The sequence below is a fragment of the Lissotriton helveticus genome, chromosome 11, assembly GCF_964261635.1.
Source record: "Lissotriton helveticus chromosome 11, aLisHel1.1, whole genome shotgun sequence".
In the NCBI taxonomy this organism is placed as follows: domain Eukaryota; kingdom Metazoa; phylum Chordata; class Amphibia; order Caudata; family Salamandridae; genus Lissotriton; species Lissotriton helveticus.
In genome coordinates, this window is record NC_136072.1 from 569,761,914 (window position 1) to 569,834,002 (window position 72,089).

Sequence of the window (72,089 nt, forward strand, 5' to 3'; positions counted from 1 at the left end):
TAAACCACACAGAACACGAACATACAAGTGAAAAAGCTGAGGATACAGCAGAGCCCACCCACGTATCCTACTAACATGGCCGCCGCTCTTTTTCAACAGTGGCGGCCATTTTACACAACCCGCGCGGTCTAGTCCCTAAGACCATTACGCGGCAAACACTGAAGCATTTATACCGGCTCCTCGCTGGAGACACGCTAATATGCGGTCCGGCAGGGATGAGTTTAAGTGCCAGAACACGGTGTCCCTAAAATCGAAGTAAATGTTTTTTTGCTTCCACAGGTCTCATTGGCATTAACGTCAATCCGATATGCCCTACGATCACGATAACCTATACATACCCTAATCTCTCTCTGCCATATGTGTACGCTAACCTTCCCTACTTCTCATTTTTAGCAGGACTGTTTCATAGGGATACACAGCCCCCCCCCAAGCGGAAAATTTGCACACAAAAAAGTAGCGATTTGAAAAACCTTGTTTACTTATCTGTATTGAATGTGTGTCGCCTGTGTGTCACCACTTGAGTTGTTTAATACACGTATGTAAATAATACAGGCTGCATGTTTTAAACCTTTCTAGGCACAATCACGATGGCCTCGGAAGCCGGCCAAGCATGTTTTATACCTTTCTAGGCACAACCACGATTGCTTTGAAGGCCTGAACGTGCCATTATGGAGCAATCACCGATATGCAGCATGGAAGAATAAAATGTGTACCCCCTCTCAAGTGATGGGGGCCTCTTTTTTGTAACGCATTTTCTCCATTTGTACCATTTCAGATATACAACGTGACTTAGGGAACGTAGCTATTAATAACACATGCTTTATTAGTAGCAGCGTTCACTTTATTTTTTTTCTTTATTTCACTATTTCTTATTTCCTATCTAGGTATATTAGGAGTGGAAAACACAGGGCTGGTCCCTGTGTGGTCCTCATGAAGAGCTAGGGGAGCTCGAAACATGTTGACCATACACTGCATTCCTACTCATTATAGTTAGGTTTTCCAGTGCACCCCCCCCCCCCCTTTTTTAGACATACCGACCTAGGAGCAAGAATAAAAGTTGTTTCGGCCCACTAGCAAGGTATTTTTAATCATTTTCCAACCACTCCACCACAAACTGCACCACACATAGTCTTCCATTTAAAAGTGCTCCTACGTAATTCCACAAGTCATAGCACGCCCCAGTTCGTAGACGACAGGGATGGCCCCAATGATGAAACATGTCACCGTGGGGAAACCCTGGTGAGTGAGGGGATTCAAGAAAGAAGATATTCTTTCTTCATGGCTTTTTTCTGACCACACGGGTTAGGAGCTACCTTTGTCGGACTAGGTCTCTGAACCCAATACCTTGGGTTTTCTTTGACTCTAAACATTAGGAGGATGACCTAGTTTCGAATTCTCCACCTCCCCCCATCTTGTGTTATGTTTGCACTAATAAGTAATTGCAGTTCCTCTCCAGATACATTATATGTACCACTGTATAATGGTGTTATACGATGTACTATTTACCTATGCTCATAATGTGGATCAAAAAGAAAATGACCTTTATTGTGATAATTTTACACTGTCACACTGCCAAGGTTCCTCAATAAAGTTTGTTAAAAAAATAATAATAATGCCTGCCGAAAAATTTACTCATTATATGTCTTGGCATGTATGGATTGGATATTAAAAATATTGTCGTTTTTATGAATTAAAGGACTGTTTTGACACATAAGTAATGTGTTAATGTGAAAGCCATTATAAAGACATAATGAAAAGTACTATGTTAAGATGGCCGCCATAAGTCATGCATTGTGACAGGTTTGCACACCGTCATTGAGGTTGTTTGGCGGGTGACGTAAATGAATTTAAAAAGCTTCCTCGCAGTGATGTGAGTTAACACTCACAAAGGAATTTCCGAAACGCGTCTGTTTGGTGGAGTTGTTTGCTGAATAAAGACCCACTACGCTGCCCCCTGGGAGTCCTTGACCTTTTTGGAAAAACAAAGGAAGTTGACGCAGCGTTGATTTAAACGTGGGGCACCGCCAGGGAAGGCACCCGCCTGCGAGTGCCTTGGCTTTATGGTGTATTTGGAGCGTTTTACACACACACATATATATATATATATATATATATATATATATATATATATATATATATATATATATATATATATATATGTTCCAAGTTGCCCCTGAGCTTGAAGACGCGACTCCACAGCAGGACAGTATCAAACTTTTATTTCCAAACCGGCTCACTTTCCCAATTAGTCAAAAACCCCTAACGCGTTTCAATGCGACATGCATCTTAATCATAGGGCGGGGTCAGGCCAAGTCACGGGTTAGACTGCAACTCATTTACCCTTTAAATTGCACCACCTTTCAATCCGTGGAATGCTGGGTGTTGAAGTCCAAAATTACACCTTTCAATAGGGTCCGTGTAAATGCCGTCGATTTAAACCCCCATCATACTTGTCAATATCTGTGGCCCTCCGGTGAGCCTTAGGAAAATGCTCCGGTTTCCAATTTCGAATCCTCTGTGCTGGAAACTGGCTGTCATTATTTTAACAGCCACGCAGACCTGTTTTCCAGTTAGCCAGGCGGTGCAATCTTCCACGGCCGAGGCTGCCGTGTATAACATGTTCCAAGTTGCCCCTGAGCTTGAAGACGCGACTCCACAGCAGGACAGTATCAAACTTTTATTTCCAAACCGGCTCACTTTCCCAATTAGTCAAAAACCCCTAACGCGTTTCAATGCGACATGCATCTTAATCATAGGGCGGGGTCAGGCCAAGTCACGGGTTAGACTGCAACTCATTTACCCTTTAAATTGCACCACCTTTCAAACCGTGGAATGCTGGGTGTTGAAGTCCAAAATTACACCTTTCAATAGGGTCCGTGTAAATGCCGTCGATTTAAACCCCCATCATACTTGTCAATATCTGTGGCCCTCCGGTGAGCCTTAGGAAAATGCTCCGGTTTCCAATTTCGAATCCTCTGTGCTGGAAACTGGCTGTCATTATTTTAACAGCCACGCAGACCTGTTTTCCAGTTAGCCAGGCGGTGCAATCTTCCACGGCCGAGGCTGCCGTGTATAACATGTTCCAAGTTGCCCCTGAGCTTGAAGACGCGACTCCACAGCAGGACAGTATCAAACTTTTATTTCCAAACCGGCTCACTTTCCCAATTAGTCAAAAACCCCTAACGCGTTTCAATGCGACATGCATCTTAATCATAGGGCGGGGTCAGGCCAAGTCACGGGTTAGACTGCAACTCATTTACCCTTTAAATTGCACCACCTTTCAATCCGTGGAATGCTGGGTGTTGAAGTCCAAAATTACACCTTTCAATAGGGTCCGTGTAAATGCCGTCGATTTAAACCCCCATCATACTTGTCAATATCCAGCACAGAGGATTCGAAATTGGAAACCGGAGCATTTTCCTAAGGCTCACCGGAGGGCCACAGATATTGACAAGTATGATGGGGGTTTAAATCGACGGCATTTACACCCAGCATTCCACGGATTGAAAGGTGGTGCAATTTAAAGGGTAAATGAGTTGCAGTCTAACCCGTGACTTGGCCTGACCCCGCCCTATGATTAAGATGCATGTCGCATTGAAACGCGTTAGGGGTTTTTGACTAATTGGGAAAGTGAGCCGGTTTGGAAATAAAAGTTTGATACTGTCCTGCTGTGGAGTCGCGTCTTCAAGCTCAGGGGCAACTTGGAACATATATATATATATATATATATATATATATATATATATATATATATATATATATATATATATATATATATATTCACTGAAAAAACCATAGGTTATAGACCATATATAGTTAGGAATTAGCATTTACAAAACCTTGAAAATTCACTGAAAAAACCATAGGTTATACACCATATATAGTTAGGAATTAGCATTTAAAAAACCTTATTTTACTCACACAAAACCAATGAAATTCCATATATAGTTAGTTGTACTAACTATATATCGCGCACCCGCAATCCACTGCTGATCATGTCACATATTACATCATTCATGACATGGTCAGTGACATCACTGATGACATCACTGATGACATCTCAAATGACATCACTGATGACATCACTGATGACATCTCAAATGACATCACTGATGACATCACTGATGACATCTCATTTGACATTACTGATCACATCACTGATGACATCATTCATGTGATAATATGATGAACCTCTTCAGACTCTATTATAACCTTAGATACACTCAGTGTAAACAGACACTCACAGACTGTCACTCATCCATGGAGTTACTTACACACCTAGTCAGTCATGCAAAGAATCAATCACACCTCCATTTTCACAACTATACAGTTATACACACCTTACTTATTCAAACATATACTAAAACATATTTACTCACTTATACAATCCTGGATACAAGTTCACAATGATCCATACAGCCACTCACACATTCACTGGCTCTTATGCACAGTTATTTATATATGTCAACTCTCACATGTACTGTATTTTACATATGTACTTACTTTGACATGTAGCACTGAGATATCCATTCACTCACCAATACACTCATGCACACAGTCAACCACCCATCCAGCTGTTTCCACATGCACTTTTGAACCCATACATCTATGCACAGAGTCATACACCTCCCAGCCACCCACACACACACTCAGTCTCCCATACAAATGCTTGGGCAACCAATCAATAACCCATATAGTTACTCATATAGCTACTGATCAACACATGCAGCAGTTTACAGAAGAACAGACATAATGATGCACAAATTAAGACAGTTTAGTCACTAACCCATGCACTCAGTGAGACACATTTAACCACTCACTCATACAGTCAGTCATGCACCTACTAAATCCTTCATCCAGACACTTATACATCCACTCATTCTTAAATATGTAAGACATATTTTAACTTTACAGAAAAATACAGTCACTGGATGTTGTCATCAGTGATGTCAGCAGTGATGTCATTTGAGATGTCATCAGTGATGTCATCAGTGATGTCATTTGAGATGTCATCAGTGATGTCATCAGTGATGTCACTGACCATGTCATGAATGATGTAATATGTGACATGATCAGCAGTGGATTGCGGGTGCGCGATATATAGTTAGTACAACTAACTATATATGGAATTTCATTGGTTTTGTGTGAGTAAAATAAGGTTTTTTAAATGCTAATTCCTAACTATATATGGTGTATAACCTATGGTTTTTTCAGTGAATTTTCAAGGTTTTGTAAATGCTAATTCCTAACTATATATGGTCTATAACCTATGGTTTTTTCAGTGAATTTCATTGGTTTTTTAAAAGCTAATATCTATAGCTGTAAAATGTATTCTTCTTTAAATCCAAAAATATATTTTATATGTTTATTAATAAAAAAAATTTAATATTTTTTTTTGTTTCGCTCCCGGTCCGCGAACCGGAAAGCTTTCCGTTAGCTCAAATTGATGCCGCGACCCGGTCCGCGAACCGGTAAGAAATCAACATAGTGACGGTATCGCGTTGCCGCGTAATGCGTCTTGTGACGTACCGCGTTAGCGCACCCGGAAGTGCCCCGGGGCGCGGACCGAGGCGCGAAATGCAGCTCCCGGAAGCGATCCGCGGCGCGTCGCGAAAGCGCGACATATCGCGTTGCCGCGTAATGCGTCTTGTGACGTACCGCGTTAGCGCACCCGGAAGTGCCCCGGGGCGCGGACCGAGGCGCGAAGCGCAGCGACCCGGAAGCTAACCGGGGCGCGTTCCGCAGCGCGTAACATGAGCGTGAGAGGTCATGTGACTTGTTAATAAAACTTTTCATTGGTTCATTTCACTTTTGGTTTCATAATGATGTAAGGCTAGGTCAGGTGACCTAAAAATAACACTTTTCATTGGTTTAGAACTATTTTTTTTCCCAAATGATGAAAGCCCCCACCTTTTTTCTCACTCTGACTTTCAACTTTGAGAAAGGAAGACCTGATCATTTGCTCTGATTAAAAAATGGCTTCAATAGTAGCTTCAGCTTCTGCACCCCCACCACCACCACCACCATCTCCTCATAGGAAGAGAGGACCACCTGCACAGTTTATTGGAGACACAGAGGAGGAAGAGGAAGAACAAGACGGAGAGGAAGAAGAGGGACCACGATTTGTCAAAGAGTTACCCCGGGTATCTCATCGCAAAGTTAGCTTTATCTGGCAATTTTTTTCCATTCCACCAGGAGAGAAAAAAGTCAATGCACGCCATGCTACGTGCCTTATCTGCCAAGATAAGTTATCCCGGGGCACTAATAAAAAATACAGTTATGGAAATCACACGATGCACCGACATATGCAGAGGTGGCATCCAAACAACTATAGTCGTGCAGAGATGCGTGAACTACAACAGAATCTCTCAACTTCGGTGACAAGAACATCTACTGATATCTCTCTCACAGTTGGAGAGGCCAACGAAACAGTGCCAAATATTCAAAAAAATTTTGTCCATATGAAGCTGACATGCTTATATTGTGGCACTTTAATTTCATGCGCAAACATGAGTCTGAAATTAATTAATTTGGCTTTCGAGAAACACCGATGCTCCAAACGCAGCAAGTTTTAATTTTTTTTTTTTGCTCCTGTTGAGCCTTTTTCAATGCCTCTTTCTGTTCTTTCCCTTTGAAAAAAAACAAAAAAAACAAATAAGTGTTCAAAAAATACAAAAAAAACAAATAATGTTCAAAAAAGAAAAAAAAAATATAAAACAACAAAAATATTTAAAAAAAAGTTATTTTCAGAACTACCTCCCCGTTATTAAAAAATTGCTAGAATGTTTAGCACTCTGGCAAGCTCTATTTCTTTTGGTTCGCTTCCCGGTTAGCTTCCCGGTACGCGGACCGGGAGCTAACCCAAAAAATAAAAAATAAAAAAATAGAGTAAGTATAAGGAAAGTAAACAGAGAGTGATGTTAAAAGAAAGACAGCTTTTTTTTTGGGCACTTTGACTGGGGTAGGTCTGGAAATGCTTTTAAAGGACACCTTTGAGCAATTGATGGCACTTTTTCCTCAGACTGCCTTGGTATATTCAAATATATGCCAAAGACAGAAATGGAGGTGGTCAAACCAATTTTGTCCACAAATTGAGAAGTCGAGGAAGCATGTAAACAAATCTGTTTCAGCTTACATGAGAGACCATGGAATGGGCTCCCTGTACAACAATAACTTGTGTTACTACATGCAAGATATCTACAGAGGAGATGGAGTTCACTTCTCAGATGAGGGCAACAGAATTTTCACTCTGAATTTAAGACTGTGCATTGGTACCTACTTATAAGTACCTAAATGTACCATAAACCCAAAAGCTCTTCTCAGAGCTACCCTACATCTGATCACTCACAATTATTATTTTACTCTAACTTTTTTCACTAATTTTCAACAAAGTACGCTCCCCGGGGCGCTACCCGGTACGCGAACCGGGAGCTAACCTCGCGAAATTTTTAAAAAAAATGTTTTTTTTCGCACATATAAGCCTCCTCAGCCACCCTCACAAAACCTAGGGGGTCAAGATAAGTCTACCGTGCCCCCTTCTACCCATTCTGAACATTATTTGCCCTCCATCTTGTATCTTAATTCGACCGAAACACAAAATGGTGGACTCCCGTAACGCTTAAGGTTCGCGAACCGGGGCGCTCAACAGTTCGCGTACCGGGTCGCTCCCTGGGAAGTGCACCATCAAAAAAGGTGGGAAAGTAGTTTACAGAAAAAATGTAAATTAAAAAATAATCAACAAAACCAACAATCAATTAACATACAGTATTTGAAAAGTCTATCATTCATTTTTCATTGCAGTACGCTGCCCGGAACGCTTCCCGGTTCGCGGACCGGGCGCTACCCACGCAAAAAAACAAAAAAAAAATATTTTTTTTTTTGCCCCGCGGGGCCCTTTTAAAGCCTCCACTTTAAACCTAGGGGGTCAGGGAGGATCTACTATGCCCCCTTATGGTTATTTCCCCCTTTGTTTTGGCCTCCTCTTGTCTCTCAATCCTACCGAGAGACAAGATGGCGGCCGCTCCGGACTGTTTAGAATGTTGACAGACACCGGAGAGCCAATCAGCTTCGCTACGCGAAGTTCCGTTACGCGTAAAGTCCGCGAACCGGAGCGCTGCCCAGAGCGCGCTTACAGATATATATCTTTTTTAAACGTTAATTTCTCAAAATCCACTGGAGCACATATATTGAGACCTACAAAAGGCACATCGGGCTACCAGTCCCTACAATTTTGCCAAGTTTCGTGCAAATCCATTCAGCCGTTCGGGCTAAAAGTGAGGCCAACCGCCCTATGGAAAACTCAATGTTAAAAACACGTTTTGGGACCCCCCTTTTTTCTCGACCCCCCCTGGACGAACCCCCGCCCAATTTTCAGGGGCTGCTCAGAAACAAAATGTGCCATTTTCCGGAAAATTTCAGCCAATTCCGTCCACAAACGCCAAAGTTATTAGACATAGAATTTTCAAAAATCCCATAGGGAAAAAATCCTAACTATATATACCTACTGGCGTCCGCCAGTAGGTAATATATATATATTACCTACTGGCAGTCGCCAGTAGGTATATATAGTTAGGATTTTTTTGAATAGAGATTTCTGAAAATTCTATGTTGAATAACTTTGGCGTTGATGGACGGAATTGGCTGAAATTTTCAGGAAACTGGCACATTTTGTACCTGAGCGTCCCCTGAAAGTTTGGGGGGGTTTCGTCAAGCGGGGGCTGAGAAAAAAGGGGGGTCCCAAAACATGTTTTTAACATTGAGTTTTCAATAGGGCGGTTGGATTCACTTTTAGCTCGAACGGCTGAATGGATTTCCACAAAACTTGGCAAAATTGTAGGGACTGGTAGCCCGATGTCATTTGAGATGTCATCAGTGATGTCATCAGTGATGTCATTTGAGATGTCATCAGTGATGTCATCAGTGATGTCACTGACCATGTCATGAATGATGTAATATGTGACATGATCAGCAGTGGATTGCGGGTGCGCGATATATAGTTAGTACAACTAACTATATATGGAATTTCATTGGTTTTGTGTGAGTAAAATAAGGTTTTTTAAATGCTAATTCCTAACTATATATGGTGTATAACCTATGGTTTTTTCAGTGAATTTTCAAGGTTTTGTAAATGCTAATTCCTAACTATATATGGTCTATAACCTATGGTTTTTTCAGTGAATTTCATTGGTTTTTTAAAAGCTAATATCTATAGCTGTAAAATGTATTCTTCTTTAAATCCAAAAATATATTTTATATGTTTATTAATAAAAAAAATTTAATATTTTTTTTTGTTTCGCTCCCGGTCCGCGAACCGGAAAGCTTTCCGTTAGCTCAAATTGATGCCGCGACCCGGTCCGCGAACCGGTAAGAAATCAACATAGTGACGGTATCGCGTTGCCGCGTAATGCGTCTTGTGACGTACCGCGTTAGCGCACCCGGAAGTGCCCCGGGGCGCGGACCGAGGCGCGAAATGCAGCTCCCGGAAGCGATCCGCGGCGCGTCGCGAAAGCGCGACATATCGCGTTGCCGCGTAATGCGTCTTGTGACGTACCGCGTTAGCGCACCCGGAAGTGCCCCGGGGCGCGGACCGAGGCGCGAAGCGCAGCGACCCGGAAGCTAACCGGGGCGCGTTCCGCAGCGCGTAACATGAGCGTGAGAGGTCATGTGACTTGTTAATAAAACTTTTCATTGGTTCATTTCACTTTTGGTTTCATAATGATGTAAGGCTAGGTCAGGTGACCTAAAAATAACACTTTTCATTGGTTTAGAACTATTTTTTTTCCCAAATGATGAAAGCCCCCACCTTTTTTCTCACTCTGACTTTCAACTTTGAGAAAGGAAGACCTGATCATTTGCTCTGATTAAAAAATGGCTTCAATAGTAGCTTCAGCTTCTGCACCCCCACCACCACCACCACCATCTCCTCATAGGAAGAGAGGACCACCTGCACAGTTTATTGGAGACACAGAGGAGGAAGAGGAAGAACAAGACGGAGAGGAAGAAGAGGGACCACGATTTGTCAAAGAGTTACCCCGGGTATCTCATCGCAAAGTTAGCTTTATCTGGCAATTTTTTTCCATTCCACCAGGAGAGAAAAAAGTCAATGCACGCCATGCTACGTGCCTTATCTGCCAAGATAAGTTATCCCGGGGCACTAATAAAAAATACAGTTATGGAAATCACACGATGCACCGACATATGCAGAGGTGGCATCCAAACAACTATAGTCGTGCAGAGATGCGTGAACTACAACAGAATCTCTCAACTTCGGTGACAAGAACATCTACTGATATCTCTCTCACAGTTGGAGAGGCCAACGAAACAGTGCCAAATATTCAAAAAAAATTTGTCCATATGAAGCTGACATGCTTATATTGTGGCACTTTAATTTCATGCGCAAACATGAGTCTGAAATTAATTAATTTGGCTTTCGAGAAACACCGATGCTCCAAACGCAGCAAGTTTTAATTTTTTTTTTTTGCTCCTGTTGAGCCTTTTTCAATGCCTCTTTCTGTTCTTTCCCTTTGAAAAAAAACAAAAAAAACAAATAAGTGTTCAAAAAATACAAAAAAAACAAATAATGTTCAAAAAAGAAAAAAAAAATATAAAACAACAAAAATATTTAAAAAAAAGTTATTTTCAGAACTACCTCCCCGTTATTAAAAAATTGCTAGAATGTTTAGCACTCTGGCAAGCTCTATTTCTTTTGGTTCGCTTCCCGGTTAGCTTCCCGGTACGCGGACCGGGAGCTAACCCAAAAAATAAAAAATAAAAAAATAGAGTAAGTATAAGGAAAGTAAACAGAGAGTGATGTTAAAAGAAAGACAGCTTTTTTTTTGGGCACTTTGACTGGGGTAGGTCTGGAAATGCTTTTAAAGGACACCTTTGAGCAATTGATGGCACTTTTTCCTCAGACTGCCTTGGTATATTCAAATATATGCCAAAGACAGAAATGGAGGTGGTCAAACCAATTTTGTCCACAAATTGAGAAGTCGAGGAAGCATGTAAACAAATCTGTTTCAGCTTACATGAGAGACCATGGAATGGGCTCCCTGTACAACAATAACTTGTGTTACTACATGCAAGATATCTACAGAGGAGATGGAGTTCACTTCTCAGATGAGGGCAACAGAATTTTCACTCTGAATTTAAGACTGTGCATTGGTACCTACTTATAAGTACCTAAATGTACCATAAACCCAAAAGCTCTTCTCAGAGCTACCCTACATCTGATCACTCACAATTATTATTTTACTCTAACTTTTTTCACTAATTTTCAACAAAGTACGCTCCCCGGGGCGCTACCCGGTACGCGAACCGGGAGCTAACCTCGCGAAATTTTTAAAAAAAATGTTTTTTTTCGCACATATAAGCCTCCTCAGCCACCCTCACAAAACCTAGGGGGTCAAGATAAGTCTACCGTGCCCCCTTCTACCCATTCTGAACATTATTTGCCCTCCATCTTGTATCTTAATTCGACCGAAACACAAAATGGTGGACTCCCGTAACGCTTAAGGTTCGCGAACCGGGGCGCTCAACAGTTCGCGTACCGGGTCGCTCCCTGGGAAGTGCACCATCAAAAAAGGTGGGAAAGTAGTTTACAGAAAAAATGTAAATTAAAAAATAATCAACAAAACCAACAATCAATTAACATACAGTATTTGAAAAGTCTATCATTCATTTTTCATTGCAGTACGCTGCCCGGAACGCTTCCCGGTTCGCGGACCGGGCGCTACCCACGCAAAAAAACAAAAAAAAATTTTTTTTTTTTTTGCCCCGCGGGGCCCTTTTAAAGCCTCCACTTTAAACCTAGGGGGTCAGGGAGGATCTACTATGCCCCCTTATGGTTATTTCCCCCTTTGTTTTGGCCTCCTCTTGTCTCTCAATCCTACCGAGAGACAAGATGGCGGCCGCTCCGGACTGTTTAGAATGTTGACAGACACCGGAGAGCCAATCAGCTTCGCTACGCGAAGTTCCGTTACGCGTAAAGTCCGCGAACCGGAGCGCTGCCCAGAGCGCGCTTACAGATATATATCTTTTTTAAACGTTAATTTCTCAAAATCCACTGGAGCACATATATTGAGACCTACAAAAGGCACATCGGGCTACCAGTCCCTACAATTTTGCCAAGTTTCGTGCAAATCCATTCAGCCGTTCGGGCTAAAAGTGAGGCCAACCGCCCTATGGAAAACTCAATGTTAAAAACACGTTTTGGGACCCCCCTTTTTTCTCGACCCCCCCTGGACGAACCCCCGCCCAATTTTCAGGGGCTGCTCAGAAACAAAATGTGCCATTTTCCGGAAAATTTCAGCCAATTCCGTCCACAAACGCCAAAGTTATTAGACATAGAATTTTCAAAAATCCCATAGGGAAAAAATCCTAACTATATATACCTACTGGCGTCCGCCAGTAGGTAATATATATATATTACCTACTGGCAGTCGCCAGTAGGTATATATAGTTAGGATTTTTTTGAATAGAGATTTCTGAAAATTCTATGTTGAATAACTTTGGCGTTGATGGACGGAATTGGCTGAAATTTTCAGGAAACTGGCACATTTTGTACCTGAGCGTCCCCTGAAAGTTTGGGGGGGTTTCGTCAAGCGGGGGCTGAGAAAAAAGGGGGGTCCCAAAACATGTTTTTAACATTGAGTTTTCAATAGGGCGGTTGGATTCACTTTTAGCTCGAACGGCTGAATGGATTTCCACAAAACTTGGCAAAATTGTAGGGACTGGTAGCCCGATGTGCCTTTGCTATGTCTCAAGATATATGCTCCAGTGGTTTTTACGAAAATTAACTTTGAAAAATATATATTGGGCTACATTGAGCTATATATATGTTAGAGCCCAAATGTAGCCCAATGTAGCCCAATGTAGCCCAATGTAGCCCAAAGATGGCCACCAGAGACAAAAAAAACAAATGTAGCCCAAATATCAGCCAGGTGTAGCCCAACTATAGCCCAATGACAGAATGTCCCAGAGTGTTCTAAAGAACAACTAGAACGCTAACAGTCTTACTTATGACAAAAGTATGGCACACCTGAAGTCATCTTGATTGGAATAAAGTGGTAACACTTAATACATTTAATTTGAAAAGGAACAAAATGAGGGGTTTCATTTTGCCATAGAAATGTTATATATATATATACAAACATCAGATTCAGACACCAGTGCACCCAGACTAATATTGACCTTTAATAGACAGGAACGCAAAATTCGGTCTATTATCAAACAAAGGTGGCCAGCTTTGAAAACTGACTTGGTTTTGGCACCAAGAATAGCGGCAGGACCCAACATCACATACAGGAAAGGCCTAAGTTTGAGAACCCAACTGAGCAGAGATTTTCCTGAAGTTATTAAAAGAGACAACTGGATGGTTAAACCTGGCTTCATCCGGTGTTCTAGCTGTAGAGCCTGCAAATTCGGGGTTAACACCACCAAGTATTCTACACCCTTCAGACCTGATCCAGTAGAAATTAAGGGCAAACACAACTGCAAAACTGAGTTTGCAGTCTATGTTCTGACATGCACCTGTGGCTTAAGATATGTGGGCAGTACACAAAAACAGGTGCATGTCAGAATTTTGCAACATCTGCGAGCCATCGTTAACAACGACAGCTCATACCCCGTGGCTCGTCATTTTAAAGCTTTTCACCATAACAACCTTGAATGCCTGACATATTTTGTCATAGCCTCCGTACCCAAACCTATTAGAGGAGGGGACAGGGATCTCCTGCTCAGGAGATTGGAATCCCAGTTTATTCTTGAACTGGACAGTCGTTTCCCTAATGGCCTCAACACGACTGAAGACCTTCATGTATTCCTGTAAAAACCAATTGTTGACCATATGATAATTAGTTTCAAGCTTAAAGCTTTCCCGACATTTTCCGCCCCCCTTTTTCCCTCTTGAAGTCTCTTTATGAAATATATGTTCAATTTTATCTCTTTAATTTTTGGCACATATGTGTGGCATTGAGTGAGAGTTTTTCTCTCACTCACCACCCATATTGGAAGAACACCATTTTGGATTTCTTCCGTACTTTTCCCTTCGGGGGCACACATAATTTTGGGTTCTCTATAGCACCTTAAATATTGACACAGACAGAGGGGGCATGATAATAAGCAGTGGTAAGGCTCTTTCATATTGTACGTTTAATTTCAGTGACCAAAGATGAACAGAATACAAAATCATGATGGATATATAAAGCATTTATGCTGATACTAGATAAATTTTTTATCTAATAAAATAGAGACAGTGCTCAACCATGAACATACATTCGATCTTAACTAATGACAATGCACAAACTATTTATTTATTTATTATTTTTTTTTTTTTTGCGCAGAGTGTCTTTGTTTACATATTCTAGTTATTTGACGAATTAAACAAAATTGCACTTTTTGATGATGGCATTTTTATGCATTATCCTTTGCACTATTTCTGCGTATTTTGCACAAACTTGCTGGTTGTAATATTTGCACATTGTCTCTGTTACGTGTTTTTTTATAAAAATGAACATTATATTTTTATAAACTTAAAACATATTTATTTTTTTATTCATAAAATAAATTGTAATCGTGATTTTAACATGACTATGCATTTATGCTGTTATAATACTCATGTAAAGAATCTTTATGGCACTGATTATGATAGAGAAAAAAGACTGCTTAAGCCTAAGATATGTAGTGTGTCTTTAATGTTTACTACCACGTGGTTGTGAGAAAAAAATGCCCGGGAAAACTCTTTGTATTTAAACCATTGAGATTGTACTGACTAACGATCTGTGAACAAGGGCGGATGCCCGAAACGCGTAGGATCTGGTGGCTTAAGCGCAAATAAATTGTTTTTTTTTTGTCCCATGACGAACGTTGGAGTGGCGTGGCTTCTTTTCAACACTGTTGCGGCGGCGGCTGCGATAATTACTGGAGAGAGCCTCATTTGTGCATATATATATATATATATATATATAGCACACTCCACACTTTAGCCAAAAACAAAGTGAAGAGACCACAACAGGGGAGTATTGAGAAACCGGCTTTATTCCTCCACACAGGTAAATGGCAGCTCTCCTTCACCCACTACAGGCGAATGCATTTCGGCGTATTATCTGCCTTCCTCAGCGCCATGGGTGTAAGTGAATCAGGAAGGTTCATGTCTCTCGGATGTAATAACCCGCCCTTCCTGATTGATTGCACACAGTCCTGCTCCTTAAAGGTGTATGCCTAGCGCAAGCAGCCCTGGTAGTCCGTTATTTTTGCTGCGCCTACCAGTCCCAAGATGCATTGTCCATCGTTTGTTATTTGGAGGCTGTTGCGTGGAGCAGGTACATGAAGTTGCAGGGGGAACCGTCCTTCCTCCCATGCTTGTGGAACACGCCGTCTCCTCCTCTCCCCTAACCGCTTTACCCCACTGTCATCAGGAGCACTTTGGGCGGGGGCGAGGCTGAAATCAAGCCTAGCCCAGCGTGAGGCTGGATGGCCTCTACACTGCCATATCACTTCCCGAACCAGCAGGGGGGTTCTGGTGATTCCGGTAACCCGGATTGTATCCATGTTTGACCAGCTGTCCCAGAGCCAACTTAACAAAGCGGGGGCCTCTTTGCGCGTAACTGGAACCCGCGCTGAAAATATCACACTCCACACTTTCGCCAAGGACAAAGTGAAGAGACCACAACAGGGGAGTATTGAGAAACCGGCTTTATTCCTCCACACAGGTAAATGGCAGCTCTCCTTCACCCACTACAGGCGAATGCATTTCGGCGTATTATCTGCCTTCCTCAGCGCCATGGGTGTAAGTGAATCAGGAAGGTTCATGTCTCTCGGATGTAATAACCCGCCCTTCCTGATTGATTGCACACAGTCCTGCTCCTTAAAGGTGTATGCCTAGCGCAAGCAGCCCTGGTAGTCCGTTATTTTTGCTGCGCCTACCAGTCCCAAGATGCATTGTCCATCGTTTGTTATTTGGAGGCTGTTGCGTGGAGCAGGTACATGAAGTTGCAGGGGGAACCGTCCTTCCTCCCATGCTTGTGGAACACGCCGTCTCCTCCTCTCCCCTAACCGCTTTACCCCACTGTCATCAGGAGCACTTTGGGCGGGGGCGAGGCTGAAATCAAGCCTAGCCCAGCGTGAGGCTGGATGGCCTCTACACCGCCATATCACGTCCCGAACCAGCAGGGGGGTTCTGGTGATTCCGGTAACCCGGATTGTATCCATGTTTGACCAGCTGTCCCAGAGCCAACTTAACAAAGCGGGGGCCTCTTTGCGCGTAACTGCAACCCGCGCTGAAAATATCACACTCCACACTTTCGCCAAGGACAAAGTGAAGAGACCACAACAGGGGAGTATTGAGAAACCGGCTTTATTCCTCCACACAGGTAAATGGCAGCTCTCCTTCACCCACTACAGGCGAATGCATTTCGGCGTATTATCTGCCTTCCTCAGCGCCATGGGTGTACGTGAATCAGGAAGGTTCATGTCTCTCGGATGTAATAACCCGCCCTTCCTGATTGATTGCACACAGTCCTGCTCCTTAAAGACAGCAGCAGCAGAAGAAGGATAGAGAGAGCCATTTCACACAGCAAAGAGGCAAGTTTTCAGCTTCTTCCTAAATACTAATTCATTACTCTCCAACCTAATCTCTAGAGGCAGGAGGTTCCATTGCCTGGCGGCTAAGGTGCGGAATGATCTGCCACCCATTTTCGCTTTTTTGGGGCAGGTAGTTTTAAGTAGACCCATTCCTTTGGATCTGAGAGATCTGTTGGGTTCGTACACAGACACCAGATCAGACATATATGCCGGCGCTCTGTGATGAATTATTTTATGGCACCATAGCATTGCTTTAAAAGCAATCCTCTTACTGATTGGTAGCCAGTGGAGGGCTGCTAGAGAAGGACGTGAGGGGGCACGGCGGGGAAGCCTTAGCACCAGGCGAGCTGCCGAGTTTTGTAGAACCTGTAGTTTGTTTATGTTTTTTACTGAAGTACCCATGAGTAGTACATTCCCGTAATCAATGCGGGACGTTATTAATGCCTGTGTCATGGTGCGCCTGGAGTTGGTGGGTAACAGGTCGAGGCTGATTGATTGCACACAGTCCTGCTCCTTAAAGGTGTATGCCTAGCGCAAGCAGCCCTGGTAGTCCGTTATTTTTGCTGCGCCTACCAGTCCCAAGATGCATTGTCCATCGTTTGTTATTTGGAGGCTGTTGCGTGGAGCAGGTACATGAAGTTGCAGGGGGAACCGTCCTTCCTCCCATGCTTGTGGAACATGCCGTCTCCTCTTCTCCCCTAACTGCTTTACCCCACTGTCATCAGGAGCACTTTGGGCGGGGCGAGGCTGAAATCAAGCCTAGCCCAGCGTGAGGCTGGATGGCCTCTACACCGCCATATCACGTCCCGAACCAGCAGGGGGGTTCTGGTGATTCCGGTAACCCGGATTGTATCCATGTTTGACCAGCTGTCCCAGAGCCAACTTAACAAAGCGGGGGCCTCTTTGCGCGTAACTGGAACCCGCGCTGAAAATATCACACTCCACACTTTCGCCAAGGACAAAGTGAAGAGACCACAACAGGGGAGTATTGAGAAACCGGCTTTATTCCTCCACACAGGTAAATGGCAGCTCTCCTTCACCCACTACAGGCGAATGCATTTCGGCGTATTATCTGCCTTCCTCAGCGCCATGGGTGTACGTGAATCAGGAAGGTTCATGTCTCTCGGATGTAATAACCCGCCCTTCCTGATTGATTGCACACAGTCCTGCTCCTTAAAGGTGTATGCCTAGCGCAAGCAGCCCTGGTAGTCCGTTATTTTTGCTGCGCCTACCAGTACCAAGATGCATTGTCCATCGTTTGTTATTTGGAGGCTGTTGCGTGGAGCAGGTACATGAAGTTGCAGGGGGAACCGTCCTTCCTCCCATGCTTGTGGAACACGCCGTCTCCTCCTCTCCCCTAACCGCTTTACCCCACTGTCATCAGGAGCACTTTGGGCGGGGGCGAGGCTGAAATCAAGCCTAGCCCAGCGTGAGGCTGGATGGCCTCTACACCGCCATATCACGTCCCGAACCAGCAGGGGGGTTCTGGTGATTCCGGTAACCCGGATTGTATCCATGTTTGACCAGCTGTCCCAGAGCCAACTTAACAAAGCGGGGGCCTCTTTGCGCGTAACTGGAAGCCGCGCTGAAAATATCACACTCCACACTTTCGCCAAGGACAAAGTGAAGAGACCACAACAGGGGAGTATTGAGAAACCGGCTTTATTCCTCCACACAGGTAAATGGCAGCTCTCCTTCACCCACTACAGGCGAATGCATTTCGGCGTATTATCTGCCTTCCTCAGCGCCATGGGTGTAAGTGAATCAGGAAGGTTCATGTCTCTCGGATGTAATAACCCGCCCTTCCTGATTGATTGCACACAGTCCTGCTCCTTAAAGGTGTATGCCTAGCGCAAGCAGCCCTGGTAGTCCGTTATTTTTGCTGCGCCTACCAGTCCCAAGATGCATTGTCCATCGTTTGTTATTTGGAGGCTGTTGCGTGGAGCAGGTACATGAAGTTGCAGGAGGAACCGTCCTTCCTCCCATGCTTGTGGAACACGCCGTCTCCTCCTCTCCCCTAACCGCTTTACCCCACTGTCATCAGGAGCACTTTGGGCGGGGGCGAGGCTGAAATCAAGCCTAGCCCAGCGTGAGGCTGGATGGCCTCTACACCGCCATATCACGTCCCGAACCAGCAGGGGGGTTCTGGTGATTCCGGTAACCCGGATTGTATCCATGTTTGACCAGCTGTCCCAGAGCCAACTTAACAAAGCGGGGGCCTCTTTGCGCGTAACTGGAACCCGCGCTGAAAATATCACACTCCACACTTTCGCCAAGGACAAAGTGAAGAGACCACAACAGGGGAGTATTGAGAAACCGGCTTTATTCCTCCACACAGGTAAATGGCAGCTCTCCTTCACCCACTACAGGCGAATGCATTTCGGCGTATTATCTGCCTTCCTCAGCGCCATGGGTGTAAGTGAATCAGGAAGGTTCATGTCTCTCGGATGTAATAACCCGCCCTTCCTGATTGATTGCACACAGTCCTGCTCCTTAAAGGTGTATGCCTAGCGCAAGCAGCCCTGGTAGTCCGTTATTTTTGCTGCGCCTACCAGTCCCAAGATGCATTGTCCATCGTTTGTTATTTGGAGGCTGTTGCGTGGAGCAGGTACATGAAGTTGCAGGGGGAACCGTCCTTCCTCCCATGCTTGTGGAACACGCCGTCTCCTCCTCTCCCCTAACCGCTTTACCCCACTGTCATCAGGAGCACTTTGGGCGGGGGCGAGGCTGAAATCAAGCCTAGCCCAGCGTGAGGCTGGATGGCCTCTACACCGCCATATCACGTCCCGAACCAGCAGGGGGGTTCTGGTGATTCCGGTAACCTGGATTGTATCCATGTTTGACCAGCTGTCCCAGAGCCAACTTAACAAAGCGGGGGCCTCTTTGCGCGTAACTGCAACCCGCACTGAAAATATCACACTCCACACTTTCGCCAAGGACAAAGTGAAGAGACCACAACAGCGGAGTATTGAGAAACCGGCTTTATTCCTCCACACAGGTAAATGGCAGCTCTCCTTCACCCACTACAGGCGAATGCATTTCGGCGTATTATCTGCCTTCCTCAGCGCCATGGGTGTACGTGAATCAGGATGGTTCATGTCTCTCGGATGTAATAACCCGCCCTTCCTGATTGATTGCACACAGTCCTGCTCCTTAAAGGTGTATGCCTAGCGCAAGCAGCCCTGGTAGTCCGTTATTTTTGCTGCGCCTACCAGTACCAAGATGCATTGTCCATCGTTTGTTATTTGGAGGCTGTTGCGTGGAGCAGGTACATGAAGTTGCAGGGGGAACCGTCCTTCCTCCCATGCTTGTGGAACACGCCGTCTCCTCCTCTCCCCTAACCGCTTTACCCCACTGTCATCAGGAGCACTTTGGGCGGGGGCGAGGCTGAAATCAAGCCTAGCCCAGCGTGAGGCTGGATGGCCTCTACACCGCCATATCACGTCCCGAACCAGCAGGGGGGTTCTGGTGATTCCGGTAACCCGGATTGTATCCATGTTTGACCTGCTGTCCCAGAGCCAACTTAACAAAGCGGGGGCCTCTTTGCGCGTAACTGGAAGCCGCGCTGAAAATATCACACTCCACACTTTCGCCAAGGACAAAGTGAAGAGACCACAACAGGGGAGTATTGAGAAACCGGCTTTATTCCTCCACACAGGTAAATGGCAGCTCTCCTTCACCCACTACAGGCGAATGCATTTCGGCGTATTATCTGCCTTCCTCAGCGCCATGGGTGTAAGTGAATCAGGAAGGTTCATGTCTCTCGGATGTAATAACCCGCCCTTCCTGATTGATTGCACACAGTCCTGCTCCTTAAAGGTGTATGCCTAGCGCAAGCAGCCCTGGTAGTCCGTTATTTTTGCTGCGCCTACCAGTCCCAAGATGCATTGTCCATCGTTTGTTATTTGGAGGCTGTTGCGTGGAGCAGGTACATGAAGTTGCAGGGGGAACCGTCCTTCCTCCCATGCTTGTGGAACACGCCGTCTCCTCCTCTCCCCTAACCGCTTTACCCCACTGTCATCAGGAGCACTTTGGGCGGGGGCGAGGCTGAAATCAAGCCTAGCCCAGCGTGAGGCTGGATGGCCTCTACACCGCCATATCACGTCCCGAACCAGCAGGGGGGTTCTGGTGATTCCGGTAACCCGGATTGTATCCATGTTTGACCAGCTGTCCCAGAGCCAACTTAACAAAGCGGGGGCCTCTTTGCGCGTAACTGGAACCCGCGCTGAAAATATCACACTCCACACTTTCGCCAAGGACAAAGTGAAGAGACCACAACAGGGGAGTATTGAGAAACCGGATTTATTCCTCCACACAGGTAAATGGCAGCTCTCCTTCACCCACTACAGGCGAATGCATTTCGGCGTATTATCTGCCTTCCTCAGCGCCATGGGTGTAAGTGAATCAGGAAGGTTCATGTCTCTCGGATGTAATAACCCGCCCTTCCTGATTGATTGCACACAGTCCTGCTCCTTAAAGGTGTATGCCTAGCGCAAGCAGCCCTGGTAGTCCGTTATTTTTGCTGCGCCTACCAGTCCCAAGATGCATTGTCCATCGTTTGTTATTTGGAGGCTGTTGCGTGGAGCAGGTACATGAAGTTGCAGGGGGAACCGTCCTTCCTCCCATGCTTGTGGAACACGCCGTCTCCTCCTCTCCCCTAACCGCTTTACCCCACTGTCATCAGGAGCACTTTGGGCGGGGGCGAGGCTGAAATCAAGCCTAGCCCAGCGTGAGGCTGGATGGCCTCTACACCGCCATATCACGTCCCGAACCAGCAGGGGGGTTCTGGTGATTCCGGTAACCTGGATTGTATCCATGTTTGACCAGCTGTCCCAGAGCCAACTTAACAAAGCGGGGGCCTCTTTGCGCGTAACTGCAACCCGCGCTGAAAATATCACACTCCACACTTTCGCCAAGGACAAAGTGAAGAGACCACAACAGGGGAGTATTGAGAAACCGGCTTTATTCCTCCACACAGGTAAATGGCAGCTCTCCTTCACCCACTACAGGCGAATGCATTTCGGCGTATTATCTGCCTTCCTCAGCGCCATGGGTGTAAGTGAATCAGGAAGGTTCATGTCTCTCGGATGTAATAACCCGCCCTTCCTGATTGATTGCACACAGTCCTGCTCCTTAAAGGTGTATGCCTAGCGCAAGCAGCCCTGGTAGTCCGTTATTTTTGCTGCGCCTACCAGTCCCAAGATGCATTGTCCATCGTTTGTTATTTGGAGGCTGTTGCGTGGAGCAGGTACATGAAGTTGCAGGGGGAACCGTCCTTCCTCCCATGCTTGTGGAACACGCTGTCTCCTCTTCTCCCCTAACTGCTTTACCCCACTGTCATCAGGAGCACTTTGGGCGGGGCGAGGCTGAAATCAAGCCTAGCCCAGCGTGAGGCTGGATGGCCTCTACACCGCCATATCACGTCCCGAACCAGCAGGGGGGTTCTGGTGATTCCGGTAACCCGGATTGTATCCATGTTTGACCAGCTGTCCCAGAGCCAACTTAACAAAGCGGGGGCCTCTTTGCGCGTAACTGGAACCCGCGCTGAAAATATCACACTCCACACTTTCGCCAAGGACAAAGTGAAGAGACCACAACAGGGGAGTATTGAGAAACCGGCTTTATTCCTCCACACAGGTAAATGGCAGCTCTCCTTCACCCACTACAGGCGAATGCATTTCGGCGTATTATCTGCCTTCCTCAGCGCCATGGGTGTACGTGAATCAGGAAGGTTCATGTCTCTCGGATGTAATAACCCGCCCTTCCTGATTGATTGCACACAGTCCTGCTCCTTAAAGGTGTATGCCTAGCGCAAGCAGCCCTGGTAGTCCGTTATTTTTGCTGCGCCTACCAGTACCAAGATGCATTGTCCATCGTTTGTTATTTGGAGGCTGTTGCGTGGAGCAGGTACATGAAGTTGCAGGGGGAACCGTCCTTCCTCCCATGCTTGTGGAACACGCCGTCTCCTCCTCTCCCCTAACCGCTTTACCCCACTGTCATCAGGAGCACTTTGGGCGGGGGCGAGGCTGAAATCAAGCCTAGCCCAGCGTGAGGCTGGATGGCCTCTACACCGCCATATCACGTCCCGAACCAGCAGGGGGGTTCTGGTGATTCCGGTAACCCGGATTGTATCCATGTTTGACCAGCTGTCCCAGAGCCAACTTAACAAAGCGGGGGCCTCTTTGCGCGTAACTGGAAGCCGCGCTGAAAATATCACACTCCACACTTTCGCCAAGGACAAAGTGAAGAGACCACAACAGGGGAGTATTGAGAAACCGGCTTTATTCCTCCACACAGGTAAATGGCAGCTCTCCTTCACCCACTACAGGCGAATGCATTTCGGCGTATTATCTGCCTTCCTCAGCGCCATGGGTGTAAGTGAATCAGGAAGGTTCATGTCTCTCGGATGTAATAACCCGCCCTTCCTGATTGATTGCACACAGTCCTGCTCCTTAAAGGTGTATGCCTAGCGCAAGCAGCCCTGGTAGTCCGTTATTTTTGCTGCGCCTACCAGTCCCAAGATGCATTGTCCATCGTTTGTTATTTGGAGGCTGTTGCGTGGAGCAGGTACATGAAGTTGCAGGGGGAACCGTCCTTCCTCCCATGCTTGTGGAACACGCCGTCTCCTCCTCTCCCCTAACCGCTTTACCCCACTGTCATCAGGAGCACTTTGGGCGGGGGCGAGGCTGAAATCAAGCCTAGCCCACCGTGAGGCTGGATGGCCTCTACACCGCCATATCACGTCCCGAACCAGCAGGGGGGTTCTGGTGATTCCGGTAACCCGGATTGTATCCATGTTTGACCAGCTGTCCCAGAGCCAACTTAACAAAGCGGGGGCCTCTTTGCGCGTAACTGGAACCCGCGCTGAAAATATCACACTCCACACTTTCGCCAAGGACAAAGTGAAGAGACCACAACAGGGGAGTATTGAGAAACCGGCTTTATTCCTCCACACAGGTAAATGGCAGCTCTCCTTCACCCACTACAGGCGAATGCATTTCGGCGTATTATCTGCCTTCCTCAGCGCCATGGGTGTAAGTGAATCAGGAAGGTTCATGTCTCTCGGATGTAATAACCCGCCCTTCCTGATTGATTGCACACAGTCCTGCTCCTTAAAGGTGTATGCCTAGCGCAAGCAGCCCTGGTAGTCCGTTATTTTTGCTGCGCCTACCAGTCCCAAGATGCATTGTCCATCGTTTGTTATTTGGAGGCTGTTGCGTGGAGCAGGTACATGAAGTTGCAGGGGGAACCGTCCTTCCTCCCATGCTTGTGGAACACGCCGTCTCCTCCTCTCCCCTAACCGCTTTACCCCACTGTCATCAGGAGCACTTTGGGCGGGGGCGAGGCTGAAATCAAGCCTAGCCCACCGTGAGGCTGGATGGCCTCTACACCGCCATATCACGTCCCGAACCAGCAGGGGGGTTCTGGTGATTCCGGTAACCCGGATTGTATCCATGTTTGACCAGCTGTCCCAGAGCCAACTTAACAAAGCGGGGGCCTCTTTGCGCGTAACTGGAACCCGCGCTGAAAATATCACACTCCACACTTTCGCCAAGGACAAAGTGAAGAGACCACAACAGGGGAGTATTGAGAAACCGGCTTTATTCCTCCACACAGGTAAATGGCAGCTCTCCTTCACCCACTACAGGCGAATGCATTTCGGCGTATTATCTGCCTTCCTCAGCGCCATGGGTGTAAGTGAATCAGGAAGGTTCATGTCTCTCGGATGTAATAACCCGCCCTTCCTGATTGATTGCACACAGTCCTGCTCCTTAAAGGTGTATGCCTAGCGCAAGCAGCCCTGGTAGTCCGTTATTTTTGCTGCGCCTACCAGTCCCAAGATGCATTGTCCATCGTTTGTTATTTGGAGGCTGTTGCGTGGAGCAGGTACATGAAGTTGCAGGGGGAACCGTCCTTCCTCCCATGCTTGTGGAACACGCCGTCTCCTCCTCTCCCCTAACCGCTTTACCCCACTGTCATCAGGAGCACTTTGGGCGGGGGCGAGGCTGAAATCAAGCCTAGCCCAGCGTGAGGCTGGATGGCCTCTACACCGCCATATCACGTCCCGAACCAGCAGGGGGGTTCTGGTGATTCCGGTAACCTGGATTGTATCCATGTTTGACCAGCTGTCCCAGAGCCAACTTAACAAAGCGGGGGCCTCTTTGCGCGTAACTGCAACCCGCGCTGAAAATATCACACTCCACACTTTCGCCAAGGACAAAGTGAAGAGACCACAACAGGGGAGTATTGAGAAACCGGCTTTATTCCTCCACACAGGTAAATGGCAGCTCTCCTTCACCCACTACAGGCGAATGCATTTCGGCGTATTATCTGCCTTCCTCAGCGCCATGGGTGTAAGTGAATCAGGAAGGTTCATGTCTCTCGGATGTAATAACCCGCCCTTCCTGATTGATTGCACACAGTCCTGCTCCTTAAAGGTGTATGCCTAGCGCAAGCAGCCCTGGTAGTCCGTTATTTTTGCTGCGCCTACCAGTCCCAAGATGCATTGTCCATCGTTTGTTATTTGGAGGCTGTTGCGTGGAGCAGGTACATGAAGTTGCAGGGGGAACCGTCCTTCCTCCCATGCTTGTGGAACACGCTGTCTCCTCTTCTCCCCTAACTGCTTTACCCCACTGTCATCAGGAGCACTTTGGGCGGGGCGAGGCTGAAATCAAGCCTAGCCCAGCGTGAGGCTGGATGGCCTCTACACCGCCATATCACGTCCCGAACCAGCAGGGGGGTTCTGGTGATTCCGGTAACCCGGATTGTATCCATGTTTGACCAGCTGTCCCAGAGCCAACTTAACAAAGCGGGGGCCTCTTTGCGCGTAACTGGAACCCGCGCTGAAAATATCACACTCCACACTTTCGCCAAGGACAAAGTGAAGAGACCACAACAGGGGAGTATTGAGAAACCGGCTTTATTCCTCCACACAGGTAAATGGCAGCTCTCCTTCACCCACTACAGGCGAATGCATTTCGGCGTATTATCTGCCTTCCTCAGCGCCATGGGTGTACGTGAATCAGGAAGGTTCATGTCTCTCGGATGTAATAACCCGCCCTTCCTGATTGATTGCACACAGTCCTGCTCCTTAAAGGTGTATGCCTAGCGCAAGCAGCCCTGGTAGTCCGTTATTTTTGCTGCGCCTACCAGTACCAAGATGCATTGTCCATCGTTTGTTATTTGGAGGCTGTTGCGTGGAGCAGGTACATGAAGTTGCAGGGGGAACCGTCCTTCCTCCCATGCTTGTGGAACATGCCGTCTCCTCCTCTCCCCTAACCGCTTTACCCCACTGTCATCAGGAGCACTTTGGGCGGGGGCGAGGCTGAAATCAAGCCTAGCCCAGCGTGAGGCTGGATGGCCTCTACACCGCCATATCACGTCCCGAACCAGCAGGGGGGTTCTGGTGATTCCGGTAACCCGGATTGTATCCATGTTTGACCAGCTGTCCCAGAGCCAACTTAACAAAGCGGGGGCCTCTTTGCGCGTAACTGGAAGCCGCGCTGAAAATATCACACTCCACACTTTCGCCAAGGACAAAGTGAAGAGACCACAACAGGGGAGTATTGAGAAACCGGCTTTATTCCTCCACACAGGTAAATGGCAGCTCTCCTTCACCCACTACAGGCGAATGCATTTCGGCGTATTATCTGCCTTCCTCAGCGCCATGGGTGTAAGTGAATCAGGAAGGTTCATGTCTCTCGGATGTAATAACCCGCCCTTCCTGATTGATTGCACACAGTCCTGCTCCTTAAAGGTGTATGCCTAGCGCAAGCAGCCCTGGTAGTCCGTTATTTTTGCTGCGCCTACCAGTCCCAAGATGCATTGTCCATCGTTTGTTATTTGGAGGCTGTTGCGTGGAGCAGGTACATGAAGTTGCAGGGGGAACCGTCCTTCCTCCCATGCTTGTGGAACACGCCGTCTCCTCCTCTCCCCTAACCGCGTATATATATAAAACCAGACGCTCACTTACATTAAAATGAGCTCGACACGCCAGGAAAATTCAAAACTGGATTTATTTCAGAGAGTCTTTGCAGCGCTTGTTTGCAGATATTTAGAAACGCTGTGGCAGACGCGTTTCAGCATTGGCTTTCTTCAGTGCCTCGTTTCTATTGCAGTTCTCACACCAAGGGCTTACATTTTTTAAAAGAATAGTTCCTTAGCCACTCTCACGGCGAGATCGTTGTCAGGTGCGCTGCATGGGTTCTCGCGCTGACCTGGGTCCCGTTGCATTATGGTGAACGTAGTGCAATGTGGTAACCCATACAGTGAGGGGTATTACCAGACACCAAGTGGCATTTATCACAGCTTCCTTCACCTTCGGCTTCGGATACCAGGAGAACAGTTTTTGCTTGAAGCCAGTTTATTTTCCCCAGTAGCAAATCTACATCACTCTCTCCCCGTGTAAACAACGATGTACAGTGGCTTTGTTTCCGCTTGGGGGGGTGACACACTAGTACCTTCCAAGTACGAGTCCAAAAAGTTGCTGGTTTGCTGTGTCACTCCAGACCGAGAGGGGGTGTCGGCGACCAAGACTCCAGCTTGCTTGGTCTGAATATAAACACCAGACGCTCACCTACATTAAAATGAGCTCGACACACCAGGAAAATTCTAAACTGGATTTATTTCAGAGAGTCTTTGCAGCGCTTGTTTGCAGATATTTAGAAACGCTGTGGCAGACGCGTTTCAGCATTGGCTTTCTTCAGTGCCTCGTTTCTATTGCAGTTCTCACACCAAGGGCTTACATTTTTTAAAAGAATAGTTCCTTAGCCACTCCCACAGCGAGATCGTTATCAGGTGCGCTGCATGGGTTCTCGCGCTGACCTGGGTCCCGTTGCATTATGGTGAACGTAGTGCAATGTGGTAACCCATACAGTGAGGGGTATTACCAGACACCAAGTGGCATTTATCACAGCTTCCTTCACCTTCGGCTTCGGATACCAGGAGAACAGTTTTTGCTTGAAGCCAGTTTATTTTCCCCAGTAGCAAATCTACATCACTCTCTCCTCGTGTAAACAACGATGCACAGTGGCTTTGTTTCCGCTTGGGGGGGTGACACACTAGTACCTTCCAAGTACGAGTCCAAAAAGTTGCTGGTTTGCTGTGTCACTCCAGACCGAGAGGGGGTGTCGGCGACCAAGACTCCAGCTTGCTTGGTCTGAATATAAACACCAGACGCTCACCTACATTAAAATGAGCTCGACACGCCAGGAAAATTCAAAACTGGATTTATTTCAGAGAGTCTTTGCAGCGCTTGTTTGCAGATATTTAGAAACGCTGTGGCAGACGCGTTTCAGCATTGGCTTTCTTCAGTGCCTCGTTTCTATTGCAGTTCTCACACCAAGGGCTTACATTTTTTAAAAGAATAGTTCCTTAGCCACTCCCACGGCGAGATCGTTATCAGGTGCGCTGCATGGGTTCTCGCGCTGACCTGGGTCCCGTTGCATTATGGTGAACGTAGTGCAATGTGGTAACCCATACAGTGAGGGGTATTACCAGACACCAAGTGGCATTTATCACAGCTTCCTTCACCTTCGGCTTCGGATACCAGGAGAACAGTTTTTGCTTGAAGCCAGTTTATTTTCCCCAGTAGCAAATCTACATCACTCTCTCCCCGTGTAAACAACGATGCACAGTGGCTTTGTTTCCGCTTGGGGGGGTGACACGCTAGTACCTTCCAAGTACGAGTCCAAAAAGTTGCTGGTTTGCTGTGTCACTCCAGACCGAGAGGGGGTGTCGGCGACCAAGACTCCAGCTTGCTTGTGTCACCTGTGTGTCACCACTTGAGTTGTTTAATACACGTATGTAAATAATACAGGCTGCGCGTCTGACAAGCATGTTTTAAACCTTTTTAGGCACAATCACGATGGCCTCGGAAGCCGGCCAAGCATGTTTTATACCTTTCTAGGCACAACCACGATTGCTTTGAAAGCCTGAACGTGCCATTATGGAGCAATCACCCATATGCAGCATGGAAGAATAAAATGTGTACCCCCTCTCAACTGAGGGGGGGCTCTGTTTTGTAACGCATTTTCTCCATTTGTAACATTTCAGATATACAACGTGACTTAGGGAACGTATGTATTAATAACACATGCTTTATTAGTAGCAGCGTTCACTTTATTTTTTTTCTTTATTTCACTATTTCTTATTTCCTATTTAGGTATATTAGGAGTGGCAAACACAGGGCTGGTCCCTGTGTGGTCCTCATGAAGAGCTAGGGGAGCTCGAAACATGTTGACCATACACTGCATTCCTACTCATTATAGTTAGGTTTTCCAGTGCACCCCCCCCCTTTTTTTAGACATACCGACCTAGGAGCAAGAATAAAAGTTGTTTCGGCCCACTAGCAAGGTATTTTTAATGATTTTCCAACCACTCCACCACAAACTGCACCACACATAGTCTTCCATTTAAAGTGCTCCTATGTAATTCCACAAGTCATAGCACGGCCCAGTTCGTGGACGACAGGGATGGCCCCAATGATGAAACATGTCACCGTGGGGAAACCCTGGTGAGTGAGGGGATTCAAGAAAGAAGATATTCTTTCTTCATGGCTTTTTTCTGACCACACGGGTTAGGAGCTACCTTTGTCGGACTAGGTCTCTGAACCCAATACCTTGGGTTTTCTTTGACTGTAAACATTAGGAGGACGACCTAGTTTCGAATTCTCCACCTCCCCCCATCTTGTGTTATGTTTGCACTAATAAGTAATTGCAGTTCCTCTCCAGATACATTATATGTACCACTGTATAATGGTGGTTATACGATGTACTATTTACCTATGCTCATAATGTGGATCAAAAAGAAAATGACCTTTATTGTGATAATTTTACACTGTCACACTGCCAAGGTTCCTCAATAAAGTTTGTTAAAAAAAAAATAATAATGCCTACCGAAAAATTCACTCATTATATGTCTTGGCATGTATGGATTGGATATTAAAAATATTGTCGTTTTTATGAATTAAAGGACTGTTTTGACACATAAGTAATGTGTTAATGTGAAAGCCATTATAAAGACATAATGAAAAGTACTATGTTAAGATGGCCGCCATAAGTCATGCATTGTGACAGGTTTGCACACCGTCATTGAGGTTGTTTGGCGGGTGACGTAAATGAATTTAAAAAGCTTCCTTGCAGTGATGTGAGTTAACACTGACAAAGGAATTTCCGAAACGCGTCTGTTTGGTGGAGTTGTTTGCTGAATAAAGACCCACTACGCTGCCCCCTGGGAGTCCTTGACCTTTTTGGAAAAACAAAGGAAGTTGACGCAGCGTTGATTTAAACGTGGGGCACCGCCAGGGAAGGCACCCGCCTGCGAGTGCCTTGGCTTTATGGTGTATTTGGAGCGTTTTACACACACACATATATATATATATATATAATATATATATATTACCTACTGGCAGTCGCCAGTAGGTATATATAGTTAGGATTTTTTTGAATAGGGATTTCTGAAAATTCTATGTTGAATAACTTTGGCGTTGATGGACGGAATTGGCTGAAATTTTTCAGGAAAATGGCACATTTCGTTTCTGAGCGTCCCCTGAAAGTTTGGGGGGGTTCCATCAAGCGGGGGCTGAGAAAAAAGGGGGGTCCCAAAACATGTTTTTAACATTGAGTTTTCAATAGGGCGGTTGGATTCACTTTTAGCTCGAACGGCTGAATGGATTTCCACAAAACTTGGCAAAATTGTAGGGACTGGTAGCCCGATGTGCCTTTGCTATGTCTCAAGATATATGCTCCAGTGGTTTTTACGAAAATTAACTTTGAAAAATATATATTGGGCTACATTGGGCTATATATATGTTAGAGCCCAAATGTAGCCCAATGTAGCCCAATGTAGCCCAAAGATGGCCACCGGAGACAAAAAAAAACAAATGTAGCCCAAATATCAGCCAGATGTAGCCCCACTATAGCCCAATGACAGAATGTCCCAGAGTGTTCTAAAGAACAACTAGAACGCTAACAGTCTTACTTATGACAAAAGTATGGCACACCTGAAGTCATCTTGATTGGAATAAAGTGGTAACACTTAATACATTTAATTTGAAAAGGAACAAAATGAGGGGTTTCATTTTGCCATAGAAATGTTATATATATATATATATATATAGGATTTTTTTGAATAGGGATTTCTGAAAATTCTATGTTGAATAACTTTGGCATTGATGGACGGAATTGGCTGAAATTTTCAGGAAAATGGCACATTTTGTTTCTGAGCGTCCCCTGAAAGTTTGGGGGGGTTTCGTCAAGCGGGGGCCGAGAAAAAAGGGGGTCCCAATACGTGTTTTTAACATTGAGTTTTCCATAGGGCGGTTTGACTCACTTTTAGCTCGAACGGCTGAATGGATTTCTATGAAACTTGGCAAAATTGTAGAGACTGTTTGCCCGATGTGTCTTTGCTAGGTCTCAAGATATGTGCTCCAGTGGATTTTGAGAAATTAACGTTCAAAAAAAATATATATATCTGTGACAGCGTCCCGGTTGTTGTGTTGTGTGGGTGAAATAAGTACCAACATGTAGGTACCAATGAAGAGTCTAAAATTCAATGTACACCGTCTCCTCTGTAGATATTTTGTATGTTCTAATATGGGTTATTTAAATGTAAATGTGTGGCAAAGCACTTCATGCTTTAAAGCAATTGTATTTTTGAACTGATTGTTCTTTCCTCTTAGTCCTCCTCTTTGTTTTTTTTCCCCCCACACTCTTCTTCAGCATGATAGTTGATAAATGTGTTCCCTCAAAAAATGTATATACATAAAAAAATTATATTAAATACATATAAAATATATTTTTCCTTTAAAAGAAGAATACATTTTACAGCTTTTGATATTTGCTATTAAAAAACCATTGAAATTCACTGAAAAAACCATAGATTATAGACCATATATAGTTAGGAATTAGCATTTACAAAACCTTGAAAATTCACTGAAAAAAACATAGGTTATAGACCATATATAGTTAGGAATTAGCATTTACAGACATAATGATGCACAAATTAAGACAGTTTAGTCACTAACCCATGCACTCAGTGAGACACATTTAATCACTCACTCATACAGTCAGTCATACACCTACTAAATCCTTCATCCAGACACTTATACATCCACTCATTCTTCAATATGTAAGACATATTTTAACTTTACAGAAACATACAGCCACTGGATGTTGTCATCAGTGATGTCAGCAGTGATGTCATTTGAGATGTCATCAGTGATGTCATCAGTGATGTCATTTGAGATGTCATCAGTGATGTCATCAGTGATGTCACTGACCATGTCATGAATGATGTAATATGTGACATGATCAGAAGTGGATTGCGGGTGCGCGATATATAGTTAGTGCAACTAACTATATATGCGAATTTCAATGGTTTTGTGTGAGTAAAATAAGGTTTTGTAAATGCTAATTCCTAACTATATATGGTCTATAACCTATGGTTTTTTCAGTGAATATATATATATATATATATATATATATATATATATATATATATATATTGACCTACAGTGAGTGTTTTATTGGCAACATCACCAGCCCGTGTGTTTTTAACCTACCCACTGGGGTTTTAATTGACATTGAGAGGGGAATACTGCAGCATCCACAGTGATTGAATTTTATTGCTAACACCACGAATACCAGAAGGCACTGGGACTGCTAACTATGGCATCAGTACACGCCCACTGGGGCGGACTTAGTAAAGCAACAACAGGTTGTTAACATGCTGCTGTGGTGTTCCTTTGGTCAAGCTCGTGAACAAGGACTAGGTGTCTGAAATGCGTTGAGCTGCAAAGTAAAGGAGAAATGCACGTATATGGTTGTGCGGCACACACTCGCCTTCAAAGGCTTATTCCCCTGTGTGGGCGTCCTCACAAGTGGCAACTTGGTTTTGATTGATGGTATGCGGCCATGCCAGGTCGTGGAGACGAACTGCCGCTGCAAATACGGATCTTTGGCGTTCAAAAGGCTGGGCTCCGCAAAAGAACGGAGGGTCCCACAGTGAGTGTTTTATTGACAACATCACTAGCCCGTGTTTTTAACCTACCCACTTGGGCTTTAATTGACATTGAGAGGGGAATACTGCAGCATTCACACTGATTGAATGTTATTGTTCACACCACGAATACCAGAAGGCACTGGGACTGCTAACTATGGCATCAGTACACGCCCACTGGGGCAGACTTGATAAAGCAACAACAGGTGGTTAACATGTAGCTGTTGTGTTCCTTTTGTCAAGCTCGTGAACAAGGACAAGGTGTCTGAAACGCATTGAGCTGCAAAGTAAAGGAGAAATGCACGTATCTGGTTGTGCGGTGCACACTCACCTTCAAAGACTCATTCCCCCGTGTGGGCGTCCTCACAAGTGGCAACTTGGTTTTGATTGATGTTATGTGGTCGTGCCAGGTCGCGAGGATGAACCGCCGCTGCAAATGCGGATCTTTGGGGTTCAGAAGGCTGGGCGCCGCAAAAGATCGGAGGGTCCCAACAGTGAGTGATTTATTGGCAACAGCACCAACCCATGTGTTGTTAACCTACCCACTGGGGTTTTAATTGACATTGAAATGGGAATACTGCAGCATCCACTGTGCTTGAATGTTATTGTTAACACCACGAATACCAGAAGGCACTGGGACTGGTACCTATGGCATCAGTACACGCACACTGGGGCGGACTTAATAAAGCAACAACAGGTGGTTAACATGTAGCTGTGGTGTTCCTTTTGTCAAGCTCGTGAACAAGAATAGGTGTCTGAAACGCGTTGAGCTGCAAAGTAGAGGAGAAATGCGCTTGTCTGGTTGTGCCGGGCACACTTACCTTCAAAGACTCATTCCCCCGTGTGGGCGTCCTCACAAGTGGCAACTTGGTTTTGATTGATGTTATGTGGTCGTGCCAGGTCGCGAGGATGAACCGCCGCTGCAAATGCGGATCTTTGGGGTTCAGAAGGCTGGGCGCCGCAAAAGATCGGAGGGCCGCAACAGTGAGTGATTTATTGGCAACAGCACCAGCCCATGTGTTGTTAACCTACCCACTGGGGTTTTAATTGACATTGGGAGGGGAATACTGCAGCATCCACAGTGCTTGAATGTTATTGTTAACACCACGAATACCAGAAGGCACTGGGACTGCTACCTATGGCATCAGTACACGCACACTGGGGCGGACTTAATAAAGCAACAACAGGTGGTTAACATGTAGCTGTGGTGTTCCTTTTGTCAAGCTCGTGAACAAGAATAGGTGTCTGAAACGCCTTGAGCTGCAAAGTAGAGGAGAAATGCGCTTATCTGGTTGTGCGGGGCACACTTACCTTCAAAGGCTTATTTCCCCGTGTGGGCATCCTCACAAGTGGCAACTTGGTTTTCATTGATGTTATGCGGCCGTGCCAGGTCGCGAGGACGACTGCTGCTGCAAATGCGGATCTTTGGCGTTCAGAAGGCTGCTCTCCACAAAAGAACGGAGGTTCCCACAGAGAGTATTTTATTGGCAACATCACCAGCCCGTGTGTTTTTAACCCACCCACTGGGGTTTTAATTGACATTGAGAGGGGAATACTGCAGCGTCCACAGTGATTGAATGTTATTGTTAACACCACGAATACCAGAAGACACTGGGACTGCTAACTATGGCATCAGTACACACCCACTAGGGCGGATTTAATAAAGCAACAACAGGTGGTAAAAATGTAGCTGTGGTGTTCCTTTTGTCAAGCTCGTGAACAAGGACTAGGTGTCTGAAACGCGTTGAGCTGCAAAGTAAAGGATAAATGCACGTATCTGGTAGTGTGGCGCACACTTACCTTCAAAGGCGTATTCCCCAGTGTGGGCGTCCTCACAAGTGGCAACTTGGTTTTGTTTGAAGTTATGCGGCTGTGCCAGGTCACGAGGACGAACCGCCGCTGCAAATGTGGATCTTTGGCGTTCAGAAGGCTGGGCTCCGCAAAAGAACGGAGGGTCCCACAGAGAGTGTTTTATTGGCAACATTACCAGCCCGTGTGTTTTTAACCTACCCATTGGGGTTTTAATTGACATTGAGAGGGGAATACTGCAGCGTCCACAGTGATTGAATGTTATTGTTAACACCACGAATACCAGAAGACACTGGGACTGCTAACTATGGCATCAGTACACGCCCACTAGGGCGGTCTTAATAAAGCAACAACAGGTGGTAAATATGTAGCTGTGGTGTTCCTTTTGAACAAGAACTAGGTGTCTGAAACGTGTTGAGCTGCAAAGTAAAGGAGAAATGCACGTATCTGGTTGTCGGTGCACACTCACCTTCAAAGGCTGATTCTCCCATGTGGGCGTCCTCACAAGTTGCAACTTGGTTTTGATTGATAAATAAGGTGTGGAGTGAAATATGAGGAATGAGGTCGTTTTGCTCATAGTTTTGCTCATGTTGCTGGATAATAAACAATAAAGGTAATGTGCTGAATATGAAACTTGAGTGAGCGAACTCGCTTACCAACTTGATGTTTCATTTGGTTAACAAATTTTATAAATTTACCAGACTATGGTGCAAATTAGAACTGTTATCAATCATGAGTGTGTTTCTGCAGTAACTTAGCTCAATGAACATTAAAGAGTTTGTGTGGCGTGAAGGGTAAACCTGAAATGTCACTGCTTAACCACAGAGGGTGAACCACAGTTTCTCCTTTGCACAATATAATTAGGGCTGAGGGAAATTCACATAATTTGCATTTGGGTAATAGCACAAAATTTGGGGAAAATGCTATAAAATTATGCATAATTCTGTGAATTGCGAAATTAGCATTTGACACTACGTTTTCGTGTGAAATGTATTCTCATTTCTGTTTTGGGAATTTTGCACGAAAAGATACTGAACATGCACAAGTGCTGAAAACTGCAGCCACTCATGTTCTGGTTGTTTGTTTTTGTTCTCCTGTGCTCACAATGAGAGCCTAATTTATGGCATTTTGGTGTAGGGCAGGCAGCAAGGCACCGTGCTGAGCTGTTCTACGCTAAAGTGAAAGCTGCACACATGAAAGTGACTAAAGCTGTTATGGCTTGTATATGTGCAGAAAGGTACACCTTCCTGCACATAAACAATCATTAACTGCAACGCAGTGCCTGCGCTGGCGCTAGGTAGCTTTTTATGCACCAGTGCTAGGGAAAACACGGGTGCACTGTATCCTTGTGAATACGGCGCATCCCTGCATTTAAAAAAATGTCAGAGAGCGGCGCTGCCAAATTTGGAGCAGCTCCGCGCTCCGACAATTGTTTGCAAGTATGCCCCAGGATTTTCAATTAGCACCTGTACTAAATCAGGGGAGTAGCTGGCTTTGAACATTACAGCGCTTACCCTTCTGATAGCCAGCATGGCAGACCCACTCAGTAGATTTGATTTTCATTCAAATTATGTCTGAGTGGCGCTGCCTGCGCTCTCTCCAAGAAACAAATACCGTGCTTGTACTCCACCTATCCCTGGAGGATTCCCTGCATGCTCTATTACACCTCCCACTTGACATTCTTTGAACACCTTGTAAAGCATGCCCCGCACTCCCCTGGCTGTTTTGAGGCAGAACCCGGATCATGCTGGCAGAGCGAGAAGTTAATTTGCCCTGCGAGGTGTGTCTCTTTCCGTCAGCACTTGTCACCCTTTGCCAGTCTCTGCAAGAAAAATGTGGAGATTAGCAGAAGAATTATGTCAACACAAACGGGCGTAAAACGTGAATTCTGAGTAATTGCCCTCACTAATGATAATGTCTTTTTCATGTTGGTTTGGAATAGGCGACAATTTTTACTACTTGCTTTTCATCATGACAGAGATTGTGGTTGCTGCTCATGTAGGGTTTCACCCCTTCAAGCAGTAACACAATTTCCTACACCGATGCGATCTCATTAGGATTACACGACTCATGAACGAATATCAATATCAATATCAATAGAACTAAACTAAAAGTATTTATCAGATACATATCAATAATAATAAGGTGTTGAAGTAAAATTAAAATCTTTTTCATCTAAAAATGATGTGAACCCCGTGTAGAGTATAAAGACAAGCAATACATTATACATCAGCAAGTATACTATAAAGACCACAAATGCACCAGCATGATAAAAAACTGAAAATGATAGAAATATCATAAAAAGAAACAAACAAGAAATAAATATGACAGAAATTAAATAAAATGACATTCAGCCTCTCGCTATGCTTTTGCAACGCCGATAACATCTTGAAGATTCTTAACATCCTTAAGATGACTTGTCGCATGAGAACTGAAACTGCAGCTAGAAATTGTTTCAAATAAAGAAGACCACTAAAATTCACGTTATAGTTATCTCAAGTAACTATAACTTGTGCCCTAAAGTAACTATAAGCCTCTCCTCCGCCATGCACAGTGTTGTCATCAATGATATAATTTGAGATGCTGCAGTGATGTTATCAATAATATCATATAACATTTCATTAGTGTATGTAATTTGGGAAATAATTAGCAGTACGTGGTGAGGGTGTGAGTTATAGTTACTTTAGGGCATGAGTTATAGTTACTTGCGATAACTATAACTGGTGAATTTAAGTGATGGCCACTTTGGCCATGCACATTTTGGGGTTGAGCACTGGGCCTGGTCTATGGCCAAAACTTTGTGGGCGCACACAGCTTATTATGTGTTGTTACAATATAAAGGGTGTAATTTTAGGTAAGTATGACCTAATGACTTTGTCAAGGGGTCAGAGCACCCAAATTCAAAAAGTAGGCCGCTGGAGCCCAACCCCTGCCGCACACTTCTCTTAGCCATGTGCACCATGAGGTTGTGCGCCTGGCTTTATTAAGGGGTCAGAGTATTAACATATATAAAACAGATCTATTATCTTTGTCAAAATGTCACCACTAGTTATAAACAAATGTACATTATATAAATCCACACATTGCAATGTTTACTAAAAATTATTTTCATAATCTTTTTTAATAAAGCCTTATTAAAAAAAATCGATACAGCTTTGAATCTTTCCTTTAACATTTTCCAGGTCATAAAGTGCAGCCATAGAACCTACCACAAGGGGGCCCTGCACTCCAGCTGAAGAGCATACTGTTCCACCTTGGAGTGCTTTAAAACAAATATGGTTAGCTTCCCTGGAAGCATGGATTTAATGACCCAGGATACTTATTGTGTTTTTTTTTTAATGTTGCTGGGTAGCCCCCATAACATCCTAAAAAAGGTTGGTGGTGTCACTGTCCCTCATGGGAGAACATCAGGAATAAATACTGTTATTTAAAAAAAAAAGCTCTGGGCATTATTGGGTGCTCCTTGCTAGGAGCAGTGAATAATAAATGAGAGTTTCTTGCCACTCATTTATCATTCTTCCCTTTCTGTATTTTTAAAATATTTTATGGGTGGGTGTCTCAGTCCCACCTGGGACAACCACCGCTTTAATATTTGTAGTGTGCCAAAGGGGGAGCCCCAGGTCCGCTTCTGCCCCATCGGCTCTTTGCAAGCAGCCCCATAGAATGGGACCACACAGGAGTTAACAACACACCATGCCTTTTTTTTTCTTTTTAGAAATGGAAGTTCCCTCCCGGGGCACCTCAAAGCATTTTTTACATAGAAGGTTGGCAGTGAAGCCCCAAGGCATCTGCAGCCCAACTGGCTCCCCTGTCAGCAATGTATGTCATTGAGTTACTGATTCTGGGGTTGAACTCCTACTCAAGCATCTACCACATACCTTGTCAGGGTGTACTTACAAGCAAACCCCAAATTAACAGGTGCTCTGGTAGCTTGGCACAGAGCAATCAGATTTAAATTAGAGGCAATGTGTAAGTACTTATGCTGCATTTTTAACAGAACACACAAATAGTCCCACACCAATTTAGAAAAATAGGGTAAATGAAATACCAGCATTTGTAAAGCGCACAGCTACCTCCGGAGAGGTGTCCCAGTGCTGGGGGCCTTTGGGAAGATTAAGCGAGCTATTGCCCAGAGTCACATGGTGCTGGGCTAACCTGCCACCGGCGAGTGAACCATAAACCCTGTGGTCTGGAGTCAGGCACACTGGCCGCTGCGCCACACCTCTTCTACAATAAGTTTAAAAGAGTTAAGTGAAAAGAGTGCCCAAATAACACAAAGTGTCTACTGTGGCTATCTGGTCACGCTAAACCAGTACTAAGACACACGTTCAGGCTGACAGGTGATGGAGTGCCATCCAGCTACAGGGACCCAGCTGGGCCCACTCAACCTTAAATGCATGTTGCAGAGCATTGTAGAGTCTTGTTTTGAGGATGCATCATACAGTGGCAATTCCTAGGAGCTGCGAAGCGGCGATGTGCGGTCCTGCATTGTCATAAAAGATGCCATTGATGATGGGCTTGCGATGCAAAGTCCTGTGTCAAAATGCATCACATGTCAGATGGTTCTGAGAAGTTGTTGGGTTTGAAATGCAGAGCCCTGTGTTGTTGTGGAGTATGCTATCGATGAGGGGTTTGTGATGCGAAATCCTGCGTCGCGAAGCATAATGCAGAGCAGGTTCCTGGGTGTCTGCGGGCAGCAATGCGAAGTCCTTGCTTCAGGGAAATCCACACAGATACACAGGCGATGCTATGGTTCTGATTGGGGTTGCATCGCACAGCAGAAGAGATGCGCCAGTTCTGCTGAAACCACCGATGGCTAGCAGAGCACCTTCTGGCCCAATTCCAAGGTCTAAGTCTGGGGTGGATCCACTTGGCAGGGTAGGACTCCCAGATGGCAAAGCACAGGTGCTGGGTTCAAAGTTGTTGGAGCCTTTTGTCCCTGAGCCTCTAGTCAGAAGGCCAGCCAACTAACCTTGGAGTCACTCGGGGGTCCTGGGTTCAACACGTGCAAGTCCAGTCCTCGTCACCCAGGCAAGAACGCAACATGTCATCACTGCAGGGCAGCAGGGCAGTAGTCCTTCAGAGCAGCAGTCCAGCATAGTGGCAGTCCTTTCAGCACCACAGCAGTCCTTCCTCCTGGCAGAGTCCACAGGACCAGAAGTGTACTGGATAATTGGGGTTGGGGTCCAGCATTCATATCTTGTGCCCCCTTTTAAGTGGAGGAAGAATCTAGAGGTTTCCACCCCCATAAGGTGTCAGGCATCCCATTCTGTCCTGGCTCCAGCTTGTCTGAGATCGCAATTGACCAGTGTCAAACCCATTGTGAAAGTGATCAGGCAGAGTCTTTGTCATGTGCAAGTGTGGTAGGTGATAGCTTCTTTCCCTCATTAACTCAGAGTGGCCAAAGTGGGAGCAATACACAAGGTCCAACTGCCAGCTACACCTAGTCATGTGACATACAATCTGGCTCCAGGCACCTAATGGTTAGGACAAGAGAATGCCAACTTTCTAAAAGTAGCATTTTCAGAATTGCGACAAAAAATCTGACTTTACCAATAAACAGGGCTTTTAACGCCTTAACCGCGGCAGCAATTCCACCGCGGTGCGGGCGTTCTATTAAGTGGGCGGGGCTGCAACGGCCATTGGCCTTTCGCAGCACTGGGGAGGGAGTGCTCCAATCGGCCAACGGCCGACGGGAGCACGGAAGGGGGTAATTTCAATGTCCTAGACATCAAACTCAGCTTGTCCACCTGCTCCCAGTTAGAAGTTAAAGCTTATTAAATGTAATAAGGTGACCCCTCTGTGGTAGAGGTAGGCCTTGCAGCATTGAAAAATGAAGTTAGGAGTGTTTCACTACCTGGACATGAAAAACTCAAAAGTACATGTCCTACTTTTCAAATACACTGCATCCTGCCCACTGGGCTGATTAGGGCCTACCATAGGGGTGATTTATATGTGTTGTAAAGGAAGGTTTGAGTCTGGCAAAAGGTTTACATTGCCAGTTTGAAATGGTAGTTCCGTCATCATCATTTCCTTTATTTCGGTTCATACAAAAGTATAACAGGTAACAATATACAAACATATATAGATTAAAAAAAATAATACCAAATACATATATGTACATATAAAAATGCTATAGGCCCAACAAATTAATAAAAATGGGTAGGCCTCTTAACAACGATATAAGAAATTTCAATTGTCCATAAAGACCTTTCTCCAGCAGAAAATGTCTTGGTCCTCATATACCATATGGCTGTGAGAATTTTGCCAATTGAAAAAAAACTACTGGACCACTCATGTTTGTTCTACATATTCTCAGTTCTGTGGCACAGTCATTGAGGTCCATAATTTTGCATTGTGGTCTAAACCAGTGCGTATGTTGCTTTGTGTATGCCATGCAAAAGAATAACATGTGTTCAATGGCCTCTATGGTCTCACATCCATTGGGGGCACATGCTCGATGTGCCTAACCCCTTCTTCCAAAGGCAGGTAAAGGAAGCTATTGGTAATGTGCCCATTCTAAACTTGATAAACGCTGCTTGTGTAAATGGGTTTATAACCATATCTAAATACAAATTGAACTCGAAGCCCCATTTCAATAAAAGAAAATGGTCTTGGACATTTTTTCTCTCAGAACATGGGCTCTGAATGCCATTTTGAGCTTTTCAATTGCATCCCCTGGTGGGTCTTGGAGATTTCACCAAAAGCCTTCTAAGCCCAGCCTATATAACCAAGACTTTATTTTGGCACACCAAGGGATCCTATTAGCACACATACTTTCTAACAGGCCTTCTAGCCAAACTCTATAGGTCTCATCGCTGCAATATCAGTGATGGACCCCAGACTTAAATCCATGTGAATGGGAAGTGTTGGGGTGCTCAGGGGAATTTTAAACAGTGATTTCAGGAAACTATTCTCTGCCATTTCCATCATCTCCAAGTTGCAGTGCCCCCAGATGTCTTATCCATAAAGCGTTGCCCGCAAGCTTGGCTCCTATAAATTTCCAGAGGAGGAGAAATGGGAAAGAATTGTACACTGTTTGCAAACATTATGATGTACCCTGCGGCATGCTTTAATGACAGGGTGCTCTTTCTCAGTTGAGCTGGCCACCTATACGAGTCTTCCAGACATACTCCCAGGTAATCAAACTCAGAGACCCGCTTAAGGGATACCCCATCCACTATTATAGTTCTTCTTAATTTGCCCTTGCAATCACCAAACACCATAAACTTGGTTTTGTAAATCTACAGTGGTCCACTTGATAACTAAAAAATTTATAATTTGGTCTATTGTGCTAATTTTATGCCGGAAGCATGCCTGTAAATTGGATCGCATCTTTGCTTTTGCAATCCAATCCCATAACCTGTTGAGTTTCTGGGTGCAAAACATTTTCTTGTTGTTATCGATTAGACTTATGTGTCTACAGTTGCTTAGGGAAGTCCAATCTTCTTTTGGTGGATTGTTACTATAATAGCCCCTTTCCAGGAATCAGGCACCTGATCCCCAGCCATCAAGGCATTTGACACAGAATTTATATATGGAGCTCAGATCTACGGTTCACTCCTATATAGATCAACCAGGAGTTAATAAAGTCCGGAACTTTCCCAGGCTTCTGCGCCAATATGGCTAAGGTGGTTTTTGGAGCGTAATTTTCCCACAATCTTCCCCCCTATTGTCGACAGTGGATTTAGATACGCCCACCACCGAAATATAAAACCCATACCTCTGTGGGAATGTGGCAATCTGGCATCAGTTTATCCGATCACCCCTTTTGGGATACTAGCTGCCAGAAACGTTTGCTGTCTTTGCACTTTGTCGCAGCCAATAGATTTTTCCATACTCCCTTTTCCCACAAGGCTTTTCTTTTCTTTATGGTACTAGCATACTCCCTCCTGGCTATGACAATGTGCGATCTATCCTTGCTTTTCAGGGCCTTAATAAGAACACAATTGGCAAGTCTACACGTATGGTTGAATCATTCTTTAGACTTCACAGAATTTGAGCTCTTTTTCCCCCTACACATTTTAACAAAATGTAGGCCTAATCTACTGAAAAAGGCTTTATGAGCTGGAACTATCAGACCAGGGGTCAGCTCATTTTGGCATAGTACAATAAATTCATGGTATATAAGTTGGTATAAAATGAACTAACAGATCCTCAGACTTAAGCAAAACCTCCCATTTAACTGCTCGTTTATTACTGGTGATCTCCGCCGAATTTATGGCAACAGGATCTTCTACAGCCCCTCTCCCCTTACATGCGATCCTGTCGCAGAGTAATCAAATTGGAAAGTAGTCACCGTGATGGCGTAAGCAAACTGCAAGGTCTGATACCTCATGCTATATACTTATGATCAACAAAATCTAATCAATGTAGCTGTTATAATTTCCTCTGGTAAAAGTTGACCTTGTAGCTTGAGCTACAGGAAATCATCCATCCCATGGTCTTAGGCCATACTTGATTATAATATCTACCATCTGGGAACCTGCAGCACTTATTTTGGGTAATCAGCATGTACAATTAAGGGGTCGTATGTCCCACAGACGATCCTCCTCCTCAATGAGTTCTAGATATGGTGCATAGTGCTCAAAGCACATATTAAAGTCTCCTGCAATGTTAATACAATGGGAAGATTTAAAGCTGCACATACAGGTTGCAATGGCAGACCTGAGACATGTTCAAAGGGCTAATTGAGTGGGTGGCACAAGCAGCGCTGCAGGCCCACCAGTAGTATTAAACTCACAGGCCCTGGGTACTGATAGAACCACTTTACTTATGACTTACAAGTAAATTAATGGTGGCAATTGAGTGGAAGTGAGTGAGGGAGGATTTATACCGCGCAACTTAGCCCAAGGGCATCAAGGCGCCAAACAGATCAGATAGTCTAAAGTCACCGGGCACAAGCCTACAAATAGGCCTCAAGAAAGAACCAGGTTTTCAATCCTTTGCGAAAAAGCACCAAGGAGGGTTGTCCTACCAGTTCGGGTGGGAGGGAGTTCCAGAGCTTGGGTACCCAGGTAGAGAACGCTCTACCTCCCCATCTTGCTTTAGTAAATCTAGGAACTAGAAGGAGATTTTTATTTGATGAGCGGAGAGCTCTACTGGGGGAGTAAGGATGAAGGAGGGACATAATGCCCTCTGAGCCAGAGCCATACATAGCCCCGTGGGCGAGGCAAAGGAGCTTGAAAGAGATCCTAGACTGGATGGGAAGCCAGTGAAGGTTTTTCCTGGCCAAGGATGCAGAGGAACGCCTAGGGAAGTTAAGGACCATCCTGGCCGCCGCATTCTGCACTATCTGTAGGCGATGAACCAGACTCTTGTTTAGGCCTACATACAGTGCATTACAATAATCCAACCTCGAGGAAACGAGAGCCACGGTGGCTTTCTTCCGAGCATCAGGGGAAAGATAGGATGCAATCTTTCTGAGGATCCTGATAATGCCACAACAGGTGGAAACAGTCCTATTGACCTGATGGCCAAAGGAAAGAGAGGTATCTATCAGGACCCCCAGATTCCTAGCGGAGTACGAGGGAAGGGGACAAATCCCAAGGCAGGCCGGCCACGATTCATTGGAGCAAACATCTTGATTGCCCCCAAAGATCAAGACCTCCGTCTTCTCTCCATTAAGTTTTAAAAAGTTCTGGATCATCCATTGGGAGACTGTCTCCATACAATTTCTAAAATTCAGGGCCGAGTCATTCACAGACTGTGTAAGGGAGACCATAATTTGAGTGTCGTTGGCGTACGACAACACCTCAAGCCCGAAGGATCTCACTACCCTGGCAAGTGGGGCCACATAAAGATTGAAAAGGGTGGGACTTAAAGAAGATCCCTGAGGGACCCCACATTGCACAGGCTTGGTGGGGGACAAGAAGTCACCCAGCTTTACCCTCTGTTCTCTTTGGTGAAGAAAAGAGGCCAAGAGGCTCAGGGCTGGGCCTTCAATACCTATCTCCCTGAGCCGGGAAACCAAGACAGAGGGAGACAGGGTGTCGAAGGCTGCCGTAAGGTCGAGTGGGACCAGAAGAGTGGTATGGCCCTCATCGACCTTTGAGCGGATGTTATTGACGACAACAGTAAGGGCAGACTCTGTACTGTGGGCTCTTCGAAAAACATGTTGTGAAGTGTCCAACAGGCTCGAGTCATCTAAGAAGGAGCTAAGATGGCGGTTGAGATGGGCTTCCAATATTTTGGCGGGAACAGGTAAAAGGGAAATAGGCCGAAAATGTTTCAGAACCCCAGGGTCCAACGAGGCCTTCTTCAAGAGTGGTTTAACGACCGCCATTTTCCAGGATTGGGGGAAAATTCCCTCCTTGATTGCAAGTTTCATTACCTCTAGAAGGGGGGGAATAGCCACCTCCCTACAGGCCTTCAGGGTCTTAAGCGGACAAGGGTCCAGATGGGAGCCAGATTTGATGTTATCAAGGAGCCGGTTAATCCCGTCCAGGGTAGGGAAAGGGAAATTAAGAAAGCTGGGCCCGGATTCCTCAGCATGAGACCCTGCTACGGGGAGGGAGGAAGGAGGGGGGGAGCCCAGCTCCAAGTTGAGGAGTTCTAAGGAGTTGTATATATGAATAATGGGGAGAGGGGTTGGCCTCGGACCTGGGGAACTTGGTTCGAGTCTCGGTAACGACGCCAAAAACCCCCTGTGATTCTGGGCAAATCACTTAATCTCCCCGTGCCTAAAAAAAAAAAAATGAACGTGTGTCCTCATGTAACGTAACTGGTGCTATGTAAAGCGCTCTGATAACTGATTCGGTTCGGTTCTAGTTCGCGCTATATAAAACTCTGCAAAAAAAAAAAAAAAAACAACAATTTTAGAGAAGAAAAAAATTGAGATTTTATCACAGAGCTCCTGGGTTTCCACTATGGAATCCACCACCTGCGGGGCGGAGTGAGAGTCCACAATCTTAAAGAGGTCTCTGGGAGATGTCAGAGAGGCAGTCAGATTAGCATAGTAAGCCCTTTTTTCCTGAATTATAGCCAGCTTATATTCTTTTAAAAGGTGTCTATGTTGTTTCCTCTCAGTAGGATCAAAATGAGTGCACCAAAGCCTCTACTGTTTTCTGCAGCCCTGCCTCAATAATCTGAGTCTATCAGAGAACCAGGGTGCGGAAGGACTCCTTCTTGCAGAGTAATACTTCTTAGCGGGGGCTAAGACGTCCACGGCCCCCGAGATGGCATTTGAGAAATTCACTGCAGCGGAGTTGGTGTCCTTCTTTAAGAGGGGGCTACGTCTACTCATAAAAGGGGCAAGAGTTTCGTTACTAACCTCCCTAAAGTTTCTTCTGAGTTCCCATTTCTTAGGATCCGAGTGAGTGGAAGCAGTCAGAGGGATTTAAAGCACCAGGGGCACTGCCAGATGGTCTGACCAGGCCAGGGGGATAGGGGTGCCTGTCTTCAGTCTAGGGTCGCTTCAGAACACCCCATGAAGCGTATGACCCGCTGAATGAGTGGAACTTCGCACAAGTTGGGTCAAGCCACATGAACCCAAGGTTTCTACCAAGGAAAGGGTGTCTTTAGAGCTCATAATCTCTAAATGAAAATTAAAATCACCTAGAAGAGTGAGATTAGGTCTGTCAATAAAAGATTCTAATACCTTCAACAGATCACGACTAAAGGTAGTTCTGAGACCTGGGGGCCTATAACATAAGATACCAGAAAATGAAACTGTAGGGGTGGAGTTAATAGAGAAATACATGGCCTGAAAAAGATCAGAGGAAGACAAGAGGTGCTCAATTCGGCAGATGGAAGAACTTTTATGTAGTATTCCTATCCCTCCTCCTCTTCGCCCAATTCTATCCACCCTAGACAGGGCATAGCCCTTGGGAATTGCGTCTACGAGATCAGGACCTGAGGTTTCCGAGAGCCAGGTTTCGGTGATAAATACCCAGGATAGTTTCCTCAGTGAGACAAAATCCTTGAAAGCAATATTATTTTTAATCAAGGATTGATGAGAAAATATTCTTCAAATTCCATGAGGGAGGGCTTAGGCACCACGGAATCCAGTGATGCCTTCCTGATATTCATTTTTCTATGGTGAATGAAGTTACATCCTCACCTAAATGTACCTTGGAAGGCCTCAGGGCAAATAGTATAATGGCAAGGTTTCCTAGGGGGTTTAAGAGCCAATAGAGTATCGATTAAGTAGAGGGTGCTTACTTGAGGGAAGATAGGACAAGAACCAGCCTGCCTGGCCCCTGGCGCGAACTCAGCGCGGACGGGCGCAGACGGGCTTGACTTAGGCGCGACTTCGACGCGCGCCCGCCCGCGAGACGCGGAGGAAACCATAGAGCCTAAATAAGGTGGGGCATGAGTGTCGAGCCCCGCGTGACCCTCTGTGGCCAATAAGGACAGGCACACCAAATGTTTGCCGGCGCCCTCCACAACAAACGGGAAAACACGTGGTGGACTGGGGCGCTGGCAGGGATAACGTGAGGCAAATGCGGGGGGGCATCTGGCAGGTAAGAGACCGTGAGGAAATGTGCAAAGCAGCAAAGTCACGGGATCACAATCTTAAAATACACAGCAATATGCAGCAAACGACATAGTAATCATGAGGCAAAGTAAATTCGAATTTAAAAAGCAGCGAAGTTTAAAAACGAGGCATCGTGATCATGCGCTCGATAACTAAAGACAATCAGACAATTCTGCCAACAGTGTCACAGGGAATGGGGAACCCAGGACCCTAGGTTACCGAGCTTACCCGGGGGGATGGTGTCACTGCTTCCATACCATGGGTTAGATAGGGTGTTCACATTCCCCCTTCATAAATGTTATACATAGTCCTATGGGATGGGGTACCCTGGGCCTCAATGACACTCTGGGATGTGGTGCAGTTTTTGGAAAGTTATGTGAAGATTCATCATTCGTGCCAAAGTTATTATCATTTAGCAAACCCCAAAAATGCATTTCCTATCTAACGTAGTTCTAATTATACCTACCCATTGGTGACTGCTAATGAGTAAATAAATATATATATAAATATAAATGTGCCATGCTGAAACATGATGGGTTGTTTCTTTGACATGATTGCACCAGAATAAAACTAGGGTTGGGTATGCTTGCCAGTCACCACCATTCACCTCTACCAAGGAGGCCAAGAAGATGCAGGTCATGTTGAGTGCATAAAGCGGGAGTTTGAGCATACAGTTTAAATGGACACTTTCAGAGGAATGTGTGACATCACCACATCAGAAATATTGGAACATCAACCAGTGAGTGAGTGAGGAATCCCACACTGTACAATATGGCAGATAGCACAAAAGGAGGACTTTTTGTACCCCTACCATTAAAGACACCACCTCGCACAGACCAAGGCACATGGTCTCAAAAATATTTTTAAAGCAGGTACTTTTACCTGTGGGATGACTTCATGCTGAGGTGGGGTTTGTTTCCGAGTCGGGCACTGCCTCGTGCTCGATTGTAAGGAGCCCAGTAGTCATCTGTCCCTGATGCGGGGACTCGGAACAAGGATGGCAGCACGGCGATAGCCCTTCCTTGTGCTGTGGCCAATGGTGATGCCAGTGTGGGGGCTGTCCCCCTAACACTGCCTCCCCAGATGTCTCCTGCCACTCATACCTTGTGTCCATTCCAGGCCTGGCCAGGGCTTAGATTATAACAACCTCCCGCTAATGGCAAGAGTTGTGGTAACCTTTGCCAGTGGATACCACCAAGCAGTGCATGGCCCGCTCAGAAAAGAGCTGCAACTTGGCTATATGGTCCAGGAGATATATATAAATGGAAAGACCTGCTACTTGGTGGACTGGTTGTACAACGGGGAGTTGAACGTGTGTAAGTTTGGGCCGGTACCAGGCTCCGAGAGCTACCAGTGTGAAGTTGGGCAGAAACTGACTTGGGATGATAAGAGCCATCGAAATGTAGCGTAAATGTTCTCCCCCTTTATTCTTTAGTAATGCCCAGTGCAGTAAAAAGGGGTGGCAGAACTCCGCGAGCTCTGCCCACCATTAAATATTACACTGCTTGTTTAAGCTGAATTAACCATTAGATTTCTGTGCAACAGAGTGCTTTTCTCCTTGGAGGTTGGAGAGTGTGAATCTCCACAAAACTTTCCAGAACTATCCTTCCTTCTACATTGGCTGATGATGGAAAGTTTTGTGATGATTGGTCAGGATGTAGGGTAAGTATTTTTTAAGTTATAAAGCATTTAAACTTAGTGATACCGTTGACATCTGCATTGCAGTAGCAAACTTCATAAGGGGTTCTATCATAATTAGAAAGCAATATGAGTGAAATTTGCATAGGATTGTCAGGGAATGATATTGTTAATCTAGCTGTCTTTTTCATAAACAGGTAACATGATGTGTTTATTTGTTTTTTGCTGAAGTTTTATGAATTGTTGTTTTTAATTTTTGCCTGAAAATGTTTTATGAATTGTAAATATTTTTTTTATATTGTGAAACTTTAATGGTTCCTTGAACCGAAATACCGGTATTCTTGATCTTGATCTTGACCTCTGCAACTCTCTAGCCAGCTTCTTCCACAGCAAGATCGCAGACATCCACAACAACTTCAACACCCAGACCCCCCCCCCCCCCCCGGCAGCCGCCGTCACCTCAAACTCACCGCCCCCCTGCCAATCAGCCTCCTGCTCTCCTGGAACCATGTCAACAACAACAACAACATCAAATTCATGAAAACCATCCTCTCCGGCTCGCCATCCGATCCCTGCCCCCACCACATCTTCAACAAAGCAATCTCCATCATCGCACCCCATCCCCGGAAGATCCTCAACTGCTTCTTCGAGACCGTCACCTTCCCGGAGAGCTGGAAACACGCCGAGTTCAACGCCCTACTCAAGAAACCCAAGGCAGACCCAAAGGACCTCAAGAACTTCCGACCCATATCCCTGCTCCCGTTCCCGGCGAAAGTCTCCAAGAACATCGTCAACAGGCAACTGACCCACTTCCTCGAGGAAAACAACACCCTGGACCCATCCCAATCCAGATTCCGCAGCAACCACAGCACCGAAACAGCCCTCATTGCCGCCACCGACGACATCAGGACCTTGCTGGAAAAAGGCAAAACTATGGCCCTCATCCTCCTGGACCTCTCGGACACTTTTGACACTGTCTGCCACCACACCCTATGCACACGCCTCCATGACGCAGGGATACACGACAAAGCCCTGGACTGGATCACCTTCTTCCTCACTGGCAGAACCCAGAGAGTCCGTCTCCCCCATTCCGATTCGGAGCCACCAAGATCACCCGAGGCATACCCCAAGGATCATCCCTCAGCCCGACCCTCTTCAATGCCTACATGGCACCGCTCACCAACATCATCCGATCACACGACCTCAACATCGTCTCATACACCTATGATACCCAGCTGATCCTCTCCCTCACCAAGGACCCCGCCACAGCCAAAACCAACCTCCACGAAGGTATGAAGGCCGTCGCAGAATGAATGAAGAACAGTCGCCTGAAACTGAACTCAAACAAGACGGAGGTCCTCATCCTCTGTTCCACCCCACCTGCCTGGGACGACTCCTGGTGGCTGGCCGCGCTGGGAGCTGCCCCGGCACCCACCGACCACGCACGCAACATGGGGTTCATTCTGGACTCATCAGTTTCAATGACCCAGCAAGCCAACTCCGTATCCTCATCCTGTTTCAACACCCTCTGCATGCTTCGCAAGATCTACAGATGGATCTCCAACGGAACCATAAGGACGGTCACCTAGGCCCTCACCAGCAGCAGGCTGGACTACGGCAACGCCGTCTATGCGGGAACCACGGCCAAACTCCAGAAAAGAATTCAACGCATACAGAACGCCTCCGCACGCCTCATCCTCGACGTCCCCCGCCACAGCCACATCACTGCCCACTTGAGAGACCTGCACTGGCTTCCCTTCAACAAAAGGATCACATTCAAGCTCCTTACCCACATTCACAAAGATCTCCACAACGCCGGACCAGCATACCTCAACAAACAACTCACCTTCTACACCCTGAACTGCCAGCTACACTCCGCCTACCTCGCCCTCGCCACCATTCCACACATCCATTGAACGCCGCCAAGACATGGAACACCCTCCCCATCCACCTGTGATAGACCCAGAACCTGCTGACCTTCAGAAGACTTCTCAAGATCTGGCTGTTCGAGCAGTAGCGGCGTTTCCCCTCCCCCTTATTTCCTGGAGACTCTCACGGGTGAGTAGTACGCTCTACAAATGCACTGATTGATTGATTGATCTTGATACCTGTGACCTCAGTACTATTGCGGAATTTCGCCAAATTTTGAAAAACTACTGTGGTACATAGCAATGAAAAACTACTTTCTGATTGGATAATAACTGCCTTTACAAATGTTTATGGCAGATGTCTTGTTTTGAGGCCTCTTTGCCATTGTTCTGATGTAGGTACTTAGATATAGGTAAGTATTAGCTTATATAATGTTCTCTACCTATTACCACTGTAGTAAAGTAATAATAGGTAGGCAAACATTTTTATAAGTTTATATATATCTAAAAAAGCTTGTTATGGAGTACCACAGTACTATCTAGGAAGTGCTAAGGTACCTACCCATTTTTTAAAAACAAATATCGTGTATTATATTGTGCAGTACACTGTATTTACAACAAAAAGTGTATGGAGTACTGCGCAATTCCTAACAAATCCTACGCAACTTTAAAAAATGTTAAAAAAAGAAAGAATTCCTAAAAGATACAGTACTTACAAGGTACTAGATATCAATACATTTCCCTACTTATTACCACTTGAATAAAGTGGTAATAGGTAGCGAACTACAATAAAACTTACTACTTACCTATATCTAAGGCCCTAACACAGAACACAGCCAAAGTGGAATAAAACAATATGGATTTTTCACAGTATGCCACTCCTTTGTACTCTATTACACTATACACAACTCCACTGTACACCATTACAGTCTATGCTCTTACATTGTATGCACCTTCACTCTACTCCACTCCACTCTACACCACTCCACTGGACGATACCCCATTATATGCTATTCCACTGTACGACATTCCACTGTATGCCACTCCACTCTAATCTATTCCACTGTATGGCACTACACTCTACAAAACTCCATAGTATGCTATTCCACTGTATGCCCTCCTCTATATGCTCCTCCACTCCAAAGTATGGCACCCCAATCTATGCCACTTCATTTCACACAATTCCATTGGACGCCACTTCAATATATGGCAACTCCACTCCACTGTCTGCTATTACACTCTTTCCCACTCATCTGTACGCCACTCCACTCTACACTACTCCACTATACACTACTACACCCTACTCCATTTCACTGTGCAACACCCCACTGTATGCCACTTCACTCTACACTATACACAACTCCACTGTACGCCAGTCCACTCTATGCTATTACACTCTACACACCTCCACTCTATGCCACTTCAGTGTACACCACTCCACTGTATCCCACTTCACTATAATCTACTTCTCTATACGTGTTCTATTCTACACCATTAAACTGTGCGCCACTCCATTGCATTCTATTCGACTGTAGGCCACTACAGTTGATTCTACCCGACTGTACGCCCCTCCAGTTTATGCCACTCCATTCTACGCTATTCCAGTTGACGCCATACTACTGTACAACACTACACTGTATGAAATTACACTCTACCCCACTTCACTGTATGTCACTACAGTCTACACAACTCCACTGCACCCCACCCCACTGTACGTTACTCCACTATGTGCTATTCCACTCTATGCACTCTATGCCACTCGATTGTATACCACTCAACTGTATGTCATTCTGCTGTTCCTATCTGATCTAAAACACTGCACTATATGCTATTTCACTGTATACCACTATACTGTATGCTATCCAACTCTACACCACTACATTCTATGCAATTCCTTTTGGATGCAAAACCACTATATGCTATTATACTCTATCCCACTCCAGTGTTAGCTACTCCAGTATACAAGATTCTAATGCAATCCACTGCACTGCAAGCTGCTCCACTATACCCTAGTCCACTACATGCCATTCCATATACAATGCTCCACTAACGCCACTCCAGAGTACGCTACTCCACTCCACCCACTCCTTTCTACGCTAGTCCATTGGGCACCACTCCACTCCATGCCACTTCACTGTATGCTGTTCCACTCTACCCTACTCCACTGTATGCCAGTCCAGTCTACACCACTCTATTGTACGCTATTAAACTGTATGCTACTCCACTCTACCCAATTCCGCTCCACGCTGCTCCAATGTACTCCACTCTGCACTAGTCCACTGAATTTCACTCCACGCTATGCCACTCCACCATACACTATTGCACTGTACGCATTTTCAATATTCACCACTCAATTGTATGGTATTTCACTCTACCTCACTCCACTGTATGCCACTCCAATCTATGCTTTTCTATTTGGACATCACTATACTGTATGCCCCTCACCTGTACGCTATTACACTGTACCCACTCCAATGTATGCCACTCCATTCTACACTACTCCACTGTATGCCTGTCCATTCTATGCCTGCACCACTATCTGCTATTTCATTCTACACCACTCCACTCTACACTATTCCACAATATGCCACTCGACTCTACGACATTCCAGTGTTCGCTAGTCCACTGTATGCCACTCATGAGTCATATGTACTCTAACTCACTCTATGGCACTCCAGTCTACTCTCCTCCACTCTATATAACTCCACAGTCTACAAAACTCTACTGCACTCTATGTCACTCTACTAGACTCTACATCACTCTATGGGGACGTGTTACTGCCCAAATTTGCACTAGACACTGTAACTGTACACTCTATTGTAGAACACTCTACTCCATTCACAGTCTTCCACAGTGTACAACACAGCATTCCACTCTACTATAGGAGACTCCCCTTCAATTTCTGGAAGTTTACTAGACTCTACGCTATGCTACTTTAATGTACTCCACTCCACTCTATGCTAATCTACTGTGCCCTACTCCATTTTACACCACTCCACTGTACCCCATTCAACACAATTCCACTCTATGCCCCTCCACTCTTTTTCACACTACTGTACAATATTCCACTGCACTTATTCCACTGTGTGTTGTTTCACTGTACAATAATCCACTCTACGCAACTAAAGTGTATGCAGCTCCACTCTACACTGCTCCACTGTATTGCACTCTCCTCCTCTCTGTGTAACTCTACTCTACAAAAGTCTACTACACTTTATGACACTCTACTCCACTGTACTACACTCTATTCCCGGACACTCCATTGTCCAACTCTATACTCCACTCTATGCCCGTATACTCCATTGTACAACACTTTTCTATACTCTGTGACACAGCACTCCACTCTACGGTATGAAACACCACTCCAGTTTACTACCTGTGCTATGCCACTCCACTCCATGCCACTATACAAGACTTTAGCTCACTCTATGCTACTGTACAACAATCAACTCTATGCAGCTCCACTGTTTGACATGCCACTGTACTCTATGCAACTCCATCTACATCACTCTGCTACACTTTATGCCACTCTTTAAAACTTTACTCCATCCCCTACACTCCACGGTACAACACTATGATATACTGTATGCCACTGCATAACACTCTACTCCACTTTATGTCACTCTACGATACTCTAATTCACTATACAACACTGTATGCAACTCTTTGTATGTCACTGCACTCCACTTTACTCCACTCTACTCTATGACACAGTACTTAACTCTACTCCACTATTCAACTCTATACCACTCCACTCTATTCCACTTTGTGCCTTTGTACTCTATAACACTGTATGCCAATCCACTCTACCACACTCTACAATGCTGTACTGTACACCACTCCACTCTACACAACTCTACTAGACTGTATGTCACTATTAACCCTGGGCGTAGTGGGATTACGCGAAGCACCACGAAGTGGGGGGAAATCGATGCCCACCCACACACTTCGGGTAGCCCCACTACGCGCCGCTTGCCTCCCTCCCACCCACTTCTAAATGCCCAACATCCTTTAAACCATTATAAAAGTAATTAAAATGACTTACCTGAGATGCGGCGTCCCGGGGGTCCCTCTTCCTAGTTTCTCGCCGACTTCTTCCTGCAAATGCTCATGCGGGGCACCCGCGCATGCGCATTTGTCAGGAAGAAGTCGGCGAGAAACCAGAAAAATGGGAGCCCCGGGACGCCGCATCTCAGGTAAGTCGTTTTAATTACTTTTACAATGTTTTAAATTATGTTGGGCATTTAGAAGAGGGCGGGAGGGAATTTCAGTGAATTTCTAAGGTTTTTTAAATGATAATTCCTAACTATAACCTGCCTGAAACCTATGGTTTTTTCAGTGAATTTCTAAGGTTTTTTAAAAGATAATTCCACAGTATAACCTGTCTGAAACCCAAGATTTTTCTGTGATTTTGAAAGATTTTTTCAATAACAATTTTTAAATGTATAAATTGTTATATTTATTTCTTTGATACTGATTTACAATTTTTAAAAAAAGATATTTATTTTTGATATCTTATTTTTTAGATTACATTACACATTTTTAATATATATATATATTTTTTTAATGCAATATATATATTTTTTATATTTTTTAAAATATTTTCATAATATTTTCTGTTTTCTTTTCTTTTCATTTTTTTTGAGGAGTCACGCACCCAAAATGCGCCTTTCTCAACCACTGCGCAGAACGTAGTCCTCATTTGAGAATTCCTCTGTAGGATCCGCGTAGGGTTTTTGATGAATGCATATTTTCATGCGCAATTGCTATGCGTCCCGTACGTGACTTCAAGCGCATACGCAACATATACGTATCACGCCACACCATGCGTGCGCTTTTCCGCATGACGCGGTGGGCGCACGACTTCCGCAAAATTTTTCGATATAAAAAAATATATATATCTCTGTTCTTTTTCGTTGAAAGGGAAGTTTGTCATATATTCTGAGCTAGCCAGCTAGCCAGCAGCTCAGTCCAGAAGGCCATGCAGCACCAAGTGACTCGAAGAAAAACTGGCACAACGCTGCTTGCAGCATCTTTGCTACCAGGGAACTGGTATCTTCGAAGTCCGCCACGACCGACTGGAAGGATTGAGTGGATCGAGGTATTTTACTTCAATGGGGCACGCTGTCTCGCATTTGACTGCCCCCACTCATTTCCCATCTGGGTGCGACTGGAAGCAGCAGTATGCAAGGGGACACAGAAAGGACTCATCCTGTTTCATTTGCTCCATGACCCGCCCGACTCACCTGAAGCCTGCACCGCAATCACCAAGTACTCACTCCCCCACACCACCATCTTGGGATGCTAACATGGGGCATGCTTCGACTTGGAGTCCGTTTCATCTCACACGAACTCTGATTGGTGCGCAGACTGCGTAAGAAGGAGGGGATTAGGTGCCGGCGGATATTTCAAACAGGAGGAGAATATTAGGGACGTGTTCTTTGCAGCTGAAGGCGCTGAAGAAGGCTATTTTGCCGAAATGCATCCGCCGGAGCTGGGACCTTGTGAAATAAAGCTGTGTCCACCCTGTTCTCCCCTTGTGGCCTCTGTTCTTTTTCGTTGAAAGGGAAGTTTGTCTCATATATATATATATATATATATATATATATATATATATATATGTGTATATATACCGCTTCTCCTCCTGCTGGGTGAGAGTAGGCTCCGCCCCCCGGACAGCACTAGATCTTAATGGCTGAAAGTTAATTGGATAGTATAGGACGCCCAGTGCGTCGATACTACAAGACATTTTTAGCGTGACAACCAGTATCGCGCTGCCAGAGGCCCCCGCACCACAAGCTGGCCCCAGTCACGCTGGTATCTCTGCTCCTGTGGCAGTTTCTACACCCAAGTTATTGGGAGGGCTGGGGCCCACCTTTGGACTCGGCTAACGACGAAGCAGTGTTGGAGTGATTCTACCCCACGCCGGGCTCGCTGGACTTCCGGACCTGCCCCTGCATACTCAAATGCCGGGACCTTATGGTTGGTGCGGTCTGGGGAGATGAGGGGGTGCCTGCCATGTGTATTCCAAGGTGAAATTGGCCCGTTAAAACTTTTCTCACCCCCGTGATTGTGCCAGTTCAGCCCACAGCATTCTGGGACTTGTAGTATCGACGCACTGGGCGTCCTATACTATCCAATTAACTTTCAGCCATTAAGATCTAGTGCTGTCCGGGGGGCGGAGCCTACTCTCACCCAGCAGGAGGAGAAGCGGTATTTATACCGGTGAACATTTGCCCGTGACCTGCTGCAACCATCTGGCGCTGACGAGGCTAAACATCATGCCGAAATGCATCCGCCTTGATTTTGGTTTGGCATTAAATGTACCTCCTATGTCTCCCCGCCTGTGGCCTCTTCTTCCTGTCCTTGGAGGAGTTCTTTTGACATTTTTAGCGTGACAACCAGTATCGCGCTGCCAGAGGCCCCCGCACCACAAGCTGGCCCCAGTCACGCTGGTATCTCTGCTCCTGTGGCAGTTTCTACACCCAAGTTATTGGGAGGGCTGGGGCCCACCTTTGGACTCGGCTAACGACGAAGCAGTGTTGGAGTGATTCTACCCCACGCCGGGCTCGCTGGATTTCCGGACCTGCCTCTGCATACTCAAATGCCGGGACCTTATGGTTGGTGCGGTCTGGGGAGATGAGGGGGTGCCTGCCATGTGTATTCCAAGGTGAAATTGGCCCGTTAAAACTTTTCTCACCCCCGTGATTGTGCCAGTTCAGCCCACAGCATTCTGGGACTTGTAGTATCGACGCACTGGGCGTCCTATACTATCCAATTAACTTTCAGCCATTAAGATCTAGTGCTGTCCGGGGGGCGGAGCCTACTCTCACCCAGCAGGAGGAGAAGCGGTATTTATACCGGTGAACATTTGCCCGTGACCTGCTGCAACCATCTGGCGCTGACGAGGCTAAACATCATGCCGAAATGCATCCGCCTTGATTTTGGTTTGGCATTAAATGTACCTCCTATGTCTCCCCGCCTGTGGCCTCTTCTTCCTGTCCTTGGAGGAGTTCTTTTGATATATATATATATATATGTATATATATATATATATATATATATATATATATATAGATAGATATAGGCAATTGGTTCCACTCCTTTTCGCTGCCTTGCCGGTGTATGCAAGAAGAAACAGATTACGGACACCAAGAAATGCGTGGAATACCAGGTCTTTTATTAATCCAACAGCTTAATATGACGCGTTTCGGTTAACAGCGTAACCTTGCTCACATATATATATATATATATATATATATATATATATATATATATATATATATATATATATCAACGAAAACTCCTTACAAAGCACAGGAGACAGACCACAAGACCAGGACAAATGCTGAGATCTTCTTTATTGTTTGCTCATCACCGTGAGAGAGTGCATAACGCGTTTCGGGCTCCCTGAGCCCTTGTTCACATGCAACATACTGTTTGTACATTTTCTATTTTTATAGTGCCCAATGCTCCCGAATGTAGCCACCCCTCCCTACATCATGTGACCATAAACATGGAAGACAGATTTGTATTTAAAATGTCTGAATCTCTGTATAAATACAAATTAAATCACATGGGAAACTCGATCCAATTTAGTAGTTTCTGGATAAATCCATCCAACATTATGTATCTAGAAGGGGGCAAAAGAAAAGAGGATAAAGCCATTATAAGCAATCCCTCTTCACTATCTAGAGTGTATATCTACAAATATAAAACGGGTTTTAAAAGATTTCAATATCATTTGGGCAACATTTTTAGATATTTTACATTCATTTCAAAAGTGCAAACAGTGCATGTCCATAAAAGTGCAAGAAACTATTGTGACCACTATTTTGTCAAAGAGGAGAAGGGAAAGAAAAAGTGTTAGAGTGCAGTCTGAAATCTACTTGTACATGTAGTACTTCAATCATATGATATCAACAATTGGGTTATCCACCACATTTTGTTCCATATAATATATTTGATAAAAAGCATTTCCAAAAACAAGTAAGAATACATTTCATTTGTTAAAATTCATAAAAACACCCTGTGTATACAAAAGTTAGTAGAAAAATAGAAAAATATCATATTTAAATATAGGCAATAAATTACATATATTTACTAAAAAGGAGAGTAGATCAAGACAATTATATATGTTCCGACTAACAGGGACACTGACTAGACGGAATTAAATATATATAATATAGTCATGTAAGGGTAAACTGATTGGACTACAACACTAGATTATACAAAACCTCCAGGCAACAAGGAACTTGACTACCTGGGGGAAAGAATAGTGATTGATACTATAAATTCAGGTTGGATATCATCAAAATATTAATACATGAGGATTATTAAAGAAAAGTGTGCAAATCCTCTGTATTATTGAGGCCATTTGGGCTTTTACTATCGAACTCCAATATCATATTGGATTCGAGCTGTCTCAGTTTTAGATTCCTGTCGCCTCCTCTTCTAGATTTTGGTACAGCTGCAACAACATAGTACGATAAACAATTTAGATCTCTATTGTGTACTAACTCAAAATGACGTGCAACCGGATAACTAGAGTCATGATGCAAAATGGCCCGCAGATGCTGAAGGATCCTGACGTGCACCTGTTTGCCAGTACTTCCAATATAGTTTAAGCCACAGGTGCACGTCAGGACATACACTGCAAATTCAGTCTTACAAGTATGCTGACCTACAATTGGAATTGTGGTCTCACTGAAAGGGGTAAAGTAGTGTGTCTTATTAACCCCAAATTTGCAGGCCCTGCAACTAGAGCATTTGCGGAATCCCCCCACTGTCTGCAACCAATTGGGTTTTTGTTTTAATTCCGGACATGGTCGGTCCAAAATGGCTCCCATGTTACGTGCTCTCCGAAAAGTTATTGTGGGCTTAGGGGGCAACAGAACTCCCAAAACCTAGTCAGACATTATAATTGGCCAATTCTTAGTGATGATTTTCCTGATTAGGTTCTCCTGATCACTAAACGCTGTGATGAACCTAGGGCATGATTTATCTTTGACATCATCAACAGATACTGTCTCTACTTCTTCAACAAGATTGGATGAAAATAGACTCTCTCGTGGTCTTAAGTCTGCTTTGTTGAGGGCTTGATTAAAGGTTTTCTTTGAGTAGCCTCTTTCCCGTAATCTATTTTCAAGATCCCTTACACATTCAGTGTAATCCTCATTTGTGCTACAGATTCTTTTGAGTCTAAGGATCTCTCCATAAGGGATACTATGGATGGTATGCCTGGGATGAAGACTCGAGGCGTGAAGGGTGGTGTTCCCTGCGGTGGGTTTCCTAAATAGTGTAGTTGGTATTCTATTAGCACCATCGATGTATACCTTAACATCTAGGAACTCTACCTCTTTTCTACTCATATGTGATGTAAATTTGAGATTCAAATGATTCGTGTTGATATCATTAATAAACACCATGGCCTCCTCCATTTCCCCCTGCCAAATGATAAACACATCATCGATGTATCTGAGGTACTTGATTATTTTTTCATCTACCCATTTCTTATGTGTTTTATTGAGGACCTGCTCCTCCCACCAGCCCACGTGTAAACACGCGTAGCTGGGAGAGAAGCAGGCCCCCATCGCCACACCTCGCAACTGTCGCCAGACATCCTTTTCAAAGGCAAAAAAGTTATTGCAAAAACACCACTCTATTAAACTTAGAATGGCCTTGTTATGTTCATAGAAATATGCAGGCCTACGACTTAGAAAGTATTTGACCGCATTGAGACCATCAGTGTGAGCTATGCAAGTGTACAATGACTCAACATCTAACGTTATCAATATCATATCATCCTGCCATTCCACCATTTCCAATTTCGTTAAAAAGTCAGTGGTATCTCTCACATAGCTAGAAAGTAATTTGACAGGTTCTTGCAGAAAAAAGTCAATGTACCGCCCCACATTTTCACCCATGCTGTTGATAGCTGAGATGATTGGTCTCCCAGATAGTGGTGAAATACCCTTGTGAATTTTAGGTATAAGGTAGAAGACGGGTTGGGTGGGGAATTCTTTATACAAAAATTTGAACTCCTCCCCTGAGATCAATCCTTCCCTTCTCCATTTGTTAAGCAACTTATACAGATTGTCCTTTGCTTGGCAATATTCCTTATTGCTTGATTTAGTGTAACATTCATTGTCAAGCAGCTGCCTATGTGCCTCTGCAATATAGTCAGATTTTGGCCACAAGACTAAGTTACCACCCTTGTCCGCTGTTTTTATCACAATGTTGGGATTAGTATCTAGCTTTTTCATCAATGCTAAATAATTTGCTTGTTGCTGATTGAACTTCTGTCTCTTATTTTTATTAACTTTCTTATACAATTCTTTAACCTCCGAAATTACACAGTCATGAAAAGTGTCAATAGCATCCCTAGCCATCAGTGGTAAAAAATCAGACTTGCCTTTATATGGAGTCAGTCCTGCTCCTTTCTGAGTCCGATTTATTCTGCTTAGTCGTTGTTGAGTTGATATTTCCTCATCTTGTTGGATCAATTGCAAATTTGGGGACGTGCTTAAATCATGTAAATTCAAAAATAATGGGACGTCAGCTGCTAATATCTCAGGAGCCCCTGAGACAGATGCCAAAGTTCCAGAATTTGAGACAGTTTTCAATTTTTGCAAAGTAAAGAATTTTTTGAGCTTGAGTTTCCTAATGTAACAATACACGTCAACACGAGTTGGTGCATATTTGAAAGATTGTGCTGGACAAAAATTGAGTCCTAATGACAGTAGTTGTTCTTCCGCCTTAGTTAAGACCACATCAGAGAGATTAACGATGGAATTATTTATTGTTGTTGTTTCTTTTTCCGCCACCCTTGTGGCTTCTTTTGCTGTGTTTTTTTGTTTCTGTTTCCGCCGTCTCTCACGTCTTCTTGCGTTCCTGCGTTTCCGACTAAGTTCTTTTGTCGAGGTCGGAGTGTTGACAGTCTTTCCGAAACAAAAAAATCAAGCTCCTGCTCTATGTTGAAAACTGTCTCCGGTTGCTGCTGGGTATATGATCCCATACTTGAAATGCTAGATGCGCTTGACAAGGTATTGGAATCCGTTGATGTTGTATTCAGCGCATCAGTGTCGCTCTGGCCACTCCTGCTTGTGCTTACATTATTTTCCGTGGCAGTTGCAGTTTGTTGTTTGCAGCCTTTACCCATGTATTGTTGTCGTTTCACATTATTATATTTACGTGCAAACGTGAAAATTTGGCCATTTGCGTAATCAGCTTGGTCCCGGGCAAATTTACTGATTTTCCTCACTTTAATTTTGTCCCCATGTTTTTTCAATCTTTCCAGCATCGTGTCTTTCAGTCTTTTTGATGTTTCAGTTTCCGCAATTTTATTAATGTCTTCTTGGATCTTTTCAATGGTAATCAGAATCTCTTCCCGGTCTATGGCTGCATATTTCGCGAGAATTCGAACTGAATTCATAGAAGCAGCTAAATGGTTTTCTCCCCATTCTTTGAGCATCAAAGGTTTTGGATTTTCAAAACTAGGCGCGAGTAATATGCGCAATCCTCTTGACACCCGCCCAACAGCTATGTATTTTGATAACGAATAATGCTACCACCATTTCGTTATTTCAAGCCGTCTTTGCTTCTCTAGCGCCTTATACAATGTTGCAACATTTGTTTCCTCTCCAATTGATGTGCTCGCTGGGGGCTGCTTATTACCGTTATGACTCGGCGCGGAGATCTGGTCAAATAATCCTTCGGCTTCCTCCTCCCTTGCACGGAACTCTTCGGCGGACATGCCTCTCCCACAGTGAAAGTAGAGCAAATTGATTGTTTAATTAGTATCTTCCGTGCTCCAGGAAACGCCCGCCACTTGTGGCTTTTACTTCGTTTCTTCGTCGCTTAAAGCGTTTTGAGCAAATCGGTCCACATCAGAGTGTGACTTTCCCACCTCAGCGCTGCCAAAATTATCTTTTCACCGTGCCGGCGTTCTCACCACACGTTTTCACGGAGCCCTCCGACTCCGCTCTCACCCGCGGCTCCACACCAGTCGTTGGTACAAGTTGCTCGGCTGCTGAGGGAGCGTCTGCAAATATCCAGACTAGAATATTTCGAAAATTCTCAGCTTGAAAGCAGATACCTCTTCAGGGAAAGGGGTCTGTGCACGGAGGCAAGCCGACCTCCGTAATTATCAACGAAAACTCCTTACAAAGCACAGGAGACAGACCACAAGACCAGGACAAATGCTGAGATCTTCTTTATTGTTTGCTCATCACCGTGAGAGAGTGCATAACGCGTTTCGGGCTCCCTGAGCCCTTGTTCACATGCAACATACTGTTTGTACATTTTCTATTTTTATAGTGCCCAATGATCCCGAATGTAGCCACCCCTCCCTACATCATGTGACCATAAACATGGAAGACAGATTTGTATTTAAAATGTCTGAATCTCTGTATAAATACAAATTAAATCACATGGGAAACTCGATCCAATTTAGTAGTTTCGTAGTATATATATATATTACCGAATTAATACACAGAAAGAGAAGACCAGGTCTAAAGTGGTGTGCTGCTCTGACTAGTGAACGAGGGTCACAGGTACAAGTGTCAAAAGGGTTTCATTGAGTCACACTGGGCCAGACAATTCCCATCAGACCACCCCTGTGGCGGCATTTCATCATATGGGGATAAGTGGTCGCTCCATATACCGCCCATAACTTAGCGTGGCGGTGCGACAGTGGAGAGCGGCACACTGAGCCACAGTCATGCTCCAAGAAAAAGAAATAGTGAGATAAGTGCAGTGCTCTGGAAAAAATGTGCTAACTAAAATTGACTACCTAAACTAGGGAAAGTACCTATAGAGGTTGGCGTAGGTGTCAAGATTAAAAACACGCCTAGTAGTGGATGAGTGAAACTACATATTGGCGCTGTGTAGAGTGGTCTACACAGCGCCAATATGTAGTTTCACCCGCCCATAACTTAGCGTGGCGGTGCGACAGTGGAGAGCGGCACACTGAGCCACAGTCATGCTCCAAGAAAAAGAAATAGTGAGATAAGTGCAGTGCTCGTCAGTGATGTCATTTGAGATGTCATCAGTGATGTCATCAGTGATGTCACTGACCATGTCATGAATGATGTAATATGTGACATCATCAGCAGTGGATTGCGGGTGCGCGATATATAGTTAGTGCAACTAACTATATATGGAATTTCAATGGTTTTGTGTGAGTAAAATAAGGTTTTGTAAATGCTAATTCCTAACTATATATGGTCTATAACCTATGGTTTTTTCAGTGAATTTTCAAGGTTTTGTAAATGCTAATTCCTAACTATATATGGTCTATAACCTATGTTTTTTTCAGTGAATTTCAATGGTTTTTTAATAGCAAATATCAAAAGCTTTTTTGTGGAAAATGACTAAAATTAGGTATACAGAAGCGGCGGTCATTTATGTTCACCACAGCCACTGTTGAAAGTAAAGTGAAAGTCGCGAAACAGTGGCCACGCCATCTTGTCCCTTTTAGGCCCCATCATGCACGTAAGTGACAGCCATTTTGTGTGTCATGGCCTCTCTGCCCACTGCCAATAGCCTATGATCGTTCGGAATTGGTTCTCTTTGGGTGATTCTCTATTCACAAATAAGCACAGAGTCGCAATACTCTGTTTAGTCTTTGCGGATAGTGAAGGATAGGTAGTGCATACTTTTGTCCCCTTTGTAACCCGTCATGCCTATCTCTGCCCCGTTTGTTGGTAGTTTGTTCAACCCGGACCGTTTATTAGAGGTAGATCATCCGACTCCACCGGAGGACACCCCTAATAAAAAGGACATATATATAAAATGCGGACTAGCCGCTGTATCGTGCTAGCAAACTATAACATAAAAATCGTTAGAAAAAACAAAAGGAATCGAGCAAAATCAGTAGGCCACTGATGGGATCTCTTTTTGACCTCGCTAAAATAGAAACATTATGAACAACCCCTCATGAGAAATATGAAACTAGTGAGAGGAACCGAGCTCGACACCATGATGGCTGCAAGACAGCTCGGCTCCGCCGCCCACCCCGCCCAAAATAACGACAAACCCTATGCAAATATTATAAATATATACAACACACCAGCAAAGTAACAGGGTAAAACGTTTTATTAAATAACTATTTACATGGCAGCCTGCTGCAACATCGATCCAAATGCATGACGCTGTTCCTGTCCCTCCTTCCTTAAAGTAGCAATGTTGGGCTACTTTGGGCTACTTTTTAGTAGGATTTGGGCTTTAGAAAGTCTACAAAGGCCATCAGCCGGCGAGATAGCATAGGTGGCGGCCTAGGGGTGGAGGAACGTTGTGCAAATAGCCCGGGGGCGACACCACGCGCCAAGGCTCGTCCCCAGTACATCCAGAGGTGATGTCCGACAAGTTGTGTGGGGGGATGCCTTGCTGATGCCGCCACCCCCCCCACCTTCTTGTTGCCTGATCCGGCCAGCTCAATCGATCGAGCATGAGACTCTCAAACCCAGGGTCGTAGGCCCGGCCATCTTGTGGGGCGCCCGCAGGAGAGACGGCGTGGACGGCCCCCTCTCCCCTCACCCCCAGGTGGAGCGGCAGCAGGGCGACCCTTAGCGTTTCACTCGCCGGTCAGCTGAAGCAGGGCGACCCTTAGCGTTTCACTCGCCGGTCAGCTGAAGCAGGGCGACCCTTAGCGTTTCACTCGCCGGTCAGCTGAAGCAGGGCGACCCTTATCGTTTCACTCGCCGGTCAGCTGAAGCAGGGCGACCCTTATCGTTTCACTCCCCGGTCAGCTGCACCAGGACTGCCATTGGCGTTCCACTCGGTTGGATGGCCGGGGACCCGCTCCGGTGGCCGGGGTGAAGAGCGGCTGTTGCTGCGGAACGCTCAAAATGGCGGCCGACTCCCCGGATTTGGGCCTAGTCCACTAGAACGGCTCTGGACTACCCTGTAACTCGAATGCTTGCCTGCTCGGGCATGAGCCCCACTCTTGAAGACGTCCTCTCAGTTTTAAAGGTTCTATGAGAGTCGTTGGCCCTCGACTCCCGCGGGCTTCCGATGGGGGCAACCGCCACTGTTGCTCGACTATCCCCCATGGATATACCGCTGCCACGGGTGTCCGCCGCCTTATCCACATCTGGTGCCGTGAGGGAGGCTGATTCAATGCATCGGCGGAGGGATACGCCTGCTGTCCCGCTCTCCGGAAGTGGCCACAACATTGTCACAGGATGGTAGTGCTCTCATGCTGACGCCAGGTTTTGTCCGAATTACTAAGAGACACTGTAGACTGCCAACTTGATCAGCTCCGGTGGGACCTCAGCGTGACCCGGTAGGGAAGATTTTGCCTCCCTCGCCTTTGAGTCATGGTTCATGCTGCCTGTTCTTTCTGTTGGCGCTAACGAACTTTTTGAACTGCCGAAAGGGATTCTGGTCCTGCCGCTAGTTATTGGAGACATTGAACTATACTCTGGACTGTAGAAGTTACAAGAAATTAAGAATATAAATAGGAAAATTGCTATAGTTTGAAGACAATTCTGAGGATTTTGTGATTATCAAACAATTTCAGGAATTAATGTAATTTATTGCTTTCCAGGATTAGTGGCAGAGCGTCCAAAATCCACAAAAAACACCACTGCCAACTCTTCAATAACTTCCATCACCCAGCACCGCATTTCCAAAGAAACAGCATAGCAAGCTTTCGTGGCCTTTAGAGTTTTCGGAAGCAGTTTCCCAAGACCATCACTGCAGCCATTGCAATCCAACAGAGGAACTTTTTCCAAGATCGGCATATTAACAGGGCTGCTGGTGTAATCGGGGCTCTTGCAGCCATTCAACTTAATTGAAGCTTTCACAATGACAGACCGCCCACTGAACTTCGTGCCATGACATATACTTATAACAATCTGCTGGGTCTTCGCCGAACTGAAGCCTACAAATGCAAAGCATTTCATTCCTCTTTGACATTTCTTGACATGTAGTGGGTTGAAGTCTTTAAATAGGTCTACAATTTGCTCCTCAGTCACATCACTTGAAAGATTCCCCAAGCCAGGCAGGTCCCACACCACTTGAAAGGACCTGCCTGGCCTCGACCAAAATGGCGCCAGTATGGGAGCGACTTGCAACTCCTTATGATGTTCTAGTTACTTAGCCTTGACGTTATGGGGGATGTATGCGGTCTTTGTGCACATGGCGGGCGGGGAAGGGTACTGACTGGGCATACGGACAACTCTATTGATGTCGGTTTTTCATTATTGATTATTGTATTATTAAAGCTTCGAAGTAATGTTACCCATGATACTCGCCCTTGGTGTGCGTATGGACGATTTTATTGTAACTGATCCTGTTATACTTTCAATTATAAAATCAACCTTCACTGATCCTGCAACCGTTTGTCACGTTTATTTTTTTCAATGAAATGGCTCGCTTGTTACATACTCCTATACCCCTGGCTTTTGACCCTTTCCTACGCGCGGTCTGTACTACCGCCCTCGGGCGATCTATGTAATGAACAGACTACCATTGCCGAGACACAAGGGAATGCATCTCAGAGAGATAAGTCAAGTATGTGGTAGATAAAAACATTTTTGTGTTTATGCACACTGATGTGCTTTGAACGCTGCCCCCCCCCTCTTTTCTTTTTCTGCAGGTTACATTGGAATTTCAGCTGAAGTATGGAGAAGACCTAAACCGCACCGTGTTCCACGTGAGGAAAAATAGGCTAGCTCTGTGAGACGGTACATTATATGTATGAGCTATCTCTGGGAGCGTGAAAGATTGTATGGTATGAATGTGCGCATGGGCCCTGATTTGTACGGTATGAATGCGTATGTGTGGCGCACGACTGGGTCAATAAAAGAATGCTTTTTGTATGACTGAGGCGTTGATCGAACGGTTAATGGAATGACAAAAATAAGCCCGAACATGGTATCCGCATGTGAAGGACGAAAAAGAATATAGCACTTTCCTTACTTAGGAACGACTCTCTCTGGAGCTAGTGAATGGGAGAGTAGCCTACACCAGAAACTTGAAGGGTTATTTCAGTACGACGAACCCGACCCCAACCGATATCCCAAATGTACACCCAAAATAATACGCACCAGTAAGTCAATTTATGTGCTGACTAAATAGGAGAAGTTAGCTCGGCTCCGCCGCCCACCCCGCCCAAAATAACGACAAACCCTATGCAAATATTATAAAAATATACAACACACCAGCAAAGTAACAGGGTAAAACGTTTTATTAAATAACTATTTACATGGCAGCCTGCTGCAACATCGATCCAAATGCATGACGCTGTTCCTGTCGAGGTAGCATAGGTGGCGGCCTAGGGGTGGAGGACCGTTGTGCAAATAGCCCGGGGGCGACACCACGCGCCAAGGCCCGTCCCCGCGGTCAGCTGCAGCAGGGCGACCCTTAGCGTTTTACTCCCCGGTCAGCTGCACCAGGACTGCCATTGGCGTTCCACTCGGTTGGATGGCCGGGGACCCGCTCCGGTGGCCGGGGTGAAGAGCGGCTGTTGCTGCGGAACGCTCAAAATGGCGGCCGACTCCCCGGATTTGGGCCTGGTCCACTAGAACGGCTCTGGACTACCCTGGAACTCGAATGCTTGCCTGCTCAGGCATGAGCCCCACTCTTGAAGACGTCCTCTCAGTTTTAAAGGTTCTACGAGAGTCGTTGGCCCTCGACTACCGCGGGCTTCCGTTGGGGGCAACCGCCACTGTTGCTCGACTATCCCCCATGGATATACCGCTGCCACGGGTGTCCGCCGCCTTATCCACATCTGGTGCCGTGAGGGAGGCTGATTCAGTGCATCGGCGGAGGGATACGCCTGCTGTCCCGCTCTCCGGAAGTGGCCACAACATTGTCACAGGATGGTAGTGCTCTCATGCTGACGCCAGTTTTTGTCCGAATTACTAAGAGACACTGTAGACTGCCAACTTGATCAGCTCGGGTAGGGAAGATATTGCCTCCCTCGCCTTTGAGTCATGGTTCATGCTGCCTGTTCTTTCTGTTGGCGCTAACAAACTTTTTGAACTGCCGAAAGGGATTCTGGTCCTGCCGCTAGTTATTGGAGACATTGAACTATACTCTGGACCTGCCTGGCCTCGACCAAAATGGCGCCAGTATGGGAGCGACTTGCAACTCCTTATGACGTTCTAGTTACTTAGCCTTGACGTTATGGGGGATGTATGCGGTCTTTGTGCACATGGCGGGCGGGGAAGGGTACTGACTGGGCATACGGACAACCCTATTGATATCGGTTTTTCATTATTGATTATTGTATTAATAAAGCTTCGAAGTAATGTTACCCATGATACTCGCCCATGGTGTGCGTATGGACGATTTTATTGTAACTGATCCTGTTATACTTTCAATTATAAAATCAACCTTCACTGATCCTGCAACCGTTTGTCACGTTTATTTTTTTAAATGAAATGGCTCGCTTGTTACATACTCCTATACCCCTGGCTTTTGACCCTTTCCTACGCGCGGTCTGTACTATCTCTGGGAGCGTGAAAGATTGTATGGTATGAATGTGCGCATGGGCCCTTATTTGTACGGTATGAATGCGTATGTGTGGCGCACGACTGGGTCAATAAAAGAATGCTTTTTGTATGACTGAGGCGTTGATCGAACGGTTAATGGAATGAGGAAAATAAGCCCGAACATGGTATCCGCATGTGAAGGACGAAAAAGAATATAGCACTTTCCTTATTTAGGAACGACTTTCTCTGGAGCTAGTGAATGGGAGAGTAGCCTACACCAGAAACTTGAAGGGTTATTTCAGTACGACGAACCCGACCCCAACCGATATCCCAAATGCACACCCAAAATAATGCGCACCAGTAAGTCAATTTATGTGCTGACTAAATAAGAGAAGTTAAGAGTACCCCGGGTTGAAGTTCATCCAAGATCCCCCTCAGCCCAGAAATTAGGGATATTGTTATGTTTTATATTTACCCCTTCTTCTTCCACCCTCGTAGAAAAGTCAGAATTGTACAATCGCACGTCCGACTGACACCCCTCCTTTACATCAGCTTGGATCATCATTTTCTAGATGATGGAAGGCCCCACCGTGAGTATAAGCACGACTGGACTAGTGTCCGACCAACTAAAAAAGGAGTAAGTGTTTTCGAAAACGAGGTTACCAACAAAAATTGTCTACTATTAGGAAGGAAGGAGAACAAAGAGCTCGACCCCCAAATGAATGAATTGGAATACTGAGAATACGCAACGTGCATGAAAAAGTCCCTTTGCCCAAAATAGCTCTGTGTTTTGTCTTAGGTTTCCGTACTTGATGTATGTAATGTCGCACCCTGTCTGGTATTTGTGTGTACGTAAACTATGAACTTATGTTTTCCCTCAGCTTGTGTTTTATACGTGAAACCGACCCGTACTGTTCTATATGTGTGTGCACTGAATAACCTATTATTATACACGTTTTTCTCTCTCTCTCTTTATGTTGTACGTGTACTAATAGCCTATTTGGTGCGCACGACGCTCTCTCCCTCTGAGGGCTCCCTTGCTCCCTTTTGAAAAAATGACGACACTGTACCTCGCCGGTACAGGTATAATTGGCTTTAGACACAACAGTGTTTGAACAAATTGATAGAAACAAAACAATCGTATTTTGCCATATTACTACCTCTCCTTTCTGTAAAATGTTGGAACTTAATTGGCTGAGAAAGAAAGGACAGGTAAGACGACTGATGTCCCCTAATCTGACCCTTAAAAGGGAACTATATGTCAGTGGTTTTTTGTTTTAATGCCTTAGTAACACCACCCTCATCATTTAGATTACCACCGCCCATTGCACAAAAGCGTACCGGGCGCTCCACATCACACCTAGGGGGTCAGGGAGGATCTACTATGCCCCCTTATGGTCATTTCCCCCTTTGTTTTGGCCTCCTCTTGTCTCTCGATCCTACCGAGAGACAAGATGGCGGCCGCTCCGGACTGTTTAGAATGTTGACAGACACCGGAAAGCCAATCAGCTTCGCTTCGCGAAGTTCCGTTACGCGTCAGGTACGCGAACCGGGGCGCTAACCGGAGCGCTGTTACAGATATATATATTTTTTTGAACGTTAATTTATCAAAATCCACTGGAGCACATATATTGAGACCTAGCAAAGGCACATCAGGCAAACAATATCTACAATTTTGCCAAGTTTCGTAGAAATCCATTCAGCCGTTCGAGCTAAAAGTGAGTCCAACCGCCCTATGGAAAATTGCATGGGAAAAACGCGTTTTGGGACCCCCCTTTTTTCTCGGCCCCCCCCTTGACGAAACCTCCCCAAATTTGCTGCTCAGAAACAAAATGTTCAATTTTCCTGAAAATTTCAGCCAATTCCGTCCACAAACGCCAAAGTTATTAGACATAGAATTTTCAAAAATCCCATAGAGAAAAAATCCTAACTATATATACCTACTGGCGACCGCCAGTAGGTAATATATATATATATATATATATATATATATATATATATATATATATATATATATATATATATATATACCCATGTTATTTTGGTGTAACAACTGACTCCTACCAATAGGAGCGATGGAGGCAAGTTAAAGAAGGAGGGGTCAAGCGAAAACCCTGTCAGCTGAAGAAGGCAATCCAACCGAAATGCATCATGCCCGATTTTGCCCAATTAAAGGTCTTCCGAAATTCCCCCATGTGGCCTCTTAACTTCTGTTATTGGAGGGGTTATTGTATATATATATATATAAAATTCACTGAAAAAACCATAGGTTATAGACCATATATAGTTAGGAATTAGCATTTACAAAACCTTATTTTACTCACACAAAACCATTGAAATTCTATATATACTTAGTTGCACTAACTATATATCGCGCACCCGCAATCCACTGCTGATGATGTCACATATTACATCATTCATGACATGGTCAGTGACATCACTGATGACATCACTGATGACATCTCAAATGACATCACTGATGACATCACTAACGACATCTCAAATGACATCACTGATAACATCTCAAATGACATCACTGATGACATCACTGATGACATCTCAAATGACATCACTGATGACATCACTGATGACATCATCCAGTGACTGTGTGTTTCTGTAAAGTTAAAATGTGTCTTACATATTGAAGAATGAGTGGAAGTATAAGTGTCTGGACAAAGGATTTAGTAGGTGCATGACTGAATGTATGAGTGAGTGATTAAATGTGTCTCACTGAGTGCATGGGTTAGTGACTAAACTGTCTTAATTTGTGCATCATTATGTCTGTTGTTCTGTAAACTGCTGCATGTGTTGATCAGTAGCTATATGATTAACTATATGGGTTACTGATTGATTGTCCAAGTATTTGTATGGGAGACTGAGTGTGTGTGTGGCTGGCTGGCTGGGAGGTGTGTGACTCTGTGCAGATCAATGTGTACTTGTATCAATGATTCTATAAGAAGGTAAGTATGTGTTAGTATATGTTTGAAAATGTAAGGTGCTCTATGTTTAACTGTATAGACAAGAAAATGGAAGTGTCATTGATTCTTTAACAGGACTGACTACGTGTGTGAGTAACTCCATGGATGAGTGGCAGACTGTGAGTGTCTGTATAGGTGTATGAGTGCATATGATAGTGTTGTAAAGATGAGTGATTGTATGTATGAATGATTGTATGGGTGAATGAGTGAATGTGTGTGTAGACATAGCAATCAGTGAGTGCGTATGTAGTAACTAGTATTGGTGTGTCAATGGTTTCAAAAATTATACTCTGTA